The 72,089-nt window shown below is 42.0% G+C and overlaps 1 long non-coding RNA gene across 1 annotated transcript; it reads left to right on the forward strand.

Moving 5' to 3' along the window:
• Positions 1-13,840: 13,840 nt before the first annotated feature.
• LOC135974667 (uncharacterized) lies at positions 13,841-36,610 on the forward strand. The gene is made up of 2 exons (XR_010591794.1): positions 13,841-13,980; positions 36,466-36,610. It is a non-coding gene; the product is annotated as an uncharacterized LOC135974667 (long non-coding RNA).
• Positions 36,611-72,089: the final 35,479 nt, after the last annotated feature.

Genomic DNA, 72,089 nt, shown 5'->3' on the forward strand with positions numbered 1-72,089 from the left:
CTCTGCCCTTCTAGGTGCTAAGTTTTGTGCAGCTGCATATCCTATCTTCATAGTTCCTTTGGGGTGGGCAGAAGGTGTTTTGGAAAGAGGCTAAATTTAAGGTAATTTGCAAATGGATAGAACTTATTAAATAATTTGTACCGAGATGCACAGAAGAGCTATACTGATATTTGCATTGCAGTCGGGTCTGGAAACCCCAACTGAGGAGTGGGCTCCATTGTGTACAGTGAAGTAGTTTATACACCTATTAAGACATGTTAACTGCCCAAAGAATTTACAGTCTAAAGCTCCTGGTCCTCCTATCACTTGTACGCATGCTTAGCTTTTAAGCAATGGAACTATTCACATACCTGCAGGATCAGGGCCAATCTAGACAAAGTAAGAGAGAGTCTGGGGAACTGATGCACAGAAAGATTAAAGGCTTGCCTACAGTCTCACAAAACCTCTGGCACAGACAAGAACTGAACTCAGATTTCCCAAGTGTCAATCCAGTGCTTTAAGAACAAGACTAATCCTCCTCTCTCAGGGCAGGACTTCACTACGGGGGGGGTCGATTTAAGATACACAAATTCAGCTATGCGAATAGCGTAGCTGAATTCGACGTATCGGAGCCGACTTACCCCGCTGTGAGGACGGCGGCAAAATCGACCTCCACGGCTCCCCATTGACGGCGCTTACTCCTACGTCTGCTGGAGGAGTAAGAGCGTCGATTCGGGGATCGATTGTCGCGTACCGACGAGACGCGATAATTCGATCCCCGAGAAATCGATTTCTACCCGCTGATTCAGGCGGGTAGTGTAGACCTAGCCTCAGTTGTGAATATAGAGCTAAAGAGATCTAATTTTTAATGCAAGCAAATAAACATGGGAAAATGTTTGCCTATCTTTAGTGGAGTTATTCCAGATTTATGCAGGTACAATATAACTGAGATCAGAATCTCTCTCATGAGAGAGAGAAATATCACCAAGAATTGAAATGTGCAGAAAGAAGATCATGGAATTTATCACTGAACACTTAGGAGCTTTGCAGACTATATATGTTTGGTTATGTGTCTGAATGAACGATGATCACATTTTAGTCATGTCTGCCCTGACTGAATAGTGTTTGTTGCAACTCAACATTTATTATAAATCTTTCCAGGTCACTGAGTGATTTTTTTGTTGTTTATTTATGTAACTAAAAAGTGGTGGCAAGTTTATGTCCACAAATGGAAGAATGTCTGAAAAATATTTCCTTCCGTTATTTTATTTTTCAATCCCCAAATGAGTTTGTCATCTATAGTGGCATGGCATTTTTCAGGGGCTTATTTCAGGTCCATCACTGTGCCTATGTTAGTATGGTATTTTCCATTATTTCCTGGGTTATTTCTAGAAAAGATGCTGTAACAGTGCTAGTTGCATGACTTCCGAAGGAATATTGAGTACTCTTAGCTGTTTCTTGCTTACCCTAGCTTTGTGCAATATTTCCCATCTTTATAGAGTCAGTTCACAACTCTAGTAACATATGCATCCTGAACTAACAGCACTAAGTTATATTATCTCAGGTTCGAGATGACAACAACAGCCTATGACTAAGGCCCTACTTAACGTGCGGTTTGTGGAAGTTGCGGATTCTGCAATATCAGGCTTTCTCTGCAGTTTTGACAGTGGGAGCCCTGCCTTGCGCGGGGCTGACAGTGGGGGCTCCGGCTGCACTGAGGCTGACAGCAAGAGCCCCTGCTCTTAGCCTGTGTTTCTGCTGTCAGCCCTGGGCCCCCACTCTCAGCTCCGGGCTGCTCACAGTGGAAAATCGTGGAAAAGCAATAATGGACTTTATTACCGCAAATAATAAGGTCTATTATTACTTTTCTGCAATTTTCCATGGCTTGTCCACAACTCAGCTGCAATTTTTTGACAATCATCCCGCAATTCAAAAAGGCCGTTACCTATGACCAGCATGCACTTCTCCCCACCACTTTTCTTTCTAAGTAATTTCACTTATTTTTAAATAAACAGAAACATTTTCTACATTTCATACTGCTATGGACTAACCACTAAGCAAAACCTTTATGGTTATGATGAAGCTTTTCAAAGCCCCTCCTATGTAATTCCTTGAGGAAATATACTAAATTTTAGCATAGAGATCAGCTTCTGTTTTTTGCTAATTCCCTGTTTGTTTCTAGTCATGATAAATGACCATAAAAATGTATCCTTATTTATTTGTATTGCTGTAGCACCTACAAGCCCCAGTGATGGACCAAGGTGCTAGGCCCTGTACAGGCAGAGAACAATAAGAAAGCCCCTGCCCCAAAAATCATGGGATTCTGTTTGTTTTTTTCTGTGACTTCCAGCCCAAATCTGCTCAATTTGCACCTAAAATGTTTTTTTCCTTCTAAGTGCCAGCATAGCCATTTGTTTCAGATGAACCCTTCTTTGAGGCTTGATTGTATTTTATATACTCACTGTTGTATCATATGCTCACCATGTCGTTTGTTATTTATACTAACCATACCTTAAATCATGCTTGTCTGTGCAACTGGTTGGCATTAATTACTCTCTTAGATTGAAAAATATGAATTTGTGTAATTCTTGATAAAACCCTGTAATATCCATGAAGACTGAGTTACAAAGACATCTTTTTTTGTAATGTATCTGCGGCCTCGTGAAGACTGTAGATGAATTCGTTACTTTTTCAATAAAGACACAAAACAGATGACTCAGGCCAACTTCTTCAAAAGGTTCCTCAATGGGAGTTGGGAGCTCACTATCTTTCAGGAAATGTTCAGCACCAAACAGAATTGGGCTCCATGTAAGTAAAAACTTCTGTTATGTAGAAAGTTGGGGTCCCTTTAATGTCTAATCCAAACTTCCCATGCTGAACACTTTTGCAGTGCATTGATATTTAAAGATGTGCAAACAATGTACTCCAATATATTAGGTCTGTGTATTTCTAAACTGTACTGGTCATATCAGTTATACAAGCACTATATAAACCATTCATGAAGCCAAGCTTAAAGCTGTAAATCTTCTATGTAGAAAGGGAAGTAAATAGTTTCTTTTGATATCTCCAAATGCTGTTATAATTCTTGACAGAATAATCATTTACCAGCAAATGAATTCCTAAAGGGAAGAATCATATTGAATTTCTCAGCATTTTATTTTTCATAGAATGCACATTAAGTAAGGCTTAACTTAAATAATAATAATACAACTTGGGAAGAGTTACAACTGCAGAAATATTACATTTTTGTTTACTGCTTCTGTATACTAGTTTCCCCTGGGAAATAAAGACAAGGAATAAGATCTTCCCCCCCTTTTTTCCTTTTGGTTTTATTATCAAGTTAATATTCAGTGGTCACCATTTAAAAATCAGATCTGAGAAATGGTATCACACGGTCTCTGAGATACCTCCGCTATTTGCTAAACAAATAGAAAAATGTTACAATATCTTAAAAAGTGTATGGAAACTGTTGTTAACTAACCTTTTTAAGGCATCTCCTGTACCCATTAAATATATAAAAATAAATGGTAGGGTTTTACAAAGCACCTGCATGAGTTAGGAGCACAAATACCGTTGGTACTTCTGAAAATCCCACCTCGTAATACCTTTTCTTCTTTGAGTGAAATTCTGCCCTATGTATACTGCCAGCACAAGGCTCCTGTATAACCCAGTGGTTAGCATGTGCTGGGGTTTCCCAGTCCACAGAGGAGATGAGTCTGTTACAACCCTAGTTATGGAGCCCGACTCTCTAACTCAAGCTGGAGAGGGAGAGAGAGAGAGAGAGAGAGAGAGAGAGAGAGAAAAGAGGGTTGGTGAGAAAATAGGAATTCTATTTCACAGAATATGTTGAGATTTTGATAATTTGTGTTTGAATTGGTGTGTGTGTGTGTGTGAGAGAGAGAGAGATTGATATTTCGAGAAATGAGACTCCAACTCCAGGGATTAGGGCATTCAGCGGAGTTAGAGCAGGAATGTAAAGCTGGGTCTCCTATGTCCTCAGTGAATGCCCTAACCGCTGGGCTATTGACCAGCGCTTGTAGAGGCATACGCTTCTAGCTGTAGAGGTGCCTTAGTCCCTGATGTGTTGGCTAAGATGGTGGCCCTCATACCTACCAGTTAAGGCTCACTTAAGATCTCAAGTTTCATATCTAATACAAAGAAAGGAACTTCACCAGAGGTGAGTGCTTCTAATAGGGTATTGTTCTTCCAGCAGTGGCTGAGAACTTCAGAAAAAAAGTAGGGAGTGGGGAAGAAAAACCCATTGTACGCTGGGTCATTTGTACCATCCTATGGTAGGAAAAGATGGAAGGAAATTATTTTCCAGTCCCTGTAGACTCATGAGATTTGAAATTTCTTAATTTTTTTATTTCATTTTATTTTATTTGATCTAGCATATGTGTGACGCAGCTACAAATGTGTGAATTATGTAGAGATTACATTTTATTTAATAAAGCAGTGTTTAATATACTCAGCTAATCCTCTAGTCATCTCACTGGTTAAAGATGAAAGTAAATAGACCATACTCAGAGTAAGTCTACTTCAGGAAGAGCTAAAGAAACTGGAGCATCCACTCTTAATAATCCGAATAAAGTGTAGAATGACCCTATGAACTGCCATATAAGGAATAAATCTGTGCATGTTTGCATGTTAAATAAATCATCATTTTATCTTATGTCACACTTAACTACAATGTATTACAAAAGCAAATGAGGTTATTCACTGTGTTTCAAAGTATGCTAGCTATAAAGTACTGCTTCATAACTAATTGCTGGTGGAGGACTCCTGCCAATGCAGGGGAATCCTTGGGTGGCATAGGGACACGCCGTAGTTGATCCCTGGCGTAGGGGCTGTGGTGATGAGAAAGGAGGCATGGTCAGAGCATCAAAGTCAGAAAGTGTGACAACTTGCAGGGAAGGTATCCAGTCTATCTCATCATGTCACACCATTCCTATTCACACACTCCTGCATCAGCTACCTGTACACTTTATCTTAATTTTGTCCACATGTATTGATGTTAAATACTAGAACTGGCTGAAAAAAATGGCCCAGAATTATAAAAAACATAACTGAACATTTTTGGCTCGCTTTACTAAATTCCATATGATGTATATTTCTGGCTTTTATAGGCTGTGTAGAAATCATATATCCTAGGCTTCAAAAAGGAATACAGTGTAAGACTTCATTATGTTTTGCTAGAAGTGGAATGTTCCGAGTGATATTGACCTCAGAGCAGAAGTCTCTCAAGGCCATATGCTCCAGTAAGTCCCTTTTCAGGCCCTAATCATAGAAAACCTTTTTCTTTGCTTAACTTTATGCATTACGAGTACCCCCGTTAGCTTTAATGGGGTTATGTATGTGCTTACATGTTAGCAGAATCAGGACATTAATGTTTAAATGGTCATGTGGTTTGGGGTAATTTATAACTTAAGTGTTTTATGTACCATAATGTAATGTTGCAAAATCTCTAGCTATCTAAGTGAAGAACCTCTTTTTCTTTTTCTTTTCATGTTTCCCACTTTTTTTTTTTTTGGAAGCTTGTGTTTAAATAGTTTAGGCCTTTGCTTTTCTTTTGTCTCTGTTTGACTTTGAATAACCTTGCCTTGTGGTCAAGAAAGCAAATGATTAGTGAAGGTGTCTCACATAGAGAAATGCTTAAGTTCTAAAGTCAATGTAGGAAACAGTGAATCATCCGTGACTGCAGAAAATAAGGTCATAAAGTTCAAGGTTGACATAGGCGCGTGCAGCCCATTTCATTAGGGTGTGCACCCAGGGAGCCCCACCCTACCCTAGCCCCACCCCCATCCTGCCCCTATCCACTCCCTCCTACTTCCTGCCCCCTGACTGCCCCCCTAAGAACCCCCAACACCCCCTGCTCCTTGTCCCCTGACTACCACCTCCTGGGACCCCTGCCCTTAACTGCCCCCCAGAACCCTTCCCCCTATCTAAGCCTCCCTGCTCCTTGTCCCCTGACTGCCCCCCTAGGACCCTACCCCTACCTGTCCCCTGACCCTTATCCACATCCCTGACCCTAGACAGACCCCTAGGACGGCCACGCCTATCCAACCGCTCCCCACTCCCTGACAGCCCCCCCCCAGAACTCCTGACCCATACAACCCCCTCTGCTCCCTGCCTCCCCTAACCCCTCTCCAAACCCTGCCTCCTGACAGCCCCCCCCAGAACTCCTGACTCATCCAACCCTCCCAGCTCCTTGTCCCCTGACCACCGCCTCCAAAGACACCCCTCCCCAATTGCCCCCCCAGGACCTTCCTTGCTCCCTGTCCCCTGACTGCCCTGACCCCTATCCACCCCCTTCCCCCTGACAGACCGTGGGACTCCCATGCCCCATCCAACCCCCCCTGCTTCCTGACTGCCCCCTCTAGAGACCCCCTGCCCCTAATCACCCCCCCAGGATCCCACCCCCTATCCAACCCACCCTGCTCCCTGTCCCCTGACTGCCCCCACCCCTTATCCAAGCCCCCTGGCCCTGGACCCCTTACCATGAGATGAGGGTCCTAGCCTCCCCGCGGAGCCAAACACTGCCCCACAGAAGCATGCAGCCCCAGCTCCACAGGTGGGATGGGAGACAGAGGGGCTCAGGCCAGCTCCACACAGAGTGGGGTCAGGGCTTCAGCCCTGAAACTTTTGCCACTAGGGTGGCTGGGGCTCCCAAGACGGGGACTTCAACCCCACATCTTCTGCCAGGGTCCAGGGCTTCTCCTCCCTGCCCCAGTGTGGCTCCCCCACCCCATTCCACTCCACTCCACTCCAGTGCAGCTCCTGCCAGGGTCCGGGCTTCTCCCCCTCCCGTACAGCTCCTGCTAGGGTCCGGGCTTCTCCTCTCTCCCCCCCCCCCCGTGCAGCTCCTGCCGGGGTCCGGGCTTCTCCTACACCCCCACTCCCTCCCCCAACATGGCTCCAGACCCGTCTGGGGCTTCTCTTCCCCCACCCTCGCATGGCTCCTGCCGGTATCTGGAGCTTCTCCTACTGCACCCAGCCCTAGCCTAGCTGGGCTCCCTTGGGTCACCTGCTGCCTGCTGTGGCCGGAGTGGAGCCTGGCTGGCAGAGAGCAGCCATACACGTGGACGCCATGGCCACCAGCCCAAGAGGTGCGGGGCAGCCCTAGGCAAGCAGGGGCAGGCTGTGCTGCTGCTGATAGCCCCACACTCCTGCCCACACCTAACCCTAAGGCTTTTTTTTCCCTTCTTTTTTGTGTGAGACTCACTCGGCCCCTGCAGGAGCAGGGAGGCAGGAAGCAGTTGATTTGAGCCTGCCGGGCAAACAGCTGAGGAGGGGAGGGGGAAGGACAAGGCCGGCTCCAGCATTTCTGCCACCCCAGGCCAAAAAAAAAACACCGCGACCGGAGGCGGCAGTTCAGCGGCAGGTCCTTCACTCCTAGAGGGAGAGAGGGACCTGCCGCCCCCGAATTGCCACAGGTGCTGCCCCTCTTCCTTGGCCGCCCCAAGCACCTACTTGTTAAGCTGGTGCCTGGAGCCGGCTCCAGGCACCAGCTTAACAAGCAGGTGCTTGGGGCACCTGGGGGAGGAGCAGCCTTCCCAGCCGGAGCTCAGGGCATTAGGGTGTGCTGGGGCACACCCGGCACACCCCGTGCGCACGCCTATGAAGGTTGATCTGTTGTATGCAAAGAAATACTAAAAATACTGTAGGCTTCCTTCACTAGCTAGATCTTTCTACCAACTATCACAGATTCTGTGGCATTTCAGAAACCACATGGGATATTTTTTGAACCTGATAGACCAAATAAAAATGACTACAAAGAAGTCTAGATGTTCACAAACTGCATCTTGTGGCAGCTCTGCTTACAAAGCTAATAGAAATGTGAATCATAGTAGTTGACAGGGTACATTTTATATAAGGAAGTCAACACTGTGGGACACATTAACTTTTCCCTCTCCTGCTGTACTTAATATAATTTTTGCACACTAAAGTTTAAGAAAACTTTATATTGTAATACATCATAGCCCATCTAGGAATTCACATTTGGGAACATCACAGCTGCTCTGAACTTCCCAATCGCACAGTAGATGTGTAACACGGTAGCCTTCCCCTTTAAGGGCCAGATGACTTGGGACTACCCAGCTGTGGTTGATTATCAGATCCAACTGGGAAGGGGTGAGAGAGGATGGCTCCTGTGACTAGCCCTGGAGCAAAAAGATAGATCGAGGGCAGGGAGCAAAATGAAAGGCCTCTGAATACTGACAGCCTATATTGATGATGAGTTTTGCTTGAATTATTAAAATGGTGCCCTGGAAAAAGGGCCTGAAAAACTCTGGGAATGGTGGTGTGTCCTTCACGGGCTGCGGAGACAGGCCTGCACCTATCTATCTCATAGAGCTGGAAGGGACCCCAAAAGGTCATTAAGTCCAGCCCCCTGCTTTCACTAGGAGGACCAAGTACTGATTTTGCTCCAGATCCCTAAGTGGCCCCCTCAAGGATTGAACTCACAATCCTCGGTTTAGGAGGTCAATGCTCAAACCACTGAGCTATCCCTCCCCCTCATGTGGTGTAGATTCTGGGCAGGTGACTGGACCCTGAATGAAGGGAAACTGAGGCTAGTGGCTAGGCTGAAGCCAGACCTGGTAGGTAGCACTGGGACAGGATTCAACTCAAGGTACTCCTGCTCCAGAATCACAGACTACCCAGTTACTTGATCTTCTACATGTATATACAGTAGAACACTTCATACTCCATCCTGTAGAGGGCAGTGACACACATACACAGTATTTTCAGATGGCCTTGAACTGAAACATTATATCTAATGCACATGCACGTTTTTGGGAGGGAATTCAGTGTTTTGGGGGTTTTTTGCTGGGGACTTGGCTCATATCTGGAGGACGTTTGTCTAGATCAGTGGTTCTCAAACTTTTATACTAGTGACCCCTTTCACATAGCAAGCCTCTGAGTGTGACCCCCCTAATAAATTAAAAACACTTTTTTATATATTTAACACCATTATAAATGCTGGAGGCAAAGTGCAATTTGGGGGGGAGGCTGACAGCTCGTGACCCCCCCATGTAATAACCTTTTGACCCCCTGAGGGGTCCCAACCCTCAGGTCTAGATCCTAGTGTGATTTATTCCAACTATTCCACATAAAGCAAACCTGCCCTGTGATCCTGCCTCGAACCTTAAAGTTGGCCTGCATTTTTATCCTTTAGGGGGGAAAAATTGCTTAGTGACAGTGTATGCATGTCTTCCAAAAGCAGGCGGTAGTCAGTTGTAAATAGCTTCTCTGAATAAGGGCCTTCTACACTCTACAGCTATGGAATTGTTTGTTGACTTCGCTTATTCATCTCTAAAATGTTGGTGGTTGTGGACAGTGAAGACAGGCTATTGTCATCTCCCAGTAGGGTGACCAGATGTCCCGATTTTATAGGGACAGTCCCGATATTCAGTGCTTTTTCTTATATAGGTGCCCATTCCCTGTCCCGATTTTTCACACTTGCTGTTTGGTCACCCTATCTCCCAGCATCACATGCAGAGTGGGGTCCTTCCATCCACATTGCTCTCACAACATGAAGAGGACTTCAAGGACTACCTGGCTCGAGTCAATAGTGTCTGAAAGTGAAGGTTTACTATGGTATTGTGCTGAATGTAATGAGCTTCTCGTTGATGGTGGGATGAATGCAAAAAGTTAACCTTGTCCATCAGAACCAGTTGAGTTGATACACTCAGTGTCGTGCTCTGTTTTGGTCATTTACTCTATAGGTGACCGAACCCAGGAACTTTTTCAGAGGATTCTGCTGTGCTGGAACTGAATTTATCTATGGCAGTACTGCTTTTGGGCTGACAGTCTGAAACTGGGAAATGACATTGCACATCTCTGCTACAATTATTAGGATTCTGATGTGGTTTGAAGTCATTTTAGAGTAACCGAGACTATATTTCTCAGTTACAGAATTGGGGCTTTACACATCCAGAAACAATTGAAACCATTCAAATTCTCTTTCCATAACTTTAGAAGAGGAGAATTATTTTCCACCTCACCTGTTTTATATTGGCTACATGTACAGTACCAACACATCGAAGCCTCAGATTAATTCACTTGTCCTCAAGAGGAGCATAAAAGCCTCTATATTGAGAGATTGAATTTGAAGTGCACTCCAATCAGAAAATACTTTGACTTTATCTTTTATGCATAAGTATAACACTGATGTACATTCAGCAAAAATATTGCTGTTTCGATTACATCTAAAGAGCATAAAACATGTGAAGTAGTCACAGGAGTGACAATTATTTTCAGCTGTTTTCTGGGTCAACACGTGCATGTTATTATGGGTTATTGCAAATTAATGCCATTTGTGATGGTGGTGCTTTTTGGTGGAAATAATAACTTTTATGTAATACATTAGATGATCCCCTATCTCATATTTGCTAGAAATAACATGGAGCATTATTTTGAGGGGCAAAAATAAAATTGCTAGTTTGAAAGCTAAAATGACCATTTCCCTTCTTAAGACTTAAAAATACAGTATTGTTCATGCATAGTATATGTTGGAAATATGGGTTTCCCTGTATTCATGGGGAAACTGAGGCACAGAGACACTAAGGGGCTTTCCCAAGGTCACCCATTGAACCAGCCTAGATCTGGCTCCCAGTTTGTTGCAAACCTGGAGAGATGACATCCTTACAGATGGTCCCGCCTATATGCCTCAGCCTAATTCTTGTAGGATTTAGAGGGGGGGTTCAATTTCCAATACCATTTAAGGGGAAATATGAAACAAAAGTGGATAATAATGAATTTCTGTAACATGTCAACTTAGTAATGGATCATCTCCATTAAACAAAACGGAGATAATTTAAACACTAAAATGCATGGCACCTTGTCATTAAGTTATAAGAGACATAAGAAGTTAGGGTCTATGTAATTCAGGGTGAATATACCCCTTAAGATGTTAATGAGACATGAATATATGAGCCTGAGGATATTTTAAAATGTATATTGAAGCAATCATTCTTGATATGTTGTAGAATATGAATCATGTGATTTCTGACATTCAGGGATAGTCCAGGCTCTTCATCAAATATTCCCTACTGTCACTTTTCATTGGAAGACCCACTTCATCAAGGAGCTGAATTTGATAAGAAAAATTCTATCCGGTATCAAAGCAACACTCAAGCTTCCTTGGAAACATTATTTTTAAATCTAAGCTTTTAAAATGTACAACTCCCTGACCCTTATTTACCCTTTCCTCAACTCGTGTTTCTATGTGCACCTTTCTTCTTTGATTGAAAAGTCTGTAATGAATCAGAAATGGATATGAACCAGGAAAATTACAACAGGGAGAGTAGGGCAAAAGCTGGGTTAGAGAACGCAGCTGTATTTTTAATTACCCTTTCCAAAGCAATAACTCGGGAGTGCTGCTGATCCACTTGATGAAGGCATATGTTGTGTGTCACAGACGATTCGTAGTATAAATTCAAGTAAACTGTTAACAATAACATTGCAATGCTTGAGTCAGTCTAACAAAGATGAAGACAGTTTCTTTTTAAATCTGCAGTTCTTTGTTTAAATTTCCCTGATGAAATTTAAAAAATAATAATCTGTATAATGCAGGGGTTTTGGTCCTAATAGGAGGTGATTGGAGCCATTAATTTTCTTTCACTATTAATAGTGCAAGACACCATACCATTAATTCTCATAGAGAGAGAGACTCACTCCCGCACAGAGGGATGGCACAAGCCTATATATTACCTAAGTCTTTCTTAAAATATATTTTGAGGCCTGACATGAGGTTTAAGGACTGCATAGCCTTGTGCTGACTCTGTCCATGGGAGTGAGTTTCACCTATAAAGCTATTTCTAATCCACCAGACAGTCAGACCCAGATACTCAAATATGGGCACCTGCCCCGCACTGAAATCATTCGGAGTTAGGCACCTGAATATCTTTGAGGATCTATGCCTAACTGACTTGCATTGGGGTACCCTTTGCATCTCTTTACTCCAGCTCTGGCCTGATGTCCAGTCATTTCCAGGTATGGGAATGGATGTGTCCTGTGCTGTGGATGTAATAGCATATCACCCCTTTCATGCAAGGATCATTCTTAACCTGCTTTACAAAAATTAAATAATGACGCTTCAGAACACCTCTGACAGTAGATCTAGTAATATCTGTTTTACACATCGGGAGACCAAGGCATATGGAGCTGATGTTATTTGCCTCTGGTCGTGCAGCACAGAGGCCTCTGAGCCACTTAGTGCTTACAATGGTTGTGCCAAGGGGTGACTGGCAGAGCTGTCATGCATGAGTGCCTGTATGCCTCCTGTGCACTATATAACTGGCTTCCAAACTGGCATAGGCAGGGCTAATGCAGAAGGTCATCTTGGAGGCAGGCTGTGGGTAGTTTAGGATATGACATGTACAGGAATGGTTATGTGGATACCCGTGTATATGAATCAAGTGGCCCCAGTGACCCATGCAGTGCTTGTAGGCTGTAATAGTTGTTGTGGCAGCCCTGGGTTTCGAGCAGTCGTGAATTTCACCTCCACCGGTATAGTACCCAAATACCCACCAGTATGTTGATGGACTGGATTTCACCATAGTGAGCTAAGAATAGAACCCAGGTACTCACGCTTGTTGCCCAGTTTTAGACTCTACACTGTCTTTGTTCTAAATATATGATGTATCAGAGGGGTAGCCGTGTTAGTCTGTATCCACAAAACAATGACGAGTCCGGTGGCACCTTAAAGACTAACAGATGAATAACTTGTAAATATATGATGACACACTACCAGAAATATGGCATTGTGGACTAGCGCTTAGAGTAGTAGACTGGGACTCAGGACACATTGACTCTATTCCTGGCTCTGCCACTGGTCATAGGTGATCTTGGACAAGTCATGTCACCACTCTGTGCCTCAGTTTCCCCATCTGTAAAGTGGGGATAATGATACTAACCTTTGTAAAGTGCTTTTAATTTTAAAGTGGTTTATGTCTTTATATTCTCTAATGTTAATTAAGCTGATAAGCTTTCTATGAGTGCCTTCAATTTACTTAAGTTAAATTAGGCAGAGAATTCAAAGTTCTTGTAGATTTATTCTAAATTCTGATTACTAGAAACAGAGTAATTTGCATGCACAACTTCACTAAGCGTAACAGACCATAGAGTCTATCATTGTTGTTTGCTAAGAAGCAAAAAAAGCCATGCTGCTAAATTGTTGGAAACCTCACTCAATGGGAAGAGATCAATATATGATTTATACTATATAAACCAAATCTTATATGATTTAACAGTTTTTTGGAAAAGTTCATACTGTTTATATTACCTAGAAGGCCATATTGTGCCATTTCCTTTTTTCTTCAAGAAGCTGTTCTGCTCATCACCATGAATTATAATTTAAAATAGAGCCAGCTGAAATGTTTCTAATATTTTCTCAGTGAAACAATAGTGATATTAAAACCCAACCCAAGAACAAAACTCAAAATGTTATTGCCAAAACGTTTATTTTTAAAATTTTCCTTGTTTTGACAAACTGCCAAAACAACAATCTTCACATTTCCCTCCTCCCCCAACCCCACCCCTTTTTCTTTTTCCTCATTTTTCAGTGGAGGAAAATTGTCGGGGGTAAAAACTCATTTATTTTTCATGAACATTTTGAAACTTTTTCTTCCATAATTCAAAGCTTCATTCATACCAAATGTGGAATGAAATTGTACAATCAAATAAGCCCTGCTCGGAGAATTACATGGGACTGAAGTAGCAAGCTGATTTTCTTCATTGGAATGTGTGATAGTCTGAGTCTCCCATTTAAGAGGGAGCAGCACACCTGTGGCTGGTCAGCTGACCCTGTTTAGGTTTAAGAGGGGGCACCTGGGCCTACAGTCTGAGGGGGCATTAGTGTGTTTGTAGGAGAGGGAAGTGCTCTAGGAGGGGAGACAGTGGTAGCCTGCTGGAGAAAAAGGATTGTCCTGGGTGTCACTGCTTAGTGAACAGAATATAGAAGATTCCAGCAGGAAGCCCTGAAGCAGGGAGGGCTGAGAGGTAAAGAGGGAAATCTCCAGGGTAGACTGAGGAAGTGGCTTGAATAATTTTGCCTACATTGGAAGAATAAAGCTGCCTGGGGAGAGGCTGGGTGTGGCAGTTGGTTGTTTGTGAGCTGTAGAGAAGACTGGCTTATTACAGAACTTGAATAGGAGGAGTTGTTGTTGTCTAGCACCAATTTCTACACATGGCTATCCTTTGCAAAGATAGCGAATACACTATACAACATGGTGCTGCTGTGTACGCTGCACACAACACTTGCCCTTAATTGTGTGATTTATCACTTATTTTCCTACAACCGTCTGCCTAGCCCAGTCACTGCAAGTGTACTCCCCCCAAAAGAAGAAAGCTGAACAAATTCTTCTAATGTCTCCTTACATTGTTGGTTATTCTGTCAAGAATTATATTTATCAGCAAATGAATTCCTAAAGGGAAAGAAGTACATTGACTTTTTCTGCATTTTATCTTTCATAGAATACAGCAGACTCATCAGTGTAGATATCATTGGAAAGCAGGGAGTGGCCTTATTGAATTGAGAGCTAAAGTTCCTCTGAAACATGTTGGCTGTGGGGTAGTGCCCTAAATATAAATAGACCCCTGTGAAAATTTCAGAGTAGGTTCCAGGCTCAGTTAACATCACAAACATCAGCCCCATTTTTGGGGAATGTTCTGAAATGCAGACTTTCTGTCAAGGTTTTACAGTGATCTACAGCATACTGTGTCTAAGAATACTTGACATGACTAGTATGAATGAAGTATCCCCATGCAAAAGTGAAATCCCTTGCCTGCTTGTGGCTGCCTCTCATACGGCACTCATTTACATCAGCCTGCTATTGAAATATGCAGCCCTATTATTTATATTTAATGACTTTCTTATTTTTCATGTTTATTTTACTAAAGGAATCTACTCTGTTTTCGCAGCATGGAATTCAGTTTCTCTGGCAGTCAGGCTGGGGGATTGACATCACAGTTTGCCTCACTAGAACCTCCTGTCTTATTCTCTGTGAGGGACAGAATATAGATTTCAGACACTTATTTGGTAGCGTTCATAATGCTCTCTGCATCTGCCTGACACATCCATGTTATTTCTTGTATGTACTGATGTACCCATAGGCTGAATTAGAACTTAATAAATGGAACTTAATAAATTATCCATGGGAAGTCTGACTTGTGAAAGCACAGTGTTATAGGGTAGATGATCTGTTCCCAGATGCAATTTCTCTCTTACTTTGAGAGGCCGACTAAGGGTTTGTCTGCACTCCCACTTTGGTCGGTATAATTTGTTGCTCAGGGGCGTGAAACCCCCCCGCCCCCCTGAACAACGTAAGTTACACCTACAGAAGCGCTGGTATGGACAGCACTATATTGATGGAAGAGCTCTCTCCCATTGGCATACACTGGCCTGGTGGATGGGGCCGCAAACCCTGTCAAATGGAGGAAATTGGGTTGGTTTGGCATGATTTGTTCTTGACTAATCCATGCTGGCTATTCCTTATAATCTTGTTATCCTCTAGGTGCTTACAAATGGATTCTTTAATAATTTGTTCCGGTAGCTCTCCAGATATTGAAGTTAGGCTGATGGGTTTATAATGCCAAAGGTCTGTCTTGTTCCCCTTTTAAAAGATAGGTACGATGTTTGCCCTCTCCAGTCTTCTGGGACCTCAACAATCCTCCAGGAGTTCTCAAAGATAATTGCTTACACTTCCAAGATTGCTTCCACTAGTTCCTTAAATACCCTAGGATGAATTTCATCAGGTACTTCTGACTTCAATACATACAACGCATCTATAAATTCGATAATCTGTTCTTTCCCTGTTTTGCCTTGCATTCCTTCTCCCTTGTTGTTAATATTAATTTTATGAGTATCTGGTCACTATTACCATTTTAGTGAAGACGGAAACAAAATAAGCATTAATCACCTCCGCCTTCTTGATGTCATAAGTTATTAGCTCTCCTGTCCTGCCAAGTAGAAGACCTATGCTTTCCTTGCTCTTTCTTTTGATTCCAATACACCTCTACCCCGATAGAAAGCTGTCCTCGGGAGCCAAAAAATCTTACCGTGTTATAGGTGAAACCGTGTTATATCGAACTTGCTTTGATCCGCCGGAGCGTGCAGCCCCACCCCACCGGAGCGCTGCTTTACCGTGTTATATCCGAATTTGTGTTATATGAGGTTGCGTTATATCAGGGTAGAGGTGTATATTTAAAAGAACCTCTTATTGCCTTTTAAGACTCTTGCTAGGTGTAACTCATTTTGTGCCTTAGCCTTTCTGATTTTGTCCCTATATGCTTGCACTATTCTTTTGTACTCCTCCTTAGCAAGTTGGTTGATTCCACTTTTTGTAGGATTCCTTTTTGAACTTGAAGTAATAAAGTCCCTGATAGAGCCATACTGGCCTCTTTCTAGTCTTCCTGTCTTGCCTTCACATAGGGATAGTTGACAGATGTGCCTTTAAATATTGTCTCCTTGAGAAACTGCTGAAATCTCCTGAAATCCGTTTCCCTTAGGTTTTCTTCCCATGAGACCTTACCTACCAGTTCTGAGTTTGTTAAAGAGTCAAGTCTAAAGTGGCCCTCCCCTCCTCCCCCCCGCCACTCCCCCCCACTCCCCCCCAGTCACTTCGTCCACTTGTCACATATAGGAGTATTTGTGACACGAATTCACTACAAATATATCCAGGTTTTTTGTTTTAGCCACTATATGTGAATTGAGGAGAAAATGTTTATATATTTAAATGGGCCCACTCCTCAAAACACAATGACTTCAGTGGAAGTTGAGGGTGCTCATCACTATTGAATTGGGTCCTTTAAGTTTGTCCTTTTAAGCTTTTATTCATGGAAACATGAATATTCTGTACCTTAGAAACAAAAAGGAATTGTCTTTTTTATAACAGTGTTCTCATGCTTCCTCCTTTAACCGAATATGCTTCTATAGTCCGTCGGTCTTAGTATTTGCTATGAGTCAAATCTAGGTGGTAGAATGATAGCAGCACTAAAGCTGGACAGCACAATGGTTGAATGCTGATTCTTCAATATTGCTCAATTGGTAACTTTATCTGGCAGAAAATTATTTCTGGTCATACGAGACGATTGTAGCAATTCACTTAACTGCATCAGTCTGCAGTAGGGTGACCAGATGTCCCGATTTTATAGGGACAATCCCAATTTTGGGGTCTTTTTCTTATATAGGCTCTTATTATCCCTCACCCCCTGTCCCGATTTTTCATACTTGCTGTCTGGGCACCCTAGTCTGCAGCCATTATAAAATGTCTCACAGATGAAATATGAATAGCTCTTTTAAAAATGTTGGTGTCTTTTAAGAAAAGTAAGCAAAATATTATAGGACAAGCTGCCCAGGTTTTATCTAGTTCATTCATACTGTATATTGTAAAAATAAACCTATACTGTTAAGGCGAGATAGAACTTTCCCGGGGCTAACTGATTTTTTTTTTTCAGCAAGAACTATTATCTTCTCCAATGTGTGATATGCTGGGGTGGCAGATGTACATGAATTGTTTGGAGGCTTGGCTATATGAGCAACCAACATTTTATAGACTTCTTTGAAACTTACTGAAATCCCTTGAGTCTGCACAACCGGTGTGTACTTTAAGGCCTAGTCTTCACTTACCGGCTGGTCCGGCGGCACGCCATCGATGTTCTGTGATCGATTTATCGCGTCTGGTTAAGACGCGATAAATCGATCCCGGATCGATCCCGGAAGTGCTCACAGTCGGCGCCGGTACTCCAGCTCGCCAAGAGGAGTACGCGGCGTCGACGGGGGGAGACTTCCGGCCGTGTCTGGACCGCGGTAAGTCCGGACTAAGGTACTTCGAATTCAGCTACGTTATTAACGTAGCTGAATTTGCGTACCTTAGTCCGAAGTCCGGACTAAGTGGGGACTAGGCCTAAGAAACTATGCAGAAAGATTGCTGATAGGAAAATTTCTAATGCTTCCTTTAGAGTCTGGTGATAATTTGGGGTATCTTTGCTTCTCATTTTGGTTGGAATCCAAAAGGGCTGAGACACACAACCTGAAAAAGATAATTTAAAAAATTGTTCCCAAGGGTTTTGAAACCTCAAAATTTTCAACCAATTTCAGGTTGATTCTTTTATCCAAATTCTTTTCACCGTTCCAGTAATCCCTGTGGGGGAGCCATTGCAACCTGACATTTTAGAGCAGCCCTCACGCTGTTCTGAGTTGCACCGGAAGCCAAACGGGATCTTGGTTGCCCCCACAATTAAGAGGGTGGAATAGACAAAACAGGAAATAGAAAGACAGAAAGCAACAACAATGTAAATGAATCTCATTTACTGACATGACTTAGTATTGATTCCCTCTGTACTGTATATTTCTCTTATTTTTAGGAGTACAACAAAATATCACAACTTACCATATTACAGAGCTGTACTGATGCTATAGACATATAAACTATTTAAGTCACTATAATAAAGTTTCCTTTAAGTCAAGATATTCTAATCTATGTTATATTACTTTACTTGAGAGCTTAACCATGTATACTTCACTGGCAACTCATTCCTATTACACTAAATAACTTATATAGGATCATGCAAGAATATTTTACAGTAATAGCTGTAGGCTTCCACTACAATTCACTATATCATTTCAAAATACACCATACCCTAGTTAGACTCCCATCAGTATCGAACAGTCATTATTCATTCATATAATGCTGTACTGGCTATATAATCACATTGCATAATAGAGTGTGCTAAATTACACTTTCCTAGAAATGCATTAAGCCTCCTCTTATGTGCTCCAGTACAGTGTTCTAATGAGGCTACCAGAATGTCAATATCTTAGAACTGAATATCCTTTTGAGGGAAAAGTAGAGGATATTGCTAAAACGTAGAGGACAATTTGGCTCCCAGCCCGACTTAGAGTAAACTCAAGGCTGCTCCAAGTGATGTCTAGCTGCTCTTGAGTCCAAGGGACCATTCTAGGTACAAGGATCAATCAGGCATAAGGAGACTTGAATAGAGGAAGTGATACAAAGCAAAATGTCTTCTGCAAATATTTTTTGCTACTGTGTTTGTACTCCTTTTGTACTGGCTTTCTGCAAATATCTGTGTGACGGGTTCGGTCACCGAGACCCCTTTGGGACTGTCACCTGACGTACTGGAATTACCTCTGACCCAGTTTTCCCTCTCAGCTTGGGACTCAAGAACCCTGCCTTGTTGAGCCAGACACACTAGTCTGCTGCAACACAGACCCAGGTCTGGTCCACACCCCCAAAGCTGCAGACTTTAACCAAAAACTGCTCAGCAAGTCACCTATTTCCAGCACCTAGACACCCAGCTCCCAATGGGATCCAAACCCCAAATAAATCCGTTTTACTCTGCATAAAGCTTATACGGGGTAAACTCATAATTTGTCCGCCCTCTATAACACTGATAGTGAGAGATGCACAGCTGTTTGCTCCCCCAGGTATTAATCACTTACTCTGGGTTAATTGATAAACAAAAGTGATTTTATTAAGTATAAAAAGTGGGATTTAAGTGGTTTCAAGTAATAGAACAAAGTAAGTTACCAAGCAAAATAAAACAAAAGACACAAGTCTATGCCTAATACATTTAAAAAACTGAATACAGGTAAATCTCACCCTCAGAGTTGTTTCAATAAGCTTCTTTCACAGTCTAGACTCCTTCCTAGTCTGGGCCCAATCCTTTCCCCTGGTACAGTTCTTGTTAGTTCTAGCTCAGGTGTTAACTAGGGGTTTTCTCGTGACTGCAGCCCCCTTTGTTCTGTTCCACCCCCTTTTATGGCTTTGGCACAAGATGGGAATCTTTTGTCTCTCTGGGTCCCCACCCCTCCTAAATGGAAAAGCACCAGGTTAAAGATGGATTCTAGTACCACATGACATGGTCCTGTGAGACCCCAAACCTCCATTCTTTCTGGCCTGACTCACATGAACACAGGAAGGCTTACAAGTAAACAGAGCCATTTACAACCAATTGTCCTGGTTAATGGGAGCCATCAAGATTCTAAACCACCATTAATGGCTCATAGTTACAATAGGACTTCAGAGTAATATTTCATATTTCTAGCTTCAGATACAAGAATGGTACATTCATACAAATAGGATGAACACACTTAGTAGATTATAAGCTTTGTAATGATACCTTACAAGAGACATTTTGCATAAAGCATCTTCCAGTTATATTATATTTACACTCATAAGCATATTTCTATAAACAGATGGAGTGCAACATCTGTGCACAATCTAACCAAATGCATTTACTGGCTAGCACGTTCACCAAAATGGGGTATTTTAAATTAATTTTGCAGAATATTAGTTGCAAGCCAATTTAAAATTTATCATTGAGTAAATTTATCACCAGAAAGTATAATCTGTCCCCAGTCAACAAGACTCATTTTTGATGTATTCTTATTAAGGCTATGTTTTAGTCATGGGTATTTTTAGTAAAAGTCATGGGCAGTAAACAAAAATTCATGGCCTGTGACATGTCCATGACTTTTACTATATACCCCTGACTAAAACGTGGGCAGAGGGGTGCCATGGGTACTTGGCCTGGGGGAGCTGGGGGGGGGAGGGCTGGGCAGGTTCCCTACCTGGCTCCTGGGAAGTGGTAACTTCCAGCTCCTAACTCCATGTGCTGCCTCCGCTCCGGCCCAAGCCCCAGTTCTGCAGCTTCCATTGGCTGGGAACTGTGACCAATGGGAGCTGTGGGGGTGGCGCCTGCAGGCGGAAGCAGCATGTGGAGCTAGGAGCTGAGTAAGGGGAGTTCCTGTTGCCCTTCTGGAGAGCCGCCCCCCGCAGGTAAGCGCTGCCCCATACCCCAATCCCAAGCTCCCCACATCCAAACTCCTGCTGCTGGGTGGCTCCTGGGCCAGCTGCACAGGCCACTGCTGAAGTCAAGAGATCACAGAAAGTCATGGAATCTGTGACAAACATGCAACCTTAATTATTATGTATTACTGGTATTTGAATTATGGTAGCGTCCCAAGGTTCCCAGTGAGAGATCAAGGCCCTATTGTGCTAGGTACTGTATGCACATATAATAAAAAGAACAGCCCTCCACACAAAGAGCTCACTAGCTTAGCATAAGATGAGACACACCAGATGGATACAACAGACAAACGGGGGAAGGAACAGGACAGGGAAATGGAGGAATTACCATATTTGGTATGACAAGCAAAAGTCAGAGGAGTCCAGCCAGTGTTGAGCTTGAGTTTTCTGTAGGCATTATGACAGAGATGAGTTTTAAGGAAGGATCTGAAGGAGGACCATGTAGTAGCTTTATGGATTTGTACTGGGTGCATCTCCCTTGCACAACAGGATGGCATGGAGAGAGAATGAAGATGATTGAAATAAACCTTGACTAATGGACAGTGAAGGCTGAGATGGTTTATAAAGCAGAGGCATGGATTGAATAGCAAATACCTGCAAAAATCTGGACCTAACACTACAACTGAAAACTCCTCCGTGACCTAGTTGTACTGTAAATTTCCCCTGTGAACATCATGTGAAGGAAATGTGACCTTTTGTTGCTTCAGCTTTGACACTATTTACCATGAAAGGTTGCAATCTCCCTTATGCTTTATCTGATCTGGAATCATATTAGACATCTGGGACAGAGACAGCTTGAGATCAGCTTGGATTCCTAAGGACTTTTTCTGTTTTAATGCTTCATAAAATTCCTCAAAGGGAAGTCAAATGCTATGCTTAATCACCAATTTCACCAAGGCCAAAACACCTTGCTTCGATTAGTAAACCTAAAATCGACACATTCTCCTTTCAACTTTTATAAATAACGGGATAAAATGTCTTGTACTGATTTGTAACATCCAGATATGACAAGAATTTGAAAACAAATATTTGGAGGTTTTCAGTATAGATTTTTTTTTTCTTACTGAGCTATCCCAACATATCCTGAAGGAATCACAGGCCTAACGTTCCTCTCACTTATACATGTCTAGATACAGAGTAACTCCACTGAAGTCAATTGAATAAACAATTCTTGATCTGTAGCTTGTTCGCTAGCAATGTGTTAATGGGCATATGATACTGGAAATTTTAAATCTCGGTTGTGTTGAATGGATGTATACTGGTAGATCTCTACACCACTGTAACCTCGGTGCAGAATTTGACCTCTCTTCAACACAGTGTGTGTACAGTATTCTGGCTTTCTCCTCATTCTTGGCCAAACCTCACACACTGCAGTTCTTACTCATGGGAGTAGTTTTATTAGTGTTACTTGAAGTGCTTTGTACAAACTCAGTGGGTCTATGTTTATGAGTTAGGACTGTCCATGTGAGTAGGAGCTCCAGGGTGCAGTCCCAATATTTCAGTGGCTGACTTGTAATTGGAACCTCCTTGTTGCTGGAGTGCTGCATTGATTCTCACATGTCTGAACTTGGGGTTTTAAAATGCTGTGTTAGAGAGAATGTCATGCCATCAGAATTGTAAACATCAGGGATTAAAAAAAAAAAGCAGTGTGGCAAGTGAGACTAAAATGCCAAACTAATGCGTATATCATTGGAAAGATGAATTGTATGTTAGAAAATCTGACAAGTCTGTCTCCTTCCCATAAAGAGAAATCCCTCTAGTACTCAGCATGGATTTCCACTGTCTATTAAACATGAATATTTTAATATTTTCCATGTATTCACTTGTGTGTGCTCTGGTCTCTAGCAGGAGTTCCTAGTGAAATAAATATTCTCAGGTAACTATCAATAGCTACATAATGTGTGTATGTATACATTTACTTTAAATAGCCTTCATGTTTGCTGCCATTCATAACTGTCAGATTCCCTTCAGGCATAACTCCATTGACTTCAGTGGATTTATGCTAGCACAGAAGTTGAGTCTTTCTGTGTGTGCTTGAGATGTCCAGATCTATTCAGTTTATCCACATAGAATATACTTATTTGCATACATATTATTCTCCCTTTGCACATGCTCTCGTGATTTGGCTCCATTGCAAAGAACTGCAACTCTTCTTTCAGGTTCCTCACCAGCATAATCACGCTTAATATGATGTATGCAATGTGTTGGGTCAGGGAGGTACGGTGACAAATCCCTTTGCTAAGGGCAAAGAATGATAATTTGGGTACAGGACCTCTGGATTTGTTCATGCAAAGATCTTCAGTCCAGCTGCTAACTGAACTGATTGGGTCATTGGCATTTGAAACCTAACCATATTACCTTAATCTCATTAAAACACAGACTGATTCTAATGCCTTTTTACCGGCTTTCTCCTTTTGCTGTCATTTTTCCTATGTCTTGATCCTTACATGCATTAACAAATCAAAGATCCAGTTTTGACAATTGTGTTCAAGTTCAGACTTCATATTTTTATCCACGGCGTATAGTGAACAACATTGTGCACAATCTGTCTTTGCTGTTGCGATCAATGATCTTTTTTTACTTTCAGCAGGGGAATGAAAAGGCCAGGAAGCTTTCCATTATGCTGACTGTCAACTTGCAGATTCCTCAATTTTCAGAATAAAAGGATTATAATTCAGATGTGTGTCTGAATTAGGATGGCCAGGTGCCCAGTTTTTGACTAGAAACTGCAGTTGAAAAGGGAACCTGACAGTATACGGTCAGATCTACTGACCGAACACCCAAAATCCTATTACTGCAGATGGGGAAGGCACTCAGTCATCACTTGTGCAACCCCCTACTCAGCTGGAGCCGCCTCCGATCTGTGTGAGGCAGCTGTAACTCCCAGTCCCGGCTCTGCTTTGGAGGGGAAAAGCAGGGAGTGACAGGGTGGGGGGCGGGGGGAGGAGTGGATGGGGGGTGGAGACTTGGGGGAAGAGGTGGGGCAGGGTTGGGCCTCTCAGGAGGAGAGGTAGGGCAGGGGATGTTCTGGTACTTCTGCTGGAGTGTCTGTTTTTTAAATATTGGCAACCCTTGTCTGAATAAATTAAGTCTTGGCATTGATCAAAAGGATGTATTTGTGATCTTCCCCAGTCCATCTCCTCTATCTTACTTTGTGAGCTGAAGACCAAGAAACATACTTGGGCAATGGAGCATTTAACTACTATGCTCCTTGTTTCTGGAAATCCCTGCCACAATTCATTCGAAAGTCAAGACCAAATCCTGTAGCAATGCAGGAAAATCTCTTGTTAAAGTTAATGGGAATTATAAGGATTTTGATTGAGTAGGATGTGGACCACTGGGACGAATGATGAAAATTTTTAAAATGACTATTAAGACACATTTGTTTAGCCTTTGATTAAATGTATCTGAAGTCTTGATAAATATTTCCTGCAAAGCTCATCTGGAAGGCCTTAATTCCAAAATGGACTATTGAATGTATAAAGCCATTGATTTATTTTGCATTAAACCTTAGCATTAGTGTGTATTGTGTAACCCCATCTGTATACCCCTGAAAATGTTGAGTCCATCTGAGGATACTTCTCCTATGGCAGGTGTCACCAGGTGGCAATATTCATCATAATCTAAATTTCACATGTGAGCAAATTTTCAATCTTGGGAAGTCACGCTATGTGTTAGCTTTTGGTCTGCAAGGCTCTGGGTCAGAGGCAGCACTCCTTGAAGAGGGAACTGTGTGAATAGCAGGAGGATTTGCTCTCTAGCTTGGTCTCCGATTAGAGGCGAATTTTGAAGCTAGGTTGTTCTCTGGTGTACTGTGTTAGGCTAAGGTTCCTGAAAGAAGAGAGTACTTGCATGCTGTTTGACCATCTCTGTTCTAAAGCTGGTGCATCTATGTAAATAAAACAAGTTATGTTTAGAATGTACTCAGACTCCAATGGGAAGCCAAACTGCAAAACCCCAGACATTCGATCTGCTAATGCTCAGCAGATACTGCACAGAAGGGCTAGAATGGCAGAAAAGGGCTCTAAATATCCCAGTCCTGCCTCTGGAAGGATTCCTCCTGTGCAGCCACTGTGGAGGACAGCAGTAAGGCTGTCTTCCAAGGACACCCTCGTAAGCCCCGTCTTAGAAGGTGTGCCAGGGTGAGGTTGTATCACATAGTTCTGCAGAGATTCTGGGGAGTGCTAGAGCCCACAACTCCAGGGAGGCTGCTGTAATTTAGACCGGTCCCAAGGGCTTTCTAAGTTACGCTGGATGCCTCTGCAGCCCCTGAAGCAGCCTCGGATTGGGAGGGGACAAATGCGACTTAGCAATTCCTCCCCTAGGTTGATATCTCTGTGCAGCACCTCAAGGAAGTGCAACACAGATTCTCGCCCAGAGGATTTGCATAAACTAACATAACCGTGCTATATAAATCTATTATTCAGTGTACACAAATCTCTTGCACAGTTTGTTATATTGACAACACAGACTTTAGTTCTGCACTAGAGAGCCCTGTGTTTTATTTTCTAGTCATCTCATAGCATCTATATTTTAACTTATATTTGTAAATAGATAAAGCTAACTTTTAACAATAGAAGCGTGGCTTGCTTGTAGACAGCACATCTGTAACACTGACCCCTGCTGTGCCAGGCATTTATTCAGACGATAACCCCCTCTTGGCTCAGGCGGTCAAAGCTTCAGATGGTGAGATCTGAAATTTCTCTTAACTAATTCAGTCGGATGTGAGTTTGGTATTGCAGGAATTGATTGCTCATTGTGCTTCCGAACACGTGGAGAAGCGAAATATTTGTGGGATGGTTGCTATTTACAGTTGTAATCTCTGGAGCGACTGAACTGCTGCTATGAGACGTGAAGATGTGTTATCGTGTAAAATACAAAGGCTGCTTATTACTGGAAGTCCTGTTGTGCTAGTTGTTCTGAGGGAAGTTGCTCCTCCTGATGCAGCAGCTCTCGCATAAGTTTGATATCTCTTGAATAAACCTATTATGTGTTCCCCAAGGAGCTTAGCAGAAGCTCCAAGAATGTGTCAGGAACAGAGTGTACTGATTACTTTCCATCACTTCTCAATGGCAGACTCTTTAGACCAGATTAATATTATACGTGGTACGTTTTTTCCCTCTGATTCATCTAAATTAAGTGAAGATTTCAAGAAGCCTTATGAGAAGAAATATAAATAAATAAATTAATGGAGATGTTCTATCTCCTAGAACTGGAAGGGACCTTGAAAGGTCATCAAGTCCAGCCCCCTGCCTTCACCAGCAGGACCAAGTACTGATTTTTCCCCAGATTCCTAAGTGGTCCCCTCAAGGGCCAATGCTCAAACCACTGAGCTATCCCTCCCCCCACACCAGAAGAGGCAGACTCAGAAGACAAACATCCAGAGATGAGGAATAGAGACTGCACTTTTGATGTCTGGGTTAGAAGGAAGCTCCTCTGCTCATATAGGGCTCGATCTTGCACCATTGAAGTCAGTAGGAGTTTTGCAACTGATTTCAATGAGAGCAGGAGTAAGGCAATATTGCACATTAGTTCCATGCCACGTAATTCTTGTTATGCCATTGCTGGAATATTACTTGAGACGCTTCTAACCATAGCAAACATGATGTGCCAAACACTCAGTTGGGAGCTACCTTCACTGAAACCTGATAGTGATATACGTGTGCACTCTCCATCTGGCCCCTTATCTGTCTTAAAGTTCCACAAACCACAATGTCAACTGAAGTTATGTCAGAGCTCACCTGTGAAATTAGCAATTTGGTTGGGTGTATGTTCTCCTCTATGGAACTGAACACAAGATTTGATTGGTCTGTGGAGGATTTTTTATACATAGGATTTTAAAAATGTAGCTGACAAATTTGTCATCTTCTCCCGACCCCAAGCTATCGTATGTTCTATCAAGTAATGTGTAGTTACTATCATTATATGAAGCAACTACACAACTGTCAGAGTGGATAAAAGTCTGAGATTGTCTTCAGCCGTCACCAAACATAATAGTAATTCATTGCAAGTATATGGGCCTGGCTACACTTGCAGCTGAGTTAAACCCGCCTTCAGAGAGCGCAGTAGGGAAAGTGCTGCAGTTTGTCCACAGTGACAGCTGCAAGCGCACTGGCGTGGACACATTTGCAGCACTTGCAGCGGCATTGGGAGCAGTGCATTATGGGCAGCTATCCCACAGAGCACCTCTTCCCATTCTGGCACTGTGGCTTGTGGGAAGGGGGCAGAGGACAGGGCATTCTGGGTCCTGTCCCAACGCCCCGTGATGCATTGGTTTGCATCCCTGCATTCCCTGTGCTTCTGTCCACATTTGGCGCCATCTTTCAACGTTTTTTGTCCTATACACTCTGTCTTCCCTTTCAGTCTGCGGGAATGGAGTCCGAACTGCTGAGGAATATGCTGACGAGTCTCGCCAGCACGTCACGTTTGGCAGTCGAATTATTCCTTAGGATCCAAAGTGACAGTGAGGGCTCTGATGATATCAATTCGAGTAACACATATGACACGAGTTTGCTTGTGGCATTCACGAACATGCTCACCACCATGGAATGCTGCTTTTGGGCTCAGGAAACAAGCACTGAGTGGTGGGATCACATCGTCATGCAAGTCTGGGATGACGAGCAGTGGCTGCAGAACTTTTGGATAAGAAAAGCCTGTTTCATGGGACTGTGTGAGGAGCTTGCCCGCACCCTGCGGTGCAAGGACACGAGATTGAGAGCTGCCCTGATGGTGGAGAAGCAGGTGGCTATTGCAATCTGGAAGCTGGCAACTCCAGACAGCTACCGATCAGATGTTAACCAGTTTGGAGTGGGAAAGTCGACCATTGGAATCATGTTGATGCAAGTTTGTAGGGCCGTTAATTGCATCCTGCTCAGAAGAACCATGACTCTGGGTAACGTGCAGGACATTGTGGCTGGCTTTGCACAAATGGGTTTCCCTAACTGCGGAGGGGCGATAGATGGCACGCATATTCCAATTCTGGCACCAGCCCACCTAGCCGCCAAGTACGTTAATTGGAAGGGGGTATTTCTCTATGGTTCTCCAGGCGCTTGTGGATAACCATGGGCATTTCACAGACATTAATGCAGGCTGGCCCAGAAAAGTGCATGATACACACATCTTTCGGAACACTGGCCTGTTCAGGAAACTGCAAGCTGGGACTTTTTTCCCAGACCAGAAGATCACTGTAGGGGAAGTCAAAATGCCCATTGTGATCCTTGGAGACCCTGCTTACCCTTTAATGCCGTGACTCATGAAACCCTACACAGGGAGCCTTGACAGCAGCAGGTAGCGGTTCAACAACAGGCTGAGCCAGTGCAGAATGACTGTGAAGTGTGCTTTTGGCCGTTTAAAGGGCCGCTGGCGCTCTCTGTATGGGAAGCTGTACCTGGCTGATGACAGCATCCCCGCGGTTATATCCATGTGTTGTACCCTCCATAACATTTGTGAAGGGAAGGGTGAACGATTCACTCAGCCATGGAACTTGGAGGTTCAACACCTGGAGGCTGAATTTGAACAGCCGGAGAGCAGGGCTATTAGAAGGGCCCAGCGCGGGGCTGCAAGGATTAGGGATGCTTTGAGGGAGCAATTTGAGGCTGAAAGCCACCAGTAATGTCTGGTGCCCTGCACGGGAGTGAAGTGCAGTGGTTCCAATGTTAGTAGGAATCTGTGTTTGCTACGCTGACTTGCAATGCCTGTTTCTTTCCTGGGCTAAGGTATCTTTTACTTTATGCAATAATAAAGAATGTTTTCAAAGCCAAAAAATCCATTTATTGAAAAGAAACACAACTGCTTGGGAAACAGAAAGGGCAAGGGGGTAGGGTGCGGAATGGTACAATCTCAGATTTGCGTATATCCTGTCTGGAGTGCTGTGCAATGAGTGCTGCACTTCAGGATGGCTATACTGTATGGTGATGGGGGTTGAGTGCAGTGGGTAAGGATCGTATTTTTCAGGGCTGGGTGGTGACGCTACAGGTGTTGGAGGCAGCTGCTGGTGGTAAGAACCCGGATGTTGGGGAAAGTGGGTTGGAGGTGACATGGGGGCACAAGGGAAAGAGTTTTGGGACAAGGGCTGCATGCGGGGGGCAGGCGCAGTAGTGCTCCACCTGCATGGCTACGAGCGCCTGGATAGAGTCCGCTTGGCGCTCCATTATGCTTAGCAGCCGATCCGTGCTTTGCTGCCGGAGCACCACGCTTTTGTGCCGGCGCACCTCATTCTGCTGGTGGATCCTCCTTACACTCTCCCACCACTCTTGCAATTTTTGATTTTCATTACTTGAATGGTGCATTACTTCATGCAACATGTCTTCCTTGCTTCTATGTGGCCTCTTTCTGATTCTTTGGAGTCTTTCGGCCAGTGATAACATGGACGGCTGAGATCTCAAGGTTGCATCTGTAAAGGCAAAATGCAACACTTAACAGAGGCAGCATTGTTCACACCAGACAGAGCAATGATTCTCCCGTACTTAAGGGCAAGCACAGTCTGCACACTAGCATAATTTGCCCATCCCAAAGCGAGCACACATAGCCCACGGGAACCCGCACTGAATAACTTCCTTCCCAAAATAAAAGCTACTTACCGGTGTTTGTCCTTCCCCAAGCACCGTCCGCCGCAACTGGCTACCTTCCTCCTGGCTTGAGAACAGCTCCCGACTGCATTCTTCTAGGGATTCTGGGGTGTCTTCCTCCGCCTCAGCACTCACTCCTGCTTTGCTGCTCCTCCTCCTGCCTGTCGGGCTCTGAAGTGTCCATGGTGGTCCTTGAAGTGGAGGTGGGATCGCCCCCAAGTATCACGTCCAGCTCTTTGTAGAAACAGCAGGTCGCGGGGGCAGCACCAGTGCGGTTGTTTGCCTCGTGGGCTTTGTGGTAGGCATTCCGCAGCTCCTTCACTTTAATCCTGCACTGAAGGGCGTCCCGGTCATGGCCCCTTTCCATCATGTCCTTTGATACCTTCCCGAAGGTATCGTAATTCCTACGGCTGGAGCGCAGCTGGGACTGTACAGCTTCCTCCCCCCAAACACTGATGAGGTCCAGCACCTCGCCATTGCTCCATACTGGGGCTCACCTGGTGCGTGGAGGCATGGTCACCTGGAAAGATTCACTGAGAGCACTCCACTCCACTCCACGCCATGCCTGGCTGAGCAAACAGGAAGGGGATTTTCAAAATTACCAGAGAATTTAAAGGGCAGGTCTGATGGTTGGTCACCTGAGGGCAGGGCAGTAGAGTTCACAGTGATGACCAGTGTGGCTAGAACAGGCATTGTGGGACACTTCTGGAGGCTGATCAGAGCACATTAACAGGACAGGTCGTCCACGCTGGAGCCGTGGTGCTCCAGCAGGGGTGCAGCAAACGTTATTCCACTCGCCGAGGTGGAGTACCAGGAGCGCTCTAGCCCTGGAGTCAGAGCACTCTATGTGCCTTGCCAGTGTGGACGGGGAGTGAGCTAGTGTGCCCGGGGCTCCTTTATTGCGTACTAACTCGCAAGTGTAGCCAAGCCCTATGACTCTTGACTGTGCATGTTTGTTGCATACCCATGCAAGCCCATGTGTTTTATGGTTATTTAAACAGAGTCAAAATCATAGGGCTTGATTTCTCTTCTGCATACTATGATTTTACTCAATTGTCATTCCATTGAATTGATTGGAACTATGCCCTATTTATAGAGGGGTTAAGTGAGAAAAGGATTAAGCCAAAACAGTTGCAGCGGTAGGGCCATTGCATTTGTCAGAGCTTTTGTGTGCACACACTCAGGGCCTTATTTGCATAGATGCTGAGCACTCTCAGCTCCCATTGAAATCAGCTGGGGTTCTGGGCTTCCAGCAGCTCTGAAAATCAGGTACTTGGAAGTTTGGAAGTTGTTCCAAAGTTAATTGGTTGAACAAGATCAGGGTGTGAAAGTTATTAACTAATCATGACTTGTGTTAAATGGGATGCTTTCATTCATTCCATAGCACATCTATCAGATTGAATTGCAAGAGGATAATCATAGTTGCCTCTGTTCTTTGGCTGATAGACCAACTTTCTAACTGATCCTGCAATCAACCAGATGAAATTCAGTAATGGCAATATAAAGTATTTCACGTAAGAAGGAAAACTCAAATGCACCACTACAAAATGGGGAATAACTATCTTGGTGGTGATGGTGGTGGTAGTACTGCTGAAAGGGATCTGGAGATTATAGCTGATCACAAATTGAATGAGTCAACAATGTGATACAGTTGAAAAAAAAACCCACTAATCTCATTGTAGGGTGTACACAACAATGCTGTTAATGTAATATGAGAGGTAATTGTCCCATTCCACTCAGCACTGGTGGGGCCTCAGCTGGAGTACTGTTCCCAAGTCTGGGTGCCACACTTAAGGAAAAATGTGGGTAAATAGGAGAGAGTCCAGAAACCAACAAAAATGATAAGTTTTAGAAATCCTGACCTATGAGGAAAGGCATGTTTTAGTGCTGAGAAAATAAGACTGGGGAGGAGGGTTACCTGAAAAGTCTTCAAAGTCTTCCTTTATAACAGCCCTTCAACACATCTGATCAATTGTTCTCCATGTCCACCGGAGGTAGCCCAAAAAGTAATGGGCTTAATCTGCAGCAAGGGAGATCTAGGTTAGATATTAGGGGAAAACTTTCTAACTATAAGGGTAATTTTAAGCACTGGAACAGGCTTCCTTGTGGAATCTCCATCATTGGAGGTTTTTAAGAATAGGTTGGATGAACATCTGCCATGGACGCCTAGATTTATTTGGTCCTGCTTCAGTGCAGGAGGTTGGACTTGATGACTTCTCGAGGTCCCTTTCAGCCCTACGATGCTTTCTATAAAGTTTATTTGAAAGGATTCACTGTAAAGAAGGTGGCAGGCAGCCTGTGCTGATACGTTACAGTAACATGAGAGCCAGTTTGCTCAGGCAAGGAACACTTTACATTTTTCACAGGAGTGAGATAATTGTCATTGCATAACTAGAGTGTGACTAAGTTTGCTATTAGGAATAGGTAGGTAAACAAAAGTTCATGTGGATCCTACTTGTAAGAACTGATTTTGTATTTGAACAGTGTGCTTGGGCTTTAGTGCCTGGGGGAAAGCAGCATGCTTACCTGCTGCATTCAATCATAATATTCACCTGATCCTTCCATTTTGGCACTGCAACCAATCCTCAGTCGTAGACCAACTGAAAGTAGGTATCTTTCAATCAAGTTAAAACTGTGGTGACTTGTTGATAGTCTCAGAGGAAAATCAACTTGTCAGTAATGACCATTCTAGGATATTGGCTTCTCCAGGTATGTTTTGGGAGCGGGCTGAAAATAAGATGGGAATTGAAAACATGTTTCTGGGAAACAGCAAAGGATGCTAATGTGTTCCTGTTAGAACTGGAAAATGTGGACCATGGCCTGGATGCATGTGTCAAGCAAAAAAGAGGCTGGTCTCTCAGGGCCAGATTCTTTGTCTTATTCTGAATAGTACTTTCTTAAGTCCAGTTTGAACTGAGTGGAATACTTTGAATCAAGGATGAGGTGGGGGAGAAGGGGGAAATATTATCCCAAATGTTTAAAAGGAACCTTGACAAAGTTTATGAAAAGAGTAGGAAAGATCTGAAGTCTCTGTTCCTGGACAGCATGTAACAAACACAACCATTATCTCCTTTGCAGCTCTGTGACTTGCTAAAAGAGGAAGGCTGGATGTTGTCAATATTAGTAGGCGAAGCTATAAATCTTACAGGTTTTTCTAAGTGCCTACCCTCCTTTCAGCACTATATAAATGATGATTATGAATAAGATTTGTCTTCTGGCTGTCACCGGAGTTGCTCAAGTTTCTCTAAAATTAGCGAAAGACACCAAGCTTTGCTTTTTCATTAGAGTAATGTCAATTCACTGTTGTGCTCGGCTTTCTTTTTAAAAACATAAATCTCAGCTATAATAGATGAGTCTTGTCTGCTTTTCTTTTCTCTCCCCTCTCCTACCCCCACCAACAGGAGCACTGCAGTGTTGCCTTTTCACACATCCAAAACCATTTTACTCTGGCTTTTTTTCTCCCTTCTTCCAGACTGAGACTATTAGCAATTTGAAAACATTGTGTGTGTGTGTGTATGTGTGTGTGTTTGCCTTTTAAGACCAAAGTATTATGTAGCGAGACACCCACCTAACTATTTGCTAACTAGGTTAGATTTTTTTTATTGGAAATGAGACAGCTCTGTTTGTCTAAATACCTGCTCTTTACCCACAGGACTTGCAGTCATCCTGTGTTGTAGATATATAAATGTAATGTGTTTCAGATCCTGTCTGAGGTGGTTGAGAAAGTATGAGACTATTCTCTCTCCCAGATTTATAGAAAAAATAGTGCTTTAAAAGGCGCTTACTCCACTAACAGTCTGCTTAGAAATGGAAAATAAAGCAAGTTTGATAACTTTTTTTCCTTTTGCATGAATATTTTTGAGATCTGTCATCCTGATGATTTGGTGTAGCTAATTGTTTGACAGGAGATGTAGTCCCTTTGCAATAATCTTGGCATTACAACCACCTCCCTGCTCTGTTCCATAGATGATCCAATTTAATATTTTAGTACTGTGGGTTCAGCTACTGAACACTTTGCTATCCACCTAGGGAGGAGGTTGCCCCTGTTCTTTTTGTATCTCTTACCCTAGTCCCAAATGAAGAATGTGTGTGTTGGGGAAGGATACTCAAAGGGAAGGAAATGTAGGATTTTCTCAAGAGAAGAGTTCTTAGCACAAAATATACAGGGTCTGATTCTCCACTGCCTTGTGCATTGCAAAGTTTTGTGTGTTTAACCTATCCAAGCTGGAATTCTGCACCTTCTCTCACTGGGGGCAGCAGCACCTGTTCATATGAAGAGTCCCTCCTTGGCCTCCCACAAGCACATGGATGGGTCGATGCAGGATGCCAAGCTGGAAGAGCCAGTAGAAGCACAGAAAATCCTCCAGCCAGCTGCTGCTGAGAGATGGTGTGTGTGGATGAAGCACAGAAAAGGGAGGGACCGACTGTGTGTTTCTGGTCAGAGAGTCACAGAAATAGTGCCATGGATTCTTGTAGCTTCGCAGCTTCTGCTTTTTTCCCTTTAGGCTGTTCACAGTTCTGTCCTAGTCCAGTGAAGGAAGGGAGAGGATGTGGCTCCAGAGTGGCCTTTTAAAGCCTACAGAGACTTTGAGTTATTTTATTCTTCTCACATTTCTTTAAGAGGGTGGGAACGTAGAATGCAAAGTGCCAAAGGCTTAGTGGACTCGGCTAGGTCAGCTTTAATCAAACCCAGTTCCAGCTCCTAGCTCTGCTATGGACTTCCTTTGTGAGTGACCAGGGGCAAGTCCATTAATCTCTCTCGCTCCCTCCTTTCCTCCCCCCCCCCGTCAATGGGATTATTCATGTGCTTAAATCTTTGCAGGCCTGTAGCCTTAGACGTTAAATCTCAAGGTCAGGGACTGTACCTTACTATGGGTTTGTACAGCAACTAGCGCCATGGAGACCTGATCTTAACTGAGGCCTCAAGGCCCCACCATAACATTACTAAATATACTCCTATATGTCACCAAGATTCAGGTATGACACTAACAGCTGCCAAGCTAAATTTTAGCTACTTACTAATGTTCTTTCATAATTTTCCCAGCCTGTAATAAACAATTCTTAGTTAATATTTTGTTAGGTTTTAAATAAAACTCTGCATTGACAATTTTTAGCTTTTTTGGGGGGCGGGAGGTGGAATGCCAGTATATAAAAGGGCTGTAATCTTTTATGACCAACTGGTGGGGGGCGGGGGGGGGGAAGGGGAAAATAGGATGACTAAAGAGGACTAAGGAAGGGCTGGTTGAGAATTTTTCAATGAAATTTGCCAAAACAGACACTTTTTAGAGGAACATCCCAGCTTTGACTACATTTTCATGAGGAGTTTCTCAGGTCCAGGGTGGAATTTCTGAGCAGTGAGACACGCCGGAATAGCTAGTAGCCTGAAGGGTCAGTGCAGTCCACCTGGGATGTGAACAGGAACTTGAACCTGGGTCTCTTATATCCCAAGCTGAGTTCCCTGACCACCAGGCTGTAGAGGCATTCTTTCGCTTTTTGTGAAAAACTGAAAGCTCTCTTGTCCTGAAGCAGAATGGGACCATTTTGGGAAATCTTGAAATATTTAGTGGGACAGGGAAATGACTTCTTGCCTAGCTGTACCACTAACCCTTGCCTGTGTCCTTGTCTCTCTCTAGCCTACTTCCTGTTACATACCTGTAGGGTCCTCAAGATGGTGCTATATCAAACAGAACTGCTAATGCTTAATTGGAGGTGGTGGTGGTGATATTTGGGGAGGTGGGTGTGAATAAATTTTCTCTCCCATAGTAACTGCATCCTTGTAAAAATTAAGATTGATGGGCTAATTACAGCTGTGCTACCTCACTGTAAATCTGAAGCAACGCCAATGACTTTGGCTTTCCCTTGACTCTGCCAGCTCTGAGACTGAGGTGGAAGAGTGACTGCATAACTAAAATCAACTGAGTTACAGTAAATTTATACCAGTATAATTGAGAACTGAATTTGACCCAATATCTCTCAGTAAGTAAATATTTCTCAGTAAGTTGAGTTCTCATTGCCACTTTCTTCCAATCTCCTACACTTGAAACAATATTGGATCCAGTTATTTAATAACTTTTCATTCAAATGTTGTTACCTGTTTGAGTCGTCATATCAAATTGTCCTAAAAATGCTCACAAGGGAACACATTAGATTACAGATCACATCCTGATCAAAGGGAATAAGGAGATGCATCACTGTTCTGATAAACGTATATTGTGCAGTGTAAATGTTCTCTCTTTTGCCTAAATAAATCAGAGACAAAGATGCAAAACAAAGCATTTTGTTACCATTTTAAGATAGATGAAATTAAGTGGGAGGGGGAGGGGGGCATACAGCACCTTCACTTCTCTGCATTATACCTGTAGGAATACCAATAGGACCTTGACTCATAAACTTTTTCAGTAGCTGTCATAATGTACATGGAATTTTATGATTGATGCAGAATCAATAACACTACCAACTAGCCTACCTGATTTATCTTGCAATCATCAAGGGGAAATCATTGTGGGCTTATGACTCAGTGGATGTCAAGAAACAAAGCTCTCACAAGAATGATTAAGGCTTAAGCTAACTTGCCTATTCAGCAGTAATGGGGTTGGGCAATGGACAGAAGAGGTACTCTGAATAAAGTATCCATTTCAGGGGCATCAGTAATAAGGCAAAGTGCGCACAAAAAAAAATCAGCAATCAAATTAGATATGCCAAGGGTCAGATAATACTTTGAGTTGGAGACAGGACAATCAGAATTGCCAATTCACCTATTATAATTCTGTAATTTACCACTTTATAATAAATGCTGTTTAGTCTGATTATTCTGACATCCGATTACAGTAAACATTGAGAACAAAGATATTTCAAACCTAATTAAAAATCTAATTAAAAGAATATGGGTGAGGGTAAGACTGTTGGTGGGATAAAATCATCTATCCAGATTAATTCTGAGGTTTTATAGTAATCACTAAGAAATAAAAAATAAGCTTTCTGGCCTTACCTATTTGTTTCATGGTAAGGTTAGAATCTGTTGTACTGTAAAATTGGTGATTACAATTTTTAAGTCTTTTCTTCCACTTCTCTATTCTATTCTGTCATAGAATCAGAAACTATGGGCATGATCCTGACAGGCAAAACTTCTTCTGAAGATAATGTGAAGATGACTGACTTCCGTGGTACTTGTGCATGGCTGGTCGGACCCGAACTGGAAAGATTCTTCCACTACTTTTTTGACTGGGAATTCAGGTATAGAAACTGACTGATTGTCCGAGGTGATGAGAGGACCCTATGACCATGTGGTTACCAACCTGAAATCTGTGTGTACAAAGCCAAGGCCAGCTCCTGAAAAGCTTTATGATCAGTCCCTGCCATACCACATTTGTACATATACAGGGTAGGGATATAATATGCTAGGGACAGCATATTGTTGTCATTGTTTGACATTCATGATCTAGACCAGTTTTTCTAATGAACTCAACATGTGAGGAAAGTAAATCGTAGCTGAATTCTCGTGCTCAGAGTTACGACTAATGTTAATGGAGTGAAGATACGTTTTATGATGATTAATCACTTTAGAGAGTATCTGGTCTGTTTAGACTACCTGACGAATCGCCTCTCTTATTGTGCAGAACTGCCACAGTTGTAGTTAGCAGGGGTGTCTAGGTTGGATTCCCTCCCGCCCCCCATTATAAAAGACAAGGAAACAAGGTAGGGCATTCTTTGTTATGACTCCAGGATTCTGTAATTTGCTCTGCCACCATGGTCTGAAATAGCTTGAATTTAGTGACCTTCCAGGACCTTGGATATGTGACCTCATGACATATATACTGCACTGCCATTACCAACTGTTATGTTTAGTGGCACTGCGCAAGACACCTGTTTGATTGGGTTTATGGAGAAGGCTGAGGGTGTGCTTCACATAAACATGAAGGGGTGGACAGGAATCCTTGAAGGTGTTTGTCTGGCTGAGTTTCTGCTGAAATGATTGCTTTAATGCCACTGGGATTTTATTGTGGATCATTAATGATGTGGGGGTGCCTGGGGCTTTGGAGATAGGTATTTTATTTATTAATTTAATTCCTGATCCATTGAGAAATCAACTCAGGCTGGGATTGATAGCAGCTTGTATATGGACCTGTAAGAGAGACAAATTCTTAAGGGCCTGATTCTCATTTACGCGAATGTCTTTTTGCTGCTCTGGCAGTATATAGGGACCTAAAAGTGGGTATTAAGTATGAAGCCATGAAGTTATTCTTTTTAAAAGAATGGAGACATTTGTTTACACCCCTTTTTTGCTGTAATGTGCATGTAGGACTAAGTACAACTTCTGAAGTGAAATCCTGTAGGTCAAATTAGATTCTTACAGCTGTCAAGGTATTCCTATCACATAGTGCAGCTAATTTAAATACTATAATAAAAAGTTAATTAAGCATAATATGCAATATATATCTGAAGTATAAAAATGAAGGACTAAAATTAATAGTGCAAGAATGCAATTCGTTCAATTTTGAACTAATGGGTTTTACATGATATCTTGTATTAAACTATAGACTCATTTGGGGACTGCAGGATAGTAAATTTTTATCAGCACTTAATTTTGTTTAATTTAGAGCAGAGTTCTGGAATAACATTTATCAGACATTTCTCAAATTAGGTTAATTATGTGTGTCAATTTTGTCCATAAATCATTTTTAAAAATAGACTAGGGACACAAGGTGGGTAATACACTACATTAGCGTTAATGTCTTTTCATAGCAAATTTTTATCTAGATAAAGACAATCTGATGCTGCTGTAAATCATTTGTTTGCGTCGAAGTCTGTAATAATCACAAGTGGAATAGGAATAAGGTTTCAGGAGAGGTCTTAAGATATTTCAGAGTGGTAGCCGTGTTAGTCTGTATCAGCAAGAAGAACGAGGAGTACTTGTGGCACCTTAGAGACTAACAAATTTATTTGGGCATAAGCTTTTGTGTGTTAAAACCCATTTCATCAGGTGCATGCAGTGGAAAATACAGTAGGAAGATGTATATATCCAATACATGCATCTGATGAAGTGGGTTTTAGCCCATGAAAGCTTATGCCCAAATAAAGATATTTGAGGGCATCTTCTGCAGAATGTCTATAGGTGGACACCAAAATGGGAGATTATGCTATGCCTTGGAAACGATGTACAAAGTGTATAATCTTGTATACTTCTTCACAATGACATCAAACGGTCTTTATTGGAAAGCAAACATCAGTCATTTTGTATTGCACTATACAAGTCTGTCTATAAGTGTGGGCATTTCACATTGCCTTTCTCAGCTACGGCATAACAAAGGGAAACCTTCTGAGCTGCAGGTATGCTTTTATTGGTAGGGTTGTTTAACCGGTAGTGCATGGAGTGAATGTGGAGAATGAATCGATCTACAAAAACACTCTGTATTGAAAGATGTTTCTTTATATTTCTGATAGAGGACATGGTTTTATCTGTACAATGAAAAATTCCTCAGACAACGTCCCCTCCTTCAAACCTAGAAAACTTCATTTTAAAAACAAGGTTAAAGTTGTTAGGGGACTACAGCATACTTACCTATCACATCCTTTACAAAACTCAGGAAATTAACAGCTAGGAAATGAGTAGTTAAGGTTATCATAAATATTAAACAAACCACATAATAAATGTAGTGGCCTGGATTCAGTCCTTGCATCTGGCCAGGATGAAGTCTATACATTATCTGGTCAGGAAGGGGGGGGGGGAGGGATAGCTTAGTGGTTTCAAGGTCCCTTCCAGTTCTATGAGATAGGTATATCTCCATATATTTAAGGATGCAGGTGGCTTTGCATTCCCTTGATTCTGCAATTGAATAGCTACCTGTTCTGCTCCTAGTGCAACCTAAAACAGTCTTAAGGCTACATTAAATTACACCTGGCTGCCTATGGCACCGAAAGGCCATTCCAGTAGCTAAGGATGTCAATGGGACTGTGAGGGGAGCTGGCTGACTATAGCAACTATACGTTATGAGATGATTTTTTCCACCAATGCTGGGAGAATCTTCAGGAGGCTAATTAAACTTGGTTTATGGCCCCTTTGCATTGCTAAGGAACTGTAGTAGGGCTAAGAATCTGAGCCGTTTTCCATATCAAATACTGAGAGAGATTTCTTCACAAAACCTTAACTCTGACCCTTGAATTTTTTAAATGAGGTATGATATTTTTTTCTTGATTTCAGTATCTAAGGGCTCTTTGAAATGAGACTACATCAGAGTGAAGTTAAGAGCAGTTAATGCACAGCAACAGGGTCCATGCAGACAGTCAGTGGAGGCTAGCGCAGGGTACCCTTGCTTACTGTGAACTAATTGTTTACATAGACAAGCCCTAAGTATTTTCTTTTATGGGATGCTCTTCAAGGCAGCTGGCTCCAGACTCTGTGATTCTGGCCCAACTATACTAAAGACTAGTATTTTAGCTTTGGCAGAGGTGGTAGTATCTGATGACGCTAAAAGATGAATTCAATCCACATAGGAGAAGCTCATTCTATTCATAAAAGGATAGAATACGTATGTGAGTTATGGGTCATTTAACTGTGGATCTGTCTAGTTTATCTCCTCAATTTTATCTAATTTAACCTACCTATAATTTTTCTAAGATACCCATCACTGTGGTATCTAAGAAGAGAAACTGAAATCAATAAATAAAATGGCAAAAAGTGATTATTGTATTTAATTTTAATTTACTGTGCTTTCCTTTTCTCATATTTTGCTTTCTTCTTACTATGCCAGAGAGAGCTCTTTTGGTTTTCTTCTATACAGATCAGGAACAGATAAGCAGCTATATCGAACAAGACAATTGTTAACATGTTCTGATCCCAGTCCTGCCCTTACACTGCAGCTAACTCCATTTACTTCAATGGAATTGAAGGGGATACAAATAAGTAAAGGATTTAGCTCATTGTGTGTCAGCAACTGCCTTTAGGTGTAATCGTGTCAACTCCTGTGAAAAATAATTGTTGGTGAGGTATAGAAAGACTATAAAGTTGTATATTATAGATGTTATGGACAACTATAAAAATACACTTGGTTTGTCAGTGGAGTAAAGAGCTGTGGTTCAAAGAAGTAGGAAGTAGATATGGTGGAGCTCCTGTTTACACAAGGCCAAAACTCCACCTCCAAATTCTTGAGCAGATACACACAGAGTAGCAGAGCTGCCAGGGTTCCATTGTGCAATGAGAGGAAGTCTCAATAGAGGACGTGTGTGAGGAATGAACATCATATCCTGCATGCACTGGAGTAGTGTCATGGTGGGGCGCTTTCTGGTGCGTAGGAAGAATGGTTGGGGAATGATAGGCTATTGACAATGGATATGTTACTGCATGGATCTACTGGCCAAAATCCCCGGAAAGGCTATACTCCATGGTGCTAGGCTGGGGAAGGATACATTCCCCAAACCAAGGCCATTTTCTCAGGCTTTCCATATGAAATAAGAACTTGGTCCATAGACAAACAGCCAAATAAACCAATACCTCTTTGTGTTATTGTGCTTTCCCCCTCCAGGACTGTCAGCTGACAAGTGACTTTACTCTCCAGAATATCCTTTTCCTGTATGGGCTTCTGTTCCATCACATTACCATGATATGTACTTGTGCTTCGTAAGACTCCCATTTATGCGAATCAGCGGCTAGAGACTATTTATCTATATAGTTTGGGTTCTTGGTAACGAAGTGAGAAGTCGGCAGGATTTGGGCACTTAACTCTGTTAGAATCCTATCAAACACCTAGCTTATAATGTTTACTGCACCACAGGTAGTGTGGTCTCGTGGTTGGTGCACTGGACTAGGACTCAGGAGACCTGTGTTCTATTCTCAGCTCAGCCATTGGCCTGCTGGGTGACCTCGGGCAAGTCACTTCACCTCCTTGCCTCAGTTTCTCCACGTGTTAAACAGTGTTAATGATACTGACCACATTTGTAAAGCACTTTGAGAGCTGCTGATGAAAAGCACTATTTAAGAGCTGGGTGGTATTATTGTTTTATTAATAGGCGGCTCTTTATTTTAGCTGGCAAAGACATAACACAATCCAATGTCTGGAAATTTAAGTTAGAATCATTCAAAATGGAAATGAAAAGCCATTTTTTTTAACAGTGGGGATAATTAACGATTGGAAATGCTTATCCATGTGGTATATTCTTCTCTAATCTAATCCGGACAGACCCGGAGGTGTTAATCATTGAACTCAATGGAGCAACTCCTATTTACAGCAGCCAAGGATCTGGCCCAGGGTGTAGCTCAGCCACAAGTTGTTGGGCCGTATGCAGTCGTTACTAGGTAAACTTCCATGGCTTGGAGAGCAGAATGAATGGCCATGGTCATGGCTTTGTGCCTTCAAAATCTGTGAATGCATAAAATATGATTTATTACCAACAGAGTGGACCAGGAAATAGACTTCAAACAAGCTGCTAAACCTTCATTTCCTCACCAGTTGTTAGGCATCTAAAAAAACATAAAAAAAAGGTCAGAGGCACTGTCCAGGCAGATGGGCTGGCAAACATTACCTAATTTCCATTCTTCAGGGAAACTCAAGCTTTTTTGAAGAGTTTTCAAATGCACTGGTACTTCGTTAGCTTCATGTTAGGATAGGAAGAGAGTGTGCACTACTTCCTTATCTTGCTTTTGGTGAAGCATGTTCATGCCGGTAAGAGATTCTTCACTGGAACTGAAGGGACCTGACGGGGAGAGGGATAGCTTAGTGGTTTGAGCATTGGCCTGCTAAACTCAAGGTTGTGAGTTCAGTTCTTGAGGGGGCCACTTAGGGGTCTGGCGCAAAAATCAGTACTTGGTCCTGCTAGCAGGGCCAGCTCTAACTTTTTTGCTGCCCCAAGCAGCAAAAAAAAGTGCCGGCCCCCGAGCGCCGTGCCGCGCCACCCCCCCCCCCCCACAGCACCGCCCGAGCGCCGCGCCGCACCGCTGGGAACCCCCCCCCCGAGCGCTGTGCCGCCGGAACCCCCCGCCCCGAGCGCCGAGCCCCCGGAGCCCGCCTCCCGCCGAGCGCCGCCGGACCCCCACCCCAGCGCCGCGCCCGCGACGCCCTCCCCCCGCCAAGCGCCGCGCCGCCGGAGCGCCCCCTCCCCCGCGGAATGCCGCGACGCGCTCCCCCCCGCCGCCCCTTACCAGGTGCTGCCCCAAGCATGTGCTTGGGTGCCTGGTGCCTGGAGCCGGCCCTGCCTGCTAGTGAAGGCCGGGGGCTGAACTTGATGACCTTTCAAGGTCCCTTCCAGATCTATGAAAGACTTAACCTGGAAACAAAATCCTATTCATGGAAAGCTTCCCTCCCCCCCTTTCCCAAACACTACTTTAGAGCTAATACATTAATGAAAGCGCTTAAGAAATAAACTACTATTCATGTTTCTCACCTTTTGTTACTGAAACCTATCTGCATATCCACTTAATTTTCTCACCTTTGAATACAGTGCTGCCTGTTTTTCAGATATGATGCTTTACTGCTGAAATAATATTCTATTCATTATCGGAAGGCTGATAAAGGGCAAGAGGTCAGTCCTGTATGAAAGTAATTTTGGCCTTGAGGCGCTGTGATCTTCTGTAACGAATACTTTTAATGAAGTTACATATGACTCGTATTACTTCAAACAAGAAAGAAATGTATGTTTATATATTAAAAAAAAAAAAAACCTTCAAGAGCATGAATACGCTCGATTGAAGGCATGACTCTCTGGAGCGATATTGACATCCAGAGGCAGATATTTCAAAAGGTAGTCTGTCACCAACATTCACACTCGCAGCCACTCCATGTTCAAAATCCTTGTCCTTGCAGTTAAGAGGCTGTACTGCTCTGCCTCCGCCCACTCTTTTCATCTCCTGTCACCCCCTACCTTGCCCCCTGTGCTCTGCCCACACTTCTTGCTTCATTGCTTCCTTGTTCTCTTCCTCCCACTCTCATCTCTCTTCCACTCCCCCCATCACTCTCCTTTGCACCAAGCATATAAATCATTCTTGAAACCCATTTCTCTCAGCTTGCTTTCCATGACCGCTTTTCCGTACCATTTCCTTCTCTTGGCTTCCTCTACCTCAACCTTTGTATAAAACAGTAGAACTGATAAAACTCATTCACTGTGCTATGAGATCAATCAGTTTGATCCCTTGTTGTCCCTACCCACCTCCCTCTTACTTTGCTCCTTATCTTCATGTTGTACATTTTGTCTAATTTAGGTACGTTTTGGGGGAGCCACATGACTGTGGCTTTTTTGTCTCTGTTAAATGCCGGTCAAAGGTATATTGCTTTATAAAAGTTTGCTAATATTATTTAATACTTGCACTGTTTGGTGCATCTTCTGTAGAGAGGAGAATTTTACCCATTGTGAAGACCAGCACTAGATCAAGGATTGAAATTTTGGCCTCAGTGAAGTCAATGGCCAAACTCCCACTGACTTCAGTGGGGTCAGGATTACGCCCATGGGACTTGAGTGGAATTTAAATTGTATGTAGATCAAGTGCTGGTCCTCTGCTTGGGAGGGGATGGGATTCAACCACATCAGGTGCTTTTACTTATCTGGCATTGCAGTATTTTTGAACAAGCATTTGTGTGTGGACAGTGCTGAGTCCAGGATTGTGGAGAAAGGTCTGTCTATTTGGAAGTAGATCTGAGTACTGCAAGAGTAATGAGATCAACTTGTTCTTGTCTTCTGTTGACTTTCTGATTTGCTTTGAGCCCTGGCTAAATTCCAGTATGGATAATTATATTCTTCCTACCGAATTCCCCCTGTAGTGTCAGTTGCATATGGTATTTTTCACTTCCCTTTGTGTAGTGTTGCTGGGAGCTATTAAACAGTTGCCACATTTCACCCCAGAGTTGACTGCATTTCAGAAGTAGGTGATGTGTTTCATATAAATTTGTAAAGCATCCTGGAATTAATCTGGATTAAGGGTGCTGTATAAACATGACAACATTTGCATCCCTTCATTAAACAGACATTCTTCTTAACCTATAAATCTTAGAAAATATTCAGCTAATTTTTCTTCTTTTTCCACATTTTAGTAATGTTCCGAAGTCACCCCTTTCTCTCACAATCCTTATGCAAACCACATTCTCCTGCATCTAAAGAAAACAGATCCTTTGTGTCTTGTCTTCTGAACCACCACACAAAATGCAAGACTTATAACCTCTCTACCTTTAATTCTTCTCTCTCTAACCACCATTTGAAAGCAATATGTCTAATGGTTACAGCGCTACAAGCAGTGCGAATTAGGAGTTTTGGTTGCTGCCACTGTTTCATTGTGTGGCCTTGGGCCTCTAATGGAAGAGGCTAAAGAAGTGCAAAATATTTATTCATTATCCTCTACCACAGGAGTCGGAAGGATAGCCTAGTGAGCAGAGTACAGAAACAGGATTCAGGAGATCAAGCTTCAGTTCCCAGCTCAGCCACAGACTTTGTCTGACCTACCCAGTGCCTTGATTCCTTAAAATGGGGGAATCATTCTTCCTTATCTCAGAGCGTGCTGGGAGGACAGTGCTGATGGCTAGGTGCTCATCTAGGACCATGATGACGGCCAGATAAGTATGTAGATAGAACCCCAAAAACCCAAACCTACTTTATTTAGTAAGTATGTTCTTGTACTCATTCATACTAACAAGAACATTTGCTGTGTTTTTCTTCTGAAATCATAGTAATTTGTCAGTTCAAATAGCCCAAAACTGGTCACGTCATATTATCTTCTTGAAATGAGAATTTGGTTTTGCTGTTCAAAATTGGTCAATAATTGGGGAATTATATTTGAATGAAGGAGTAAAGGGTTTATTTAGGAGTTCTTGAAAAGCTCATTAAATTGAAGTTATAAAACCAGCAGAGCAACTAGGAATAAAACATCATAGATTGGAATAGTGGCACTTTTCCCATTAATATGCATGACTTTTACTGCTGCTATTTAATAGTTGAAAAGTCACTCTTAAGATGCATTTATTTTGTGTTCTTTCCCTTCTGGACTTCCACTCCGGCATTTTGGATTGTACAAATGAATGTATCCGAACGAGCTTTCTAAAGTCTGCCTATCAGGCTCCCTTGTTAATTTAAGCTTAATTCATCCATTTGTTCGGTGGTCCCTTCTGGCCTTAGAATCTACATCGTGCTGAGGAATCAGCCTTCGTAAAACCAGGGAAATATTGATTCTTTCCCTGTTGGATATGAAAAGGTTTGTCACAAGTGGGGCTCCAGTGAAGAGGAGTAAAACCCCTATTTCGGTCAGTATGATATCGATGCATCCTAATTTGTTTCAGAGCTGGCCAGTTATTGACCCATCCTATGTGTCCATGCAGAGAAGCAAAGAGGGGCAAGTTCTCTGTTCTGGCTGTTTGTCATGTGGATAGCTGCTTGGGAGGCAGATCAGCCTCTGTGGAACTGCTGTTTCTTCTCCTTCCCTGTGCACATGGGCAGGGAGATGAAGGGAATGTGCAGAGACATGCCTCCATTGCAGCGTTTGACACAGGCGTGCCCAATGCTGGGAGATGTATGCTACACTGTTCATCAGCCCTATACTTGGTGCATCTCCCGGACCCGGTCAAACTTTCTAACAGAGGTCATTAGAGGTGTTCTATACCTTCCTCTGAAGCACCTGGAACTGACTGCTGTCAGAGAAAGGATATCTGTATGGTATCATTCTGGTCCCTGTATGGCAATCCCTGTCCTTTGTATCTAATTAGATAAAGGGAGTACATTACATATGAATCCTATGGAGCCAAATTCTGAGGTTTTGAACTGAGGGGAACTCCCAATGATTTTGGCCTGTCTGTCTTCCTTCCTAGACTTGCTATTGAAGAATTTAGTCCAGGGTACCTAATAGTATACCACTAGGATCACGGAAAACTTCAGAGTTTTGGCGCATTGATATCCCAACTTGTCCTATAGTGGAGTAACACATTTTTTTCCCTCCCACAGAATTCCATTTTATTTAATATCAGGGGGGTAGTCGTGTTAGTCTGGATCTGTAAAAAGCAACAGAGTCCTGTGGCACCTTATAGACTAACAGATGTATTGGAGCATGAGCTTTCGTGGGTGTAAGATGCGTCTCACGAAGTGGGTGTTCACCCACAAAAGCTCATGCTCCAATACATCTGTTAGTCTATAAGGTGCCACAGGACTCTTTAAAATAAGAACAGGAGTACTTGTGGCACCTTAGAGACTAACAAATTTATTAGAGCATAAGCTTTCGTGGACTACAGCCCACTTCTTCGGATGCATCCGAAGTGGGCTGTAGTCCACGAAAGCTTATGCTCTAATAAGTTTGTTAGTCTCTAAGGTGCCACAAGTACTCCTGTTCTTTTTGCGGATACAGACTAACACGGCTGCTACTCTGAAACAGGACTCTTTGTTGCATTTTATTTAATGGAGTTCACTCTGCACATCAATAATCTCTTCCAGGACAAGTAAGATTTATTTATTTTTTAAATCTGCAGGGCTGTAGTTGCTTTTTGGGTCCAATCTAGAAAACCGTATCTGAACCCCATCAGCCACTGAGGTCTGGTTCCCGATGCAGGCTACTCAGTGCAGGCCCCTTTCTATGAGAAACATCTATGGAGGAATAAATAAGGGATGCATGATCTTGTCTTTGTCTGCAGTATAGTGGCTTGCTGTGTTTCTAAAGCTATATTATAGAGGTGTTTGTTTTTGAAAAGGGGAAAAAAGGGCAGAAATGATGAAGATAAAAAGAATATTCTAAAATTGATAGCCCATTTGTAGAAAGCAGGTTGTTTTGACAGGATTTTTAAATTACAAAGAGGAACAAAATAAGTCCAGAAGTTATTCTGATCTGTTATTACATGTCATTTTCCTGTTTGCACCGCTGGTTTTTATAACTCTCCTGCCCTGTCTTCTAGTCAGGAATGTTCCCATCTTTAAAGCTGATATTCCAAAAATATCTCATGTTAGCAATAGCTTCTGTCACAGCTCTTGACAGGAATTGCATTATGTGTTGGCTATTCTAGAAGAACTATTGGTACACAGAAGGTTAATGTTTTAACTGCTGTTTTCTACAACAATCATTTTTTTTTAGTTCTACACTACTCTCTGTTGGAACTGTGACAGTTACTATGGCATGTGCAGCATATTCTGGCTGTTTATGGATTACACATTCGCAGTAGAAGAATTTAGGGAACATGGTGGTAGAGTTTTTATGTTTACATTCCAGTGTTTGTGTGGCCTTTGGCCTCCAATGGAAGAGGCTACAGAAGCGCAGGGTTTATTGTTTTTTAATAAAAGGAGTCGGAAGGATGGTCTAGTAAGTAAAGCACTGGAATAGGACTCAGGAGTCCAGGCTTCAGTTCAAAACTCAGCCACAGACTTCCTGGCGATCGTTACATACTGGGGTTACTCTTATACCTTGACAGTTCTAATACTAGTACTTCTAAATACGCCTTGATTGATTGAGGTACTGATCCTAAAAGGAGTTTCCTATAGGCTTGGGACTCAAAGGATAAATCTTTTCCTCTTCTTGGAAATATATGGCCCCAAAATCAATGCAACTAGCAGAGCCCAGATTTCATTATACAATTATTACTGATTGTCCTTATGAGGGTAGCATCTAAAGACCAGTGAAGACTGGGACCTGATTGTGCTAAGCACTGTACAAATACAGAAGAGTAAACAGTCTCTGTGCTGAAGAGCTTACAATCTAAAATACGTAGTGAAAGATCAAATCCATAGTTATGGTTTAAACAGAAATTGTGACCATATCAAGGCTTTTTATGAGCATTTCAGATTTTTCACTGTCTTGGGGGTGAGGGAGGGAGGAGTTGTGACTGACTGATCACCAGGAATGACAACAAAAACTGGCCAAGTCTGCCTTAGATAAAAAGACAAGGACCCTTCAGTATCACGCTACTCCCAGTCCAGTGCTGAGGGCCCACTCAAGGTTTACATATCGCTGAAGTCCCATTTAGACCCTGTTATGAGACCTTAAGGAATAGCCCTGTGCAGAGTTTTTTACTGTTTAGGAACAGGAACGACAGAGGAACCTTTAAGTAAAAATTGTCAAGCTTTGAAGGGTCCTGTCATTGTAACACAGTTTTTATAACATTGGGAAGTGATTTAGGCAATGCAATAAAAATAATCACATTAAGTTACCATGGATTTTTTGTTTGTCTAATGAAAGGACAGATTATGGCCCACCTAATATTCCTGCAAGACAGAGTAAGGGAGTGCCCTGTCCTGGATAGCCCCTGTGCTGTGAACAGCTGGGGAGGAAGCAGTCTCTGCAGAGGAGTGACCCTTTTCCCGCACAAGTTGACGGGGGGTAGGGACAGAATCTTGGATTCACACCTCGAACTGCAATTTTCCTGGTAATGCATCTGTGCTGGAGTGTCAAGGGACATGCATTCTACCTGGCAGAGGGCTGGGGCTGGGTACATTCTCCCCCAGCATAGATGGGGCTGATTGTGACCCTCTGACTAACTGGGTCCCAGGTGGCTTCTGGAGCAGCACAGCAGACTAATGAGACCCATGGCAAAGCCACCATTTATCCTTCAATATTCTTATGAAAATCTCATATGCCTTGTCACACAGTTGCCATATTGGGTGAAATCCTGCCCCCATTGAAGTTAATGGGAGTTTTGTCATAGACTTCAATGGGACCAATATTTTACCCTCTGTTCTTAGAAGTTAATAGAATTTTAGTTAGGATCTGTGTACATTTATTATTTTACTTCAGTGTTTTTGATAGATAAAAGTGACAATGTTATCAATACTGCGATAAACTGGCAAAACCTTTCTCTCTGTGATTTATTGGGTAAAATTTGCTTTAATTTCTAGTCACAGAAGTGTTGTTTCTACAATGTGATAAAAAGCCATACTTTGGGCTTCGAAATGAGAGTTGTATTTGAAGTAGGAGGAAGAAAGTATATTTACTACAAATGCTAATGAGAGTCAAGTCTATTACTTTTCTCTCTGGGAAGATTAAGATAAACTTTTGTTTGCAATTCTTAAAAAAAAAAACAGAACCAAAAACCCCCCCCCCCCCCAAAGAACACAACTAATGTAGCTTCCTAACTTTCTTCTGGCTTGCATTCGGAGAGAATGAAATGATACCCATTTCAGAGAAATATTGTGATCCCGTGAAGGAGTTTGGCCTCTTAAATTGAACACATAAATGAATTATTCATAACTGATTATTCTTTGAAGCGTGGGATTTTGGAGCGTTTTCCAAAGATGATAAGTCTATCAGGGATTTGAGCAAATGCTCCTTTTAGAGTGAGGTCTGTTCGTATTTTCACAGCACCTTCATCCCAGAGGAACTTTGTTTCAATAGGGGACTGTGATGGGGCATCTGCCCCACACTGGTGGAGAAAGGGTTAAAAGCAGCCCTGGGGAGGCTCCACAGCAGACAGCCAATCCGTGAGGGGCTGCAAGGAGCAGCCAATCAGGGCAGAATAGGCCCGTATAAGAGAGCTGCAGGGCAGAGGAGGCAGCTCCCTCTTGGGAGCCCAGGGAGAAAGGACTGGGTCCCTGAAGGGCTGAAGGAACGACCTGCACCCTGGACAGAGCAGTGCTGGACCAGATCAGGGTAGCAAGAGGGAGAATCATAGAATCATAGAATATCAGGGTTGGAAGGGACCTCAGGAGGTCATCTAGTCCAACCCCGATTAAAGCAGGACCAATTCCCAACTAAATCATCCCAGCCAGGGCTTTGTCAAGCCTGACCTTAAAAACCTCTAAGGAAGGAGATTCCACCACCTCCCTAGGTAACCCATTCCAGTGCTTCACCACCCTCCTAGTGAAAAAGTTTTTCCTAATATCCAAATATCCTAATATCCTGACTGGCTGAAACACTGAAGCCTGGATACAGGGGCAGAGAAGGTATTAGGGCAACCAGGAAGTGGCCCAGGGAAATGGATGGTGGGGGTTGAGGGAGATGCAGTGCGTGGCTGCTGCCTAGAGAGTCCCTGGGTTGGGACCCGGAGTAGTGGGCGGGTCCTGGTCCCCCCTACCTCGCCCCCACTTGCCACTGAGGGGAATGGCCAGTGAAGGGCTGCATTTTGCCACTGAGGCAAGTGGCTAGAACCTTGGGCTGCAGTCGGCCACAGAGGCGAATGATTGGACAAAGGACTGCTGTCCCATGGCAGGGGGGTGGGGAGAACGGAATGGGGCATAGCCGGAGGGCTGTGTCCTGAAGAGGATGCCGTGATCCTTGAGGCGATGCGAGTCTGAAGCAGAAGTGATGGCAGGCGAGACACCACCGGAGGAGGGCACCCTGCGAAAAGACTGAGCGAATTCCCAGAACGAACAGCAGGAGGCGCCACGGTGGTGAGGCAAAACCATTACAGGGACTTGTTAGCTTAGCTGGATATTACATAAACACACAAGTCACACTTGAGAGATCAGATCCTCAGCTGAAAATCAACAGTTCACACTAGCTGAAAATCTCGCCCACTATACTTTTTAAAAAATATATGTAAAAGGCGATAGTGATCAGTCATTCTCCATGTCCACCAAGCATAGGACAAAAAGTAATTGGCTTAATTTACAGCAAAGGAGATTTAGGTTGGATATTGGGGGGGAAAATTTCTCACTGAAAGGTTAAGCACTGGAACAGATTAACTAGGGAGGCTGTGGAATCCACAATGCATTAGAGGATTTTAAAGAACAGGTTAGACATCTGTCAGGAATGGTCTACGTATACTTAATCCTCTCTGTGCTGGGGCATGGACTAGATGACTACTTGAGGTCCCTTCCAGCCCCATGATCCTATCTGAAATTTGCATTTCAATGTTTTGTTTACAAAAAAATTTGAGATTGCAACTTTGTCCCAATTTGGGATAATGAAAAAAAAAATTCAGATTCTTATAGGTTGGGAAAGCTGCCATCTCGGAACAGAATTTTTAAACTTTTTTTCAGTGAAAGGTAAATGTGATAAGTGTATTTCCCCTTTTCTGAGATTTGCAAATAAATTGTGAATATCCACGAAGTCTCCACATGTATTGTATTAGTTGTCCTCCAGACATAGATTCATTTACCGTTGGGTAATACGTTTGCGTGCTTGCCAAAATACTTCATCAGCCTTGCCAATAATGCTTGTTCTTCTGACCTGTGGTGTATTCCAGATTTTAAAGTAACAGATGAGTGGATTTTAACAGTAATAACTGCAGATAGAGGATGCCCCCCTATGTGACATGCCATATGACTGGAAGTATTGTCCTTTGTAACCCTGCCCTAGATCATGACAGAAGCTGGGAAATAACTATCAGTTTCTTAGCAGCACCACTGTGATCTGCACTTCTCACTGCTGTGGGAATCCATGCCATTAAGCATTAATAAATCTGTTCTATAAAGGCTTGATCTTGCAAAGTCCTGAGCATTTTGGTCCTGATCTTGCATAGCATGTGAACGGTACCACTGTGAAGTCAATGGCACTATTCATCATTTTGCAGTTAAGCACATGCTTAAAAACTGTGCAAGATTGGGACGAGTGTTCTGCATCTTCAAGGATCAAGCCCTAAATTATAATACAGTGCTTCGTGTGTTCATACACTTCAGATGTTCACATTAAATAAATCAGTCCCCTTACAAGATTACACATTGTAATAAAGCATTTAGTAGCTAAAAGTCTTCAGTTTTTTCATCTTATACAAGCATCATGAAATCTTAATGTTATTAGAGATTAAATCATTTATGTTGCTTGCATAAGAGAAAATGGCACAGGGTACTCCATGGGCTCAGTTTGCTTGGATTTTATCTTCGTGACAAAGTACAAACAAAATATATTTGGATCAGGAAAATGTCTTTTCACCAAACAAAAACAAACTGGAGGAAAATAACCGAATAAATCAAGAAGACAATTCGGAGAATAGATATTGTTGCAGAAGTGCTCTGTTCTTTTCTAAAGTGATGCTGTTTTCTCCATGTAATAGTAGATTCATCAGTCATTAAGAATTACAAGTATTCTTTATTCTCCTTTAAACAAATGCATTGCATGCCAACAGAAATAGATGTGCACCAAGACTTTATGGCACCTCCTGCCCCCAGCTTGTTTGAAAGATTTACAAGAAAAGTTCTCTGTTATTTAGGTGGCAGTCTTAGTGATTTTTGTTTCAAGGTTGCAGTCATCAACAAGGAAGGCATTTAGACATGAGGCAAATGTCATTTATAGATCTGAAATGACTAAGGAATTTAGAAAGTCTTGTGACATGTCTGAGAATAGCTGTCTAAGCAGATAGTTTAAATCCCCTAAATTGTGCAACAGAGAAACAAAAGGAGAAAGGAGATAAGCCAGTGTTGCTGGATTTTTAATTTGCTGATTCACTTTTCATGAAGTGCTGTTCTTTTAAATGCATTCTTTCAGAAAATTAAATCACATATTAGTCAATAACTTAGTGACTGACATTAAAATTAGAGAAGGATGTGACATTTTGGGGTTTAGTTTGACATTTTCCCAAAGTTAGGAGGCATTCAGACTGGGTTCTGGTTCAGGCCTTCTTATGACTCAAGGGTATGATCTGCCCCTGTGTACTGAAAAGTGAAATTCATCCCTCTGTAAAGAGCCCACACAAAGCCTGTGGTCTCACTTAGGTGTATCTTAAGTGTATCTTCAGAGGTGTATGGGTCTTGTGGTGGAGAATTTCACTTTGGAATCACACTGGAAGGAATGTACAGGGGGGGTGCATGTGGCTGAGGGAGTTCTGTTTGGATCTGCTGGAATACTTTGGGACTCCCAGGTGGGTCATGCTGGAATAGTATCTCTGCCTACAATAGAGGATGCAACAGCCTTCCTGTTATGCATGTGGCCAGCCTCATGAGCTATTGTGTGTGTCAGTAGTGGAAGAGACAGGAGAGAGTTAATGGAGCCTCCGGCAGTACAGCTCCTACAAGAACCTACAGCCCAGGAGCTGCTGAAGTTTGATGAAGGTTCAGAGGCATGTGGATTTGGAACAGACCCCCCTCTGTCTGAAAGATGCTCCTCACATCTGTCAATCATGGGGTGGCAATGTGGGGTTTTGACACCATTGTCACCCCTCATACCATATGGAAAAAGCTCAGTGGGCTGAAACTTGCAGAGGGTTCATTTCCATATGCAGATTATCATGATAATAGGGCTCAAGGTTGGGATCAGCTCCCTAATGTTGAGGTATTTCTCTGACGTCTCTCTGGTTAACAAATCTGGATCCCACATGCCAGGCGAGTGCCCTGACCACTAGGCCTTTGGCCAGGGCTTAAATTCTGATAGAGTATTTCTTGGAGCTCCCCCTCCTCCGTGACCTCCCTCCCCATGCTATGAAAACTGGTGGGTGGGGGAATATTTACCGGAGCTCCAATCCGGAGAGCTCCTGCTGAATTTAAGCCCTGCCTTTGGCTATTTTGTTGTGGGCCCCTCTGTCATGTTTTCTTAGAGGAAGGTCTCATTTGTGAGGAATGAAAGCATATTTCAAAAGCTCATTTTCTATGTGAAACAGAATTCTTGTTTTCCAGCCATCCTATCAAATAGAGCATTGTGAACTTGCTGGACAATCAAGTAGCAAAAGAACCTTCTTTGGTTTGACCAGCTTTTATTTCTCATCAACCAGCACCCGGTATCACAATATAAATTGTATTGGCTGAATTTTGAGACAAACATGTCTGCCTGTTTGTAGTAAAAATTACATTTTCTGACAATACACATGCTTGCTACAAAAAAACCCCCCTAAAGCTCATAAATTTGTATGATGAGAAAATGAATAGTGTTCATTACTACTTCTGATTAAAGAGATTAAAACTGATGTGCATCAAGAGAAAGAAGAAGTAATTAATACAGACTGACAACTTCAATTTTTAGGAGGGAGATAAGTTCAGTTGTCATAGTGTTTAAAGAAGATATAATTAGCTTTAAAAATTAGATTTTAAATATTTAGGTACAACTATCTTATGATGGAATACTTGATAAATAAGTACCCAGCTAAGACATTATGGTAAAATTCAAATAAAAGTATCCTATTGATATTCAATATTTAATACTGAAAACCATAGGCCCTATCTGTTTAATAAACATAATTTTGTTATATACCTTTGGAAAAATATGAATGACATGATTATTAGGAATTTTTGGCATCAATTTTCTTCCCTTTTTACTTAACAGCATAAATATGTAATGGCATATGAGGGGAAATTAATCTACAAAATTATTGTAGAGAATCCTGTGTTATATCTGTGCGCCAGAATGTCAATGGGCATCCTAAAGTGCATGCACAATTACTTGACTTGTGTACACACCAGCAGCTCATTTGTGGGGGCAACCAATGTGCACATGCTGGAAAATTTCACCCTCTGTATATATAAAGGCTTTGGGGGAGATGGAGGGTCACTCTGGGTTAGTGCAGAGGTACAGTGACGAACAGATGTCTGGGTAAGCATCTTTCCTTGACATTATCAATTTCTGTTTATTTTTAATGTTGGTGTATGTGCCAGGAGATTATTGCTAAGTGCATTTCATAAATATGAATACATTGTATACATGAGGAAACTGGGACGCAGAAAGGTGAAATGACTTGGGCAAGGTCACACAACCAGCCCGCAGCAGAGCTGGGAACAGAATCCCGTTCTCTTGTCTCAAAATACTACATCATAACCACACAAAAAATCCTTTCTATCCATGCCAAACCACTTGTATGTAGATGAACATTGGTGCATCTTTGGGACTGGATGCCTGTGTATTGAACCAGGCAGTTCTCCCTTGCAGGAGAGAGCAGTTGAAGAAGTTTGCAGTAAGTGCTGGGCCCCATCTTTACTGGGCGATCAGTTTCCTACCATTGTCAAAAAGCAGGCACCAAGGATCATGAGGAAAGCCAAGTGAGCCAATACCTCAGAGCAGAGGTTGAGTCTCCAATGTCATACTTTTCCAAACTGCCATTGTCATGAGGCTGATGTTGTTCTTCCATGTCTGCCAGGGAGTTAGTGAACTGGATTCAGGTAGCGGGGAATACAGTGTGTATGTACATACCTTTGCGTGTGAAGGGAGACCTCAGTACTCTGAGGCCTGCAGTGCTGGTGGTAATCTAACTGGCCACCAGGAGAAGGATAACCTAAGATATAGCAGAGGTATACCAAGCTACTTGGCACAAGGTTCTGTGTTCTGCTTCTGTTTTTCACCTTGGAAAATTCATTTTCCATCAATAAGCAATATTGTGCCTTGGTTCTGCAAATATTTCAGCACTGAGGAAGATTGTTTAAAGTTCACGTATTTAACTTTAATTAAACTTGTCTTTTCACTCTGCACAGATCTGCCAATCTCCCCTGATGTGACCTCTTTCTCATAAGTACATTAGTGAAACTTCACCAAGGAAGCATTTTGGAATAAGAGCTTATAAATTCCATTATCCTAGGGGTTGTACTTTGGTAAATAGCATTTATTTTATTAGATATATAGATAACAGTACATTTGCCCCGTTTCCTAGGTAAAAGTCTCTAGTTACCCGCAGTGTTCTTTGTCTTTTTTAAAATATAATTTGTCTTTATATAAGCACGCTTCATATTGTACCTAGGTCCCAGAGCAGTTTCCTTTTTAGAACCTGATCCAAAATCCTGGGACATCCTCACAAAGACTCCCATTAACTTCAATGGGTTTTGAACCAGGCCTCATATCATTAAAGCATCCCTATTCATGACCAAGCCTAAACTCACGCTTAACTTTAGGCACAAGAGTTAAAATCCCCTTAAAAGACAGTGGGGTTACCCGTATTCTTCCTGTTAGGCCTGTAGCTGGCTGAATTAGAGTGTTAGTGGATTGGCGTTTTGCCAAAGTTTCAGTGTGAACAGGCTTCTAAACTAAAAGGAGGAAGGATGGTTCCTTCAAGGCTTTTTAAATGTCCTCTGACATGTGACTCAATCTGCAGAATCAAACTGTTTTAAAAAAAAAATTTCAATCAAAAGTAAATAGAAGCAGCATGATTCACACTGTTCAGTAAACCACAACGCAAGGTAATTTAATCTGAGTCCCACTGAAAGCCACTTTAGGTATGTCTCCACAGCAGCCAAGTGCAAACTTGAGCAGAGCTAATGCTCTAAAAGAAGTGTGGCTGCAGTGGTGGCATCGATGACAGTTCAAGCTGCTTCATCCTGTGAGATGCCAAATATTCTCAACTCACTCAGTACCTTGCAGGACTGAGCTGGTGCACAGGAAGAGGAAAGCAAATCCTTATTTAGGGCCTAATTTTGCAAACACTTACTTCCCTACCAAATGTACTGCTTAAGACCATACATATTTCGGTTCTGCATCTCCTGGGAGGTACTTAACATCCTCAGACTTCTTTGGAGACCACAGGAGCTGTGAGTGCACATCTTGTCACAGGATGGGGCCAACGGTGCAATTTGGGGCCAGGGAAGAGAAGCATTAACAGTCTAGTGATATTTTTGTATGTATTTCTCTCAAAGCACCAGCTCCTGGAGTCAGGTGACTACATTGGGATCTCAACTTTATTTTTATATGTGAATTCCTATCATCCCATATCTTTTATATGCGAATTCCTATCTTCACAGTTTCTGACAAACAGAGGCTCAGGACACCATCCTTGCCCATCCTGGCTAATAGCCATTGATGGACCTCTCCTCAATGAATTTATCTAGTTCTTTTTTGAACCCTGTTATAGTCTTGGCCTTCACAACATCCTCTGGCAAGGAGTTCCACAAGTTGACTGTGTGTTGTGTGGGGAAAAATACTTCCTTTTGTTTGTTTTAAACCTGCTGCCTATTAATTTCATTTGGTGGCCTCTAGCTCTTGTGTTATGAGAAGGAGTAAATAACACTTCCTTATTTACCTTTTCCACACTAGTCATGATTTTATAGACTCTATCATATCCCCCCTTAGTCGTCTCTATTCCAAGCTGAAAAGTCCCAGTTTTATTAATCTCTCCTCATATGGCAGCCATTCCATACCCCTAATAATTTTTGTTGCCCCTTTCTGAACCTTTTCCAATTCCAACATATCCTTTTTGAGATGGGGCGACCACATGTGCATGCAGTTTTCAAGATGTGGGCGTACAATGGATTTATATAGAGGCAATATGATATTTTCTGTCTTATTATGTATCCCTTTCTTAATGATTCCCAATGTTCTGTTTGCTTTTTTGACTGTCGCTGCACATTGAGTGGGTTTTCATCATTTTTGAACACTTGGATTTGGCCACATTGGACTGTCAAGAGTGGGACATGGCTACTAACAACCCGATCTTGTCCCAGGTGAAGTCACAGGGCATATTTCCACTGATCCAAGGTCTACTGAAGTCAGGCTCTGAGTACCCAAAAGTGGGAGGTGCCAATTTGACGAGCCAATGCTGGGAGGTGCTATGCCAAGTACATGCAAATAAATGGTATGCTCCTCCCAGGATGGGACGCTCAATGCTTGACTTGAATGGTCACCTTTTGCAAGTGCCTCTACACCAGTGGTTCCCAACCAGGGTATTTGTATCCTGGGGATACGCAGAGGTCTTCGAGGGGGTACATCACTCATCTAGATATTTGCCTAGTTTTTACAAAAGGCTACATAAAAAGCACTAGCGAAGTCAGTACAAAATAAAACTTCATACAGACAATGACTTGTTTATACTGCTCTGTGTACTATACACTGAAATGTAAGTACAATATTTATATTCCAATTGACTTATTTTATAATTATATGGCAAAATGAGAAAGTTAGCAATTTGCAGTACTAGTGTGCTCTGACACTTGTATTTTTACATCTGATTTTGTAAGCAAGTGAAACTTGGGGTTATGCAAAACAAATCAGACTCCTGAAAGGGGTACAGTAACCTGGAAAGGTTGAGAACCATTGCTCTAGACAGCACATAGCAACATCGTATAGGATCAGGCCTACGGGGAGCGCCTAAGACAAGATGTAAAAAGAGCTAGTGTGGTATAGAAGGACACGAGAGTAGAGCTATATGTATGGAAATGTGAGGAGGAATAAGGTCTCGAACCTGCTGTGGAAAAAGAAAATGGAAGCCGATAAGGAAATCTGAGAATTTCAGTGTTTTTTAATCTTTAAAGCACTTTATGAATTTTAATTTTTAATCACCTATAAACTTATGTATAGAACAGATATGAAAATCTTGCAAGTGTGTATCTAAAACTGAAAAACATTAAACACCATGGAAATAGTCCTTTTCTATAATAGCCAGTCTCTTCCAGATGAGGGGAAGGGAGGGCTGAATCTTTCATTTGTCTGATATGAATAAAAATTTCAAACCACCAGCCCAGTTCAGTAGTAATTCAGACTAGGAGGAAGCTTGTTTCCAATGTAAACTGTACAATTGAGAACCATAACATGAGATGAGTGAACACAACCCCACTGAGACCCATTTAATGCACAGTCAAAATGCTGCAACAAAAATCATCCCTTGGCATGATACACAAAGGCAATATCCCTTTAATACTTCAGAGCCTTGCTTTTGGCTCTGGCACGTCTGATCCCAAAGGAGTTGTAATGACATAATATACAGTAAACTGCCCCATTTGTTTTATTCATCATTGCTAATGCAAGTGGGACAGAAAATCCACCTGACCTTTAACTGCCTAGTTTACAGAGACTCAAGCAGCTGACAATTAACTTGCAATCAATAAGGATTATCTTTAGCTTGCTGGTCTTTTTTTCCCCATTAAGTTATCTTTGTCTCCCTCTGCCCACTTTGAAACCACAGAGCTCCGTGGTACAAGCTCTACGGACGCTCTGAGGGTGTGCAACTCAATGGCAGGCTGCAGGCCTGGCTAATACAGCTCAAATCTTAGGCCCAAATATTCAAAGGAGAGAATCAGGGTGCCTCTGTTTTCAGATGCCTTAAAGATACCTGCTATTCAGAAAATAATGACCCACCTGCCCTCCGAAATCCAGGCCCCGTTAAGTAGTCCTAATTTGGGCATCCACAAATTGAGACGCCAGACCTCCTATTTTAAAATTTGATCCTTAGTGTAGAAAACAGGCACAACTGCTTCCACACCTTGGGAATTACTGTCTATAATCTTATGCATCTGAAACAATGTTTAACCACAGTTTGGTCCCATGCCCTCAATTCCCACTGATTTCAGTGAGAGTTCAGGGATCTTGGCCCTTTGCATGCTCAGCCATTACAAATAGCACACCTTGCTTCAGACGTCCCAAGGCTGGAGTGGCTCTGGCAGTATAAAAGGTGCGGCAGCTGTCCCTGGGAAACACCGGCTACATAAGCATTCCCCCAGGAAGTGTGGAGCTGGCAGAGTGAATCTATACTGGCCCCCTAACCATTCTGAGGGTAAGGGGATCTGCTTAGAGCATATGGGACAAGGAGGGGACTCCGGGTAGATTGAGACTGTTCTAATGTATATGTTGCATATAGGGCAGACCTTCAGACAGCCTCAGAATACAGGAAATGTCAAGGTACTTCTGTCACCCTCTCCATTCCTGCCCCTTCTGCTGCAGTGGAGCAATTGAAAATCAGGACCCCAACTGCTGCAAGTATCTTCATTCAGCAGAGAGTTCACCCAGCTTTGAAGTGATACTAAGTATTATGAGCATCTTCTATTTTTTTTTTAAAGATGCCAGTATATATGTAGCTAGTTAATAGAGCACCATCTACTGACATAAAAATGTGTACACTGTCTATAAATTAGTAGGTTCAATAAAGTTATTATGTGCTGCCCTATGTGCAGCCCTTAACATGAAATTTTTAACACTATGGATATGATCTTTACCCTGTTAGGGCTTATATGGAAGGTACCACTCCCAGAGTCTTTTTTGTTTGTTGGTTTCAGATCAGATCCTTAATGTTAATTGAACATGGTGTGTTATACTTTTAGATGAGAGGTCAATCTAATTGCCAAGTAATTGTCTGATAATTACATGAGTAATAAAACATAAAGTTGCAGTCTTTTTAACTTAGAATCAGGCTGGTAGGCAACGTTTTTGCATTTAATTGACATTTAATAAAATAATTACAAGTGGTTCAGGATAATTAGACTACATACTGTATTTGCAAAGTGCTTAAAATACTAGTTGACCTTTAGTAAGTGTGTTAATCAATAGCAAACATATAATTTGCTATTATGTAATTAAATGCCTCGTTGTTGCTTTCAGATATTTCAAGACAAAGGTTACATTAAACTGCCTCAATGGCTTCTTTCCAACGATGTGTCAGTTTCAGAGAAACCATGCAAAGAATCTTACAAAACTCAATCCTAATGATCACTTGTGAAATGTACTGTGGGGATTTCTAAATGATGGCCCCATATGTGAGATCCTAAGATATGTAGGTTTCAGAGTAACAGCCGTGTTAGTCTGTATCCGTAAAAAGAAGAACAGGAGTACTTGTGGCACCTTAGAGACTAACAAATTTATTAGAGCATAAGCTTTCGTGGACTACAGCCCACTTCTTCGGATGCATATGCATCCGAAGAAGTGGGCTGTAGTCCACGAAAGCTTATGCGGATGCATATGCATCCGAAGAAGTGGGCTGTAGTCCACGAAAGCTTATGCTCTAATAAATTTGTTAGTCTCTAAGGTGCCACAAGTACTCCTGTTCTTCTTTTTAAGATATGTAGGAAAGTTGACCCTTTCAGGCTTGCCCCAAGCATAAGATAACTCATTTCAAAACGTGTCTGTGTGAGTGCATATTGTGCACCGCTTCCCCTATAGCATCCTCTTCCAACAGTCAGAGAAATAAAGTATCATGAGTCATCAGCCTGAAAAAGATTCAGGGCCTGGGGACCATGAGGGCCCAGTTGCCAGGGGGATTTGGGTATCTTGTGAAAATTAGCACTCATCATCGTGCCTTACGTACATTAACTAATCATCACAGTGATTCCTCCTGTGTGGTAGGTAAATAGTATTCTCCCTGTTTTATGGATGGTGAAAATAAAGCAGCAAGGTTAAATGAATTCCTATGGGAAGCAGAGGGCGTTTGGGCTAGTTGTGGAAATACACGTTATCTCAGTTGCACGCAAGGCCCTTCGATCATGCTATTGAGCTGATCTGTGCGGCTGGACTTCACACTAGTCACTCGGCAAAGAAGCTTGCTCAGCTGCAATCATCTGTCTGTGGGAGTTTATACAAAGTCCACATGTTCCATGAAGTAAAACTCAATGGGCAGCATGCCGAAAGTAGAAATTCAATCTAATTAAATGATTCCTTTACTGTAGACCAAATCCTACGCACGAAGGCCCAAGTTCTGCTCTGTTATACTTCTGCAATCTTACTGAGGTTGCACAGGTAGACATTAGGGCAGAATTTTACCATAGCATCTATGAGGAAGGGAAATGGTTAATATTAGAGATGTAGTTATTCAAAACAGATGCAGTGTACGTGGTGGCCAATGCATAGGGTTGGGAGTCAGGAGTGCTCTGGCTATGCCACTGGACAGCTGGGTGATCTTGGGCAAGTCACATCAATGCTCAGTGCCTCAGTTTCCTCATCTGTAAACTAGGGATAATGATGCTTGCATCCTTTGTAAAGTGCCTTGAGGTCTATGCCTGAAAAGCGCCACATAATAAAAATAGTAGTATGTAGCTCTTATTCTTTTCAGCTTTGTCTGGGTAGGAAAACTGCTGCATAGAAACATTCTATAAACATGTTACCTGAGCATGCTATATTTCATTAATCATTTTCTTTAATTTCTGAGATAAAAAAGAGCACCATTACCTAGATATAAGTCCATGTTAATAGTACCGCCATCCCTAGCAGTAGGTTTCATATGTATTTCATAGCCCTTTTGGTAATGTTGGATGAAATCTCGTATGAAGCCAAAAGGTATCTATAGAAATTACTACACAGAGAGTATTAGAGAATCAACACCTTTCTATTATTTAACATGTGTGACAATAGGGCCTGAAGGCCTCAGCTAGACACTGTGTAAATTTAGTAAATGAAAGTACATTCAGTACTTCGGCCATTGCTGTGTTTTCTTTTACTGTCTTTCCCTCCTCTCTAAATAATGAGCCTACCCTATCCTCTTGCTTCTAATGTATTTGTAAAATGTTTTCTTGTTACCCTCTATGTCCTTAGCTAGTTTAATCCCATTTTGAGCCTTGGCCTTTCTAATTTTGTGCCTACATTCTTGAGGTTTTTATATATTCATTCTTTGTAATTTGGCCTAGTTTCCACTTTTTGTATGATCCCTTTTTGGGTTTTAGGTAATCTATAAGGATAGCATCTTATTGAAGTTTATTACATAATTTAAAAGAAAATAATAGCTTCCCTGTAGGTTTTGGGGACCATAATACTGAATTTGATGGTGAACTATATCCTTGCTATAAAATTATATAGAAAGATTGAAAAAATTGGGTTGGTTTAGTCTGGAGAAGAGAAGACTGGGGGACGGGGGACATAAGTCTTCAGGGACATAAAAGGTTGTTATAAAGAGGAGCGTGATAAATTGGTCTCCTTAACCACTGAGGACAGGACAAAAAGTAATGGGCTTAAATTGCAGCCAGGGAGATTTACACTGGACATTATGAAAATCTTCCTAACTGTAAGGGTAATTAAGCACTGGAACAAATTACCTAGGGAGGTTGTGGAATCTCTGTCATTGGAAATTTTTAAGAACAAGCTAAACAAGCACCTCTCAGAGATGGTCGAGATATACTTAGTCCTGCCTCAGTGCAGGGGACTGGACTACATGACCTACCAAGGTCCCTTCCAGTCCTATATTTCTGTGATTCTCTGAGTCTAACTGATTCACATTACAAAGGTGAATTAAGAATGGGTCAGATCTCCAGCTGGTATAAATCAGCATCTCTTCAATGAGCTACACAGATTTGGATCTGGCCCAGTGTATTTTAGAGAGGGTTAGAGCGGCTTGGTATGGTCATTCTCTCTCTGTTTCAAGACCAAACGCTTCTGACTATTCATTAAGTTCAATGGAGTGTTAAATTGAGAGCGATTAAAAATAGAGGGGGAAAGAAATGGTTCAAAGACCAAGAATCACAGTAAGAAGGCAAATATGAATTAGGGTGCAATAAAATTAATGTAATCACTGAATTAAAAAGCCACATTCAAGCTCTGATAGTCAAAATCTGGCCTCTCAAGGAGACTTGGGAGGAGTAATAATACAGTCTTGCAAAGTTCCTCCGGGCCAATCAGGGTTTTTTTGTTTGTTTGTTTTTTGCTTTGCCGTTCTGGCCACCCCGTTTTTTGTTTTGTTTTTTTGTTTTTGCTTGGGGAGGCCAAAAAGCCAGAGCCGGCCCTGACAGTAAGGACAGCAGAAGGCTAAGTGTTTAAATACGTTTCAGTGCCTTGTGTTCTATATATGCAGAAATAAAAGCAAAGACGCATTATCAGTGAGAAGCTAGGTCATATGAAGAAAGCAAAATGTGGTTTTCTGAGCCCTGAGGCGGTAAAATGCCAACTGCTGATATCAATCAGACCCTTTGAAATGAGAGCCCAAAACTCATTCTTGAATATGATCATTGATGCTAATAATAGATACATATACCGTTTAAGATGTTTGTATGTTATTTTACCTGCTGAAAACAATTATGTTACAAGTATTACAAAAAAGAAAAGAAACTGGATTGCTCTCACATAGAAAGTTCATTTGGTTTTTAGAGCAGTTGCCGGTTCCCGCAGCATTCCCCTTTAAGGATAGGGAATCTTTCTCATGCTGGGGGAATTTTTCAGGATGAAATGAAGTTTTCAAGTGCAACCACTTTACGTGCCTATTGTAAGAGGCTAATATTGGTCCATTCATTAAACTTCTTTTATGGGATTGTTTTATGTGAACTGCTTTAGAAAAAGGTTAGCTCCCCTGCCAATTAACAGGCAGCACGTACAGTGAGACTGACTGACTAAGATGCGTCCTGCTGGGATCTTTTTCATTTTCATTGACAACTGACAGCTATCTATAGTTAAACTACCATTCCCCAGGAGTATGTTTCCTAGGCAGAGAGTGGGCATAATTACTCCCCAGTAGAATTATATCTACTTCTTTAGAGCTATGCCTGCTTTATATCAGCAGAATTCTGGGTGGAGATCCACTCTGTAATTATATCTGCAGCTATTCTCCCCTTCTCGCCACACGCCTTCTGTCCTTTTAAGAAAATGAGTAAGGCGCAGGAATAGGGAAGAGCAGTGTTAGCCAATGTCTGCCTGAGTTGCTCAGCACTTGGTCCATAGTATGTGAGTTATTTCCATTTGTAAAAAGCAACAACGAGTCCTGTGACACCTTATAGACTAACTTATAGCGTCTGACGAAGTGAGCATTCACCCACGGAAGCTTATGCTCCAATACATCTGTTAGTCTGTAAGGTGCCACAGGACTCTTTGTTGCTTTTTACACATCCAGACTAACACGGCTACCCCTCTGATACTTGATTTCCATTTGTATAACTAAAGTATGGGCCAGATTCTGTCTGATTTAACTCATGTTCCTGGCACTGCCGGTGACCTTGGGTAAATCACTTCAGCTTTCTGTGCTTCCCCTCTCATCCTTTGTCTGTCTTGTCTATTTGGGTTGTAAGCTCCCAAGGCAGGGACTCTCTCTTAATGTGTATTTGTACAATGCCTAGTACATTGGGGCCCTAATCTTGATTTGGGACCTTCGGTTCTACTGTAATGCTACAGTAGATTGCACAGGGTGTTAAATCAGCACAGAGTCTGGCCCTTTACCTTATGTTTTCTCTCTGTTACTGCCCCCAGCCTTCTGTCTAGGCACACGTTTGCCTCGCGATCTGAATATAAAGTTTTGGCTAAAATTAGAATGAATTCAAAAGTGAGAGACTCCACAGTTGAAGAGCTACATCTCATCAGTTCTCCTATGAACACTAGCTGTAAATCTTGTAGCAAGCATTAGCAAATACACAGGCATTACAAATGCATCAGGGATGCAAAAAACCATGGAACAGCTATAGACCATAATGTTCACAAGCTGCAGGGTAATCTGTTGTTGAATTGGAGGCAACTGGGAGTAAATTAACCATAATGGGAGCTCGGTGTCTAATTGTCCCTTACTATTGCTCTGAAGATGGAATTACTTAACAGGAACAATTGTTTCGGTGGTAGAATAGAGGGTAGTCATGAAAAACTGAAGGTATTTTATATGCCAGAAACAGATCAATAATTTAAGATTACTTCATGTCAGGCCTCTTTATTTGCCACCGCAATCAAGAAAAGGCAATGCTTTTTTAAAAAAGAAAATGATATCATATCCTTAGCTGATGTAAATCCTTGTTGCTCCATTGACATTGCCTATTGCAATGAGTGACGATCTGACCCTAAATTTTAAATCTTTGTCCCTCACATGAGCCAAAAGAAAAGTCTTGGGAGCATTCTGTTTAGAACTGCTCTTTAGATACTCTCCAGTGTTTGGTACAAAAGCCTCAAGGAAGAGATACAATCTCAATTATTCCTTCTACATCTCTTCCAATATTTGTATTGAAGCCTCAAGGAAGAGCTACCATTCTCAATTATTCCTTCTACACTTTCCCCAATATTAGTACTGAATCCTAAAGGAAGAGCTACCACTAATAATTAATCCTTTTCTCGTTTCTTCAGTAGTAAGACAGAACCTAGTTTTTAAAAGGATAACTACGCTTTAAAATCTGGATATCCCCTTGTGAATGTATGGGAGCACTATAACAGAATTTGGTTGATTTATTCCATTAGTTATAGAAGAACACAGATGAGTCCACACTGCAAGCCCAGATCCTACCACCGACATTGTTGGGTGTGCTTTGCAGAGCAGGTCACTATCTGGTTCCTGAAATGTTGTACTGAGCAGAACTGAATGACATTTTCCCCCCCACACACACCTTTTTTAAACTAAAAATGTAGATTCTGGTTGACCAAAACAGTTTACAAATTCTTGTCCATTTTGGCAAATTGTTTCAGTCATGGGAAAAAATACTGGAAACAGCTCACTTTGTCATTTCTGATTAAACAACTTTGGTTCCATTCACAAAACAAAGGATGAGGAGGGGGTGATTGTGCCACAGTCCGATACCCAGTAATCCAGTAGTTAGGGCACTCACCTGGGATGTGGGAGACACACCTTTGACTCCTCACTCTGAAGCAGGGACTTGAACCCAGGTATCTCTCCTTCCAGGCTAGTGCACCAACCATCAGGCTACAGAGTCATACATACTGTCTCTGGCTCAATGAATGTTTAATTATTTATACAAAGTCGGACTGGAGATTTTGAGAAAGGTTACCCCAAAATAACCAGTAACCTAGTGGATAGGGCACTCAACTGGAAGAGGGAGACCTGCTTCCAAGCACGGATTCAAACCTGGATCTCCCATGTCCTTAGCCACTTGACTAGAAGTTATTTGGAGCGGGTGGTTCCCAACACCGCTCCATTTTGTGAATAGCTCCTAAATCCCCTTGTGACCCTAGCAGCCCCACCAAAAAAGTTTTGTCTGAAACTATTTGGTGAATTTGTGTCAAATTTGAGAATAACTTTGATCAGCCCAAAACTGCATATTTTGATCAATAAACTATTTGCCCAGTCTAGTCACTAATGATCACTCAGCCTCAGTTATAGAATTAACCGAAATGTTTTAATAACTTATGCCAATTAGTGCTGGGTGAACATCAAAAGGTTTGAATAAGTGTTTCCAGGTTAGTATCCTTGGCCAAATTACCTGAATTTTTCAGAGTGGTTTGCAATACAAGTTCCTTCTCATGGAGGATGAAATTCTCATGTGTCCAGCAGGCCACGCACATCCTATATGCCATTAAAGACCTGGAGAGAATTCCAGTGGAAAACTATGATTATATAATTTTGCACTCCAGTCGTGCAAGATAGCAATATATATCGTGCAAAGTGTCCGTGATGTATTTTAAAACAGCCAGATCTATTAAAGGCAATTTCACTGCGGGCTTTCTTTTCCAATCTTCAGAATTGCCTGAAAATGTAGTTCCAGTTCTTGTTTTCTTGCCAAAGTGACAAATATGTCATTGGATCATTTCTTGATTTAGACTCTGAGAGACTGGCTTTTCAGAGCTGAGCACCCACAGTGATTTCAGTGGGAGAAGCAGATGATCAGCATCCTTGAAAAACCAGGCCGTAGATGGATGTTACTGATATTGTTGACCCTGCAACCTGTAGTCATGTGAGTATCCCTATATTAAGGAATAGCCCTGTTGATTTCAATAGGACTACTCCCATGAGTACCGTAAGGGCTGCAGAAATAGATGCTAAGTTACTGTGGCAAATTTTAACATAAACAGATATTCATCCTTTTGTAGTTTTATTGTGTCATCATTCTACAAGCTATTGCTTGGAGCTTATGACTTATTCACGCTGTTACTAAGAATGGAATAGTGCAGGCTGACGTGTTATACAAATATTAGTCTAGGGCTACAATACATCTTACTATAGCCTTTCTGCCAATATCTGCATTTTGCTTTTTATAAAACTCCGCAGTACAGCACTGCTTCAATTTATAAATAATAACGCTGGGAGCACTTGTAAAATCTTTTGAACTGCATAACCACTGTTGACTTAAAAAAAGTGTCTGATTCAGCTGTTGACTCTCCATAATAGAGGTTGTGCTTCAACTTATGATGCATCTATATGTTTATGGTCCTGCGGAGCTCAGTGGCTTACTTACACTTTTATAGATTTCACCTGCTGTGATGGAATATATTACTAAGAGTAAAATATAAAGTTAATCTGTTTAGAGACCTTTAACATTGTCCAAGATTCATGCTATAAAATTATATAACAGCAGGAATATATATTTATAAGTATGCATTATACTGTGCCAAGTTTTTCTAAATCAATGTAGTCCAATAAATAAATTATAAGTAAAATACATGGTGCATGTTGAGATTATGACCTCTTAGGATGTACAAGAGTGGGTCTTAAAGCTTATTGCTTACTTTATATAAATAAGTATTTGAAGTTAGCTGACATCAGTGTTCAGGCATTTCCTATAAGTAGTTAATAGGTTTTGAAGTTGCTCAGCACCTCCTCAGAAGTACTCTGCGCCTCACAGAGCCACCCCCCAAGTCAAATGAAGTCCAGAGAAAGACTCCCATTGACTTCAGTGAGCTCTGGATGAGGCACCATCCATCTTGACTTTTATGGATTGCAATAATCCTGTCTGTGTATACCAAATTTCATATTTGTGACTCAGGGATTCCTTGGTGCCAACTGGCAGAGGGCATAAGAGGTACATGGATCCCTGGATGAGGTATCTACATAATAGTTTGCCAAAGGGTGGCTTGTAAGGTTTGTACCAAGAGCTAGTAGCCCATTGATTGTCATAATCATTGTGAAATGTGTGTACCGGTAATGTTGAAGGAGTTAGGTTTCTGTACTGGAAATCATGTTCTTAAAGCCTTGAAGTTAGAGGGAGGTGATCAGGAACTGATATGCCTTGGACAAGTTCCACCAGGCAGGAGGTAGTAAATGCTTCTCTCTCTGACTGGTCATTGTGCAATGTCTGTTTGTATTTTTGAGCCTGATGCTAATGCAGAGACTATGAATTCTGCAGGGAAAAAAAACCCAACAAGAACAGAAGGGGGCTTCCTGTTTATAGGTAAAGAATGGATTTGCGAGGTATAACTGCGGGCACTGTAGTATACCTGGAATCCTTCACCAAGGAGATGAACTGTTAAGGTGTCCTGTCTTCTGAAAGGAGAGTCATAGCCAGCCTGGAAAAAGCTGCACAGACTTTGGTTGAGCTAAACTTCATTAGGCAGGAGTGTATCTTGGTAATTAAATTAGGCTTTAGAATGTGTTGTTGTTGTAATGCTGACCATCCTGGTCGTCGTCACTGGAGATCAAACCTAGGACCTCTTGAGCTTAATGCATGAGCCTTTACTGCCTGAGGTAAAAGACACATCCCATTTAAACACGGCTGTAGCAGGCTCATCAATCTCCAGCTGGCCTAGCCACCACTAGAGGAGGACAGAGTGTCACAACGAGCAGGAAGGGGTTACACGATGATTGTATTTTACATGGGACCAGTTGTTTCCAATACTTACTACTTCTCAAATCTTAACTTTTTGTTAAATAAACTTTTGCTTTTTTTCCACTCTAAACATACCTAAGTGCCCTGTGCTAAGCGGAACTGTGATCTAAGGTGTAACTGATAAGCAGTGGGGAACGGTTCCTTTGACAGCAGCAAAGCTGCAAATTCTGAGAGTGTCCAATGTAACAGGGGCCGGACACACCAGGTTTCTCGGAGAGGTCGGGGGTTGGAGCATGCCTATCGCTGACCTATAAAGAGACAGCGGGGCCTGCGTAGGACTGGAGGGGAGTGCTTGTGTTACCTGTGGCTGGTGGAGTTGGGGTGCGACTCCCCAGTGGGCACAGACTGGACTTCCTCACACTCTAGGCAGTGGTAGCGAGGTGCCTCACAGTCCTGGGTACCCCCGAGAAGCATCACAATATTGCTCCCATATTCTACCCTCTTTTTTCCTTTACTTTGTCTCTCTTTTGCATGATAGTATTCATACCTTGTTATTTTTAATGTGTTTTATAGTAAGTAAATTAACTATAATACACCACAATTTCATGTTATGGGAGGTAATAGATTTTACAACTACAGTTTATACTTTTTTTTTTTTTTTTTTTTTGTAACATTCTCTCACTTTTTCCTTTGAACAGTAAAACCTTTTAGAAAGTCAGTTAGGAAGTCAAATTAGGAACTCTTAAATTTATCTCTAAGGCCAGATCTTCAGCGGGTGTAACTCAGCCTAAATCCATCGGCTTCAGTGGAGTTATGCTGATTTATGGTAGCTGAAGATCTGTCCCTATATCCACAAAACTTAAATCCTTTTAAAAATGTTATGCACACATTACATGTACGTGGCAGTTTTCATGCAACTATCACTAACAATTTATACAATTTAAAACAATTACAGGACTCAGTAAATTTAATCAGTGCAATAGATGTCACATGCTATTGTTTCCAAATGTGCAAAATATTTATGATTTAATGTTCTGTTATTTTAAATAAAAGACAAAGTGATGTTTGTCCTTATGTTTTGTGTGTAAGATTGTAGGGCTAGATCCTTGTCTGTTGTAAATGGGAGTATGTGCACTGAAATTAAGGGAGGTGCATTCGTTTATACCACGTGAGGGTGTGGCCTATCATTTCTAGCCTATTTTATATAAATAAATTATTTAAAAAAAATTTAGTTATTGTGAGATATCTACATCCAAGCAATCCCTTGTCTATGGTAAGTGTCACCTTTGTCTTATTTGTTATGTAAATAGGGATAATCATGACTCTAACACACCAGTGAAAACAGCCTGATCTTTGTGGGGGGTTTTAATTTGAACCCTAATTTCAGTTTTGTAGCTCTAACTCACTTCTAGCATTAAATAGGGAAAGCAAAGATTGATTGGCGCTTACGTATTATGGAAGCACTTAAACGGTGATGATTGAAAAAAGAAAATAACTGCTGTAGGAGTAATGCTTGAATCACCTAATCGTTTAGGCTCCAACCCTGCAAACATTTACACGCATGCTTAACTTTACTGCCATGAGTAGTTCAGTTGAGTTCAATGAAACTACCCATAGTGGTAAAGTTAACCACATGAATACGTGTTTGCAGGAGTGGAAACTTAGATGTCCAGATTCTGATCTCAGTTACAGTGTAAATCTGGAGTAACTTGATTGACTTTAAGCAACTCAGAAGAGAATCTGGCCCACTGAATGTATAATGGAGTATTGGTAGCTATATGTAGAGAGTCTCTTCAACATACCTTTCAAAAGAGGAGAAAACAAAGAATTGGACTGAGGTTTTTTTGTCCAAAAAACCCCAAAACAAAAAACAAACAAAAAAAACAGTTGGGGTTGGATCCTCAGAGGTGATAAGCCTTTGTTGACTTTAACTGGAGTTATAGTTGCCCATCAGCTCTTAAAATATAGGGCATTATTGTAGTCTTTTTTTACGTTCTTTTTCTAGTCATATAAATTTCCCCCACAGATCTGGTGTATTTTTTGTTTTCCCCATGTACTGTATGTTTATTGTATGCTGTTGTATTGTATTGTCTACAGTACACGGCAGACATTGTCTTTGGATTTACTGAAGGAACCTCTACAAGTTGTATTGTACATAATTTCATGTTTTTAAAAATGGATTTCATACATTGTTGATTCTCATTACATAGGGAACAGGAGCAATGGATGCTGGTTAACTCTCTTTGGATAGATATTTAGACTTGTAGGTAATTCCTTTATCTACTCTTTTATTATCCTGTTTGAATACACCATCGATTTTCTGTAAGTTCATCGTATTGTTTAGTGATTCTTTTATTCTACTGTACATGATGTTGAGCATTGCTTTATTGATTTCCCAACAAGACATTTTAGTTTCAAAATATTAATGACTCAAACTGTAAGCATTGGTATATATGTTATCTGCTTCAGGACAGCATCAGACAATGAAAAATAAACTGACAACATTCCTGCACCTTTTAATTTTTAGTGTTTTATAACGTTTATCTAGAATATCAATTTCTGGTAGTTTTCTTCCCGTGGAGATTGCAGCAAAGAGTATCAATTAGAAAGTCATTCTATTTGTATGAGATGTCTTAAGTTGTGGTGAGGGGGACTGTTGTTCTTGTGATAATGCACTGTCTGAAATATTTCATTGGGGACACCCTAAAAATGAAACTTCAAACTCTGGCCAAGCGATATGAACCCAGATCATAGGTAAAGTTCCATGGGGGTCACCTGCACATTGATGAAGGTGGAATTGCAGGTCATGGTTGTGAATTGCCTGATGGTTTTTTTTTTTTCAACTTTTCAGCTTTCTACGTTATTATTCAGAGCTACCAACAAACCCATGCCTGGTAACTGGGAC

Source organism: Chrysemys picta, chromosome 12, assembly GCF_011386835.1.
Source record: "Chrysemys picta bellii isolate R12L10 chromosome 12, ASM1138683v2, whole genome shotgun sequence".
Taxonomy (NCBI): domain Eukaryota; kingdom Metazoa; phylum Chordata; order Testudines; family Emydidae; genus Chrysemys; species Chrysemys picta.